This window comes from Pantherophis guttatus, chromosome 6 (genome assembly GCF_059756535.1).
Source record: "Pantherophis guttatus breed Tessera chromosome 6, ASM5975653v1, whole genome shotgun sequence".
Lineage (NCBI taxonomy): Eukaryota > Metazoa > Chordata > Lepidosauria > Squamata > Colubridae > Pantherophis > Pantherophis guttatus.
Genome location: NC_142068.1, coordinates 56608623 through 56672221, shown reverse-complemented (window position 1 = coordinate 56672221; position 63599 = coordinate 56608623). Strand labels below are relative to the sequence as shown.

The window sequence follows — 63599 nt, the reverse complement described above, 5'->3', positions numbered from 1 at the left end:
GAAAAAAAAAACCCAGAAGATATTATAACTCAGATAGCTTTGAGGTTGAATGAAAGAGGCATAGATATTCATACATTCTGTGTAGATGAAAACCAAGAAGCCTTTTAAAAATTGAAATTCCAAAGGTGCCTTTTATTTAAGAGATGCTACCGTGAATTTATTTTGCAAATATAGCAGAAGAGTAGCAATGTGACATTTTTTTTTATAAGGACGCCAGCTTTAAATTTTCTTTTTACAAGAGGTAATAGAAGTCCATTTGGCCTGCAATAGACTTTGCTTGAAGAGTTATGCTTTATTTTTGTTACTATATTTCTCTATTCCTATGAAGGCTTTCAGGCTATCTAAATCATGAAACTTCTGATCCCCTATTTCCTCCTCATTTTCACTTTAAGTCAAGAAATATTGACTGGTCAACCAATAAATGATGACCAGATTTAAGCAGAATATTCCAACACCAAAGCTGAAGTTCTCCAATGTTGTCTCTAACTTTATCACACCCATGTAACCCTAATGCTTTGTAGACCTTAGAGCAGGAGGGTGAAAATGAAAATAAGGAAGAAGCCATATTTGCTGTTCTTCCTATTCCTTAATTAAACAATTCCTTCCTTTCAGGAATTTGAAAGATTAAATATACATGATATCAGGGATGAGTGGGATGAACATGCGCAAGAGAGTAGCCAAGTTGCTATTATCTTAGAACTTGTAGTCAACATATACTATTTTGTTTACAAGCAGAGATGGATATGGAAATAGTTGTGGGGAAAAGAAGCACTAGAAGACGGTTAAACAAGTGATAAAAGTTTAAGAATCTGGAGCCAGCATATATCATGTGATAATTTTTTATTGGTTAGTTTTGAATGCTATAAAATATATATATATATATATATATATATATATATATATATATATATATATAGAGAGAGAGAGAGAGAGAGAGAGAGAGAGAGAGAGAGAGAGAGAGACGCATATATATACTGTATATATAGTATGTATATATATATATATACTGTATATATAGTATGTATATATATATACTGTATATATAGTATATATATATATATATATATATATATATATATATATATATATATATATATATATATATATTTGTTTTCTCAGGTTTTCGCGGGTGTTTGTATGTAGGTCTTTGGTTATTCGGGTCTTCTCCCACGTAAAATTGGAAGTGTCTTGGCGACGTTTCGACGAAGTCTCATTCGTCATCTTCAGGCTGGTGTTCTCGGCTTCGTGCTTCCAAGAGCAATTGCAATTGCTCCTGGAAGCACGAAGCCGAGAACACCAGCCTGAAGATGACGAATGAGATTTTTTCTTACATAGCTCAAGATGTTTGTATATATATAGTATTTTCCTGTATTCTTTTGTTCCTTATTGTTTCTAGAACAATGTCATTCCTCTAAGAATACATCTCTGCAGTATTCACTTTAATCTGCTTCATTGAGTCTCCAGGTCAAATGGACTCCAATAACAGATCTGGCCTATGTGCAAGGAGTCTGGAAATCTGATCAGACTGGATTTGACCCTTAACAACAGCATTTGAGGCCATGTTCAACAACAGCATTTGAAGATACCTAGCATCCTTGGAATTAACTGGGTCAGTTAATCCCTTCTTAGTGTTCTCATACCTTACTAGGCCTCACCACTTTGATTTAGTTAAGTATATTGTGGGACCATGGCTTTAATGCAGAAAAGCTGATTAAACAGAAACAATCAAATCTATTAGATTCAAGACAAGTTCTTGTCTTAGAAATGTCTTGTCATACTGTTTTTTTTTCTTTCTACCTCACATACTTGATCTCTACACTCTTCTTTATTGCTACTAAATATCAGAATGTTACTAAGTGAAGTAAAGTAAATAAGCCTAAGTATATAAGGAATAGGAATGCTAGCAAATGATAAGATTAATTTCTTTTAAAAAAATATTCGCAACTGGCCCAAAACATCTTACGGTTGATTACAATTCAAAGAAGATATTTTCTTTGAAAGGGATACCTTGTGACTTGGTTGGATATCCTGTATAACCACAGGAAAGGCCTGTGGTTATACAGTGGTAAACAATGACATTTTGTACAGATTTTGAGATTGTTTTTCCGGACTATATCGGGGATTGCAAGTCTACTTCTCAAAGATTAACAGAAATGAGCATCCTAGCAATTTTTTCCAATCAAAATTTGTATCCTTCAACTTTGTTGGCCTAGACACATCTGTGAACATTTAGGCTTATTTCCCAGGTCTGTTGAGGCAGGAATATTTATTTTATTTTATTTATTTATTTTATATGATTTGTATGCCGCCCTATCTCCATAGACTCAGGGTGGCTCACAACAATAAAAACAAACCCAATGAAACATAAAATACATACAAAATACATAAATATAAATTTAAAACATATATTAAAACCCATTAAAATAATCAAACCCCCTCAGTCCAGGTTGGGCAATGTAAACAACCATGTTTTTAATTCGCGGCGGAAGGTGCGAAGATCAGGAGCCAACTAAAGCCCCAGGGGGAGTTGATTCCAAAGAGTGGGCGCACCTACAGGGAAAGCTCTGCCCCTGGGGGTCACCAGCCGGCATTGCCTAGCCGACGGCACCCAAAGAAGGCCCTCCATGTGAGAATGTACTGGGCGATGGGAAACTGTTGCTGGCTGCAGATGGTCCGACAAATATCCTGGGCCTAAGCCATATAGGGCTTTATAGGTCATCACCAGCACCTTGAATCTCACCCAGAGGGCAACCGGTAACCAATGCAAGTCTCACAGGAGGGGTGTAACATGGGAGTATCGGGACCCTCCCATCACAACCCACGCGGCCGCATTCTGTACCAGCTGAAGTCTCCAAGTGGTCCTCAAGGGCAGCCCCAGGTAGAGAGCATTACAGTAGTCAAGATGGGAGGTGACTAGCACATGAGTAACTGTGCGTAGAGCATCTTGGCAATATACCCTTTGAGCTGGCGTTATGAGTTGGGGATTGGGCTCATCATTTTATATTGGTTCTCTTTGTTTCTTTGGGACTGCTTCCAGTCAATGTTGGTGGTGGGAGAGATCATCCCCTAGACCCCTTCTTTGTGTAGTTCTGTTCTCTTTTACCTGCTTTTCAACATCTACATGAAACTGCTGGGTGAGGTCACCCACTGGTTTGGGATTTGGTATCATCAGTATGTTGATGATGCCAAAATACAGCTTTTAAATCCAGTCTGGCCAAGTGAGGTTTTGTCAGGTTCTGTGCCTGGAGACTGTGTGAGGTTGAATGGGGAAGAAGTGTCTTTAACTCAGTCCTATTAAGTCCAAGTGTGTGTGTTTGGACTGCACAAATCTGAGGTTATTCCAACTTTGGCCTTGGATAGGTTATACTTCCCTATTCAAGAATGGCATGCAATTTGGAGATCTTCCTGGACTCACAGTTCCTTCTGGCAGGTGTGGTGAGGGAGATTTTGTCCAGCTTCATCTGGTGCACCAGTTGCACCTTTTCCTAGACCGAGGGGCCTTTCAGACAGTCACTCATGCTCTATTCAATTCATGGCTTGATTCTACATGGGACTGCCCTTGAAGACTAACTGAAATCTTCATTAGGTCCAGAATGCAGCAGTGAAGGGCATGCCTCAGTATGCCCTGTATTGGCTCTGCTTTGCAAGATGCATTAGTAGCCAGTTTTCCTCCAGGTGCTAATCACTACCTATAAAGCCCTATGGCATAGGGTCTGATTATTGGTACAATCTGGCAGGGTTGATGTGCTTCAGGTTTCATTAATTACTGTATATAATGCTTTCTGTCAGGACCCCAGAAGTATAATTTCTCTCTTGCAATACCTGCACGATTGATTAATGTTCCTCCTGAATTTTTTTTATTGTTCTTTGTTTTTAACTGTATTTAACAATTGTAAAATGCTAAGTCACTGGGAGTCAAACAGCATATACATTTAATGAAATAATAATAATAATAATAATAATAATAATAATAATAATAATAATAATAATAATTCATTTCTATGTGTGCCAAACAAGGAGAAAGGGAAAGATAAAATGGATCTGAATATAAAGTACCAAAATGTATGTTAGGAAGAATGAATTTGAGAAATACAGGGTGTCACAAGAGGTGTAGGAATGCAGGAATTTGTAGATTAGAGATATTATTTGTTATGCTGCAGTGAATCATAATAACACAAAAACCAGGGATGAAGTTTGAGAATAATTATGCTAAATCCTGAATGAATTGAGAATGCAAGTAAGTATCTGCTTAGAAAATGGTCAATGTATTTCAAATATGTTGTCTAAACATGAATAACTCATGTATAAAGTAGATACTTTGAATTATATAGACTTTTATATGAATAGGGAATTGAAAATTGGTTTTTGAATGTGATAGGAATAGTATATGATGAAAGTTAAGATGTGAGAAAATAAATGGAATTAAGCAGGGATTAAGATAAGGAAAGTACAGCATCGCCTTGGATGTTCAGCATAAAAAATGTTTGTATGATATTAGAGGTCTATTGATGGGAACATGAATATTTTGTATGGAAATTATTCTTCTGAATAATTTTAAAGTATTGCACTCCGGTCATGATAATGATTTTATCATTTCTCAGATCTATTAAATTGTATTTGCTGTATTCTATTAAAATTCTAGCTCATCTTGTTTATTTTCCGTATTCTGACATTAAGATTAAAATTTGAAAGACTTAAATGCATATAGATACATATACAATTTCAATTTATGTTTCTCAAATACATCCAGTTTTGTTAGGTGCTAACAATACATCATCCACACAACTCAGCCCATGTTCTCAGAAATCAAATCTTATTGTCAATAGAAATGATGTGTCATTCATTTGCAGTATTTCTCTTTTTCCTCTTTCATAGACATAAGTAAGGATAGAATGCTGCTGGTATTCCTAGGTTCTTCAGGTTCCTTCCATGAACTTCAAAGCCCAAGGTAAAACAGTTGCATCAACTCTTGGTGATATTACTTGTCCCTAGGTGAATGATCAGAAAGAGATAGCTATCAGTAGTCATGGAGAGTCTTGGTAATTTGTCTGTCATATTCCTGGACTGTAGCTAGTTCTGGGAGTTTTTATTTAGCCAACAAATTTTTATTTCTTCTTCTTCCCTTGTTGGATTAGCCAGCTATACCAGACCACTATTTCTTCTCAGCAAACTCCTATTACCTCTTTGAATTTATTCCCTGAAAATACAAACTGCTTTATATTCTTTCTACAACCTGTGCTATAGCCTCCTCTAACATGGCAGGCAACAATTGCTCAATCACATAATAATGGGGAATCAGCAACTTCAGTGCCCCTTTACAGTCAACAGCTAACCTTTGTACGTCACAGATCTGAGCAGTCAAGTCACTCAGAATATATAGCCTTTTTCTGTTTAGTCTCCTCTCTGCTGTTGAACTCCACTGACAAACTCCTGTTACCTTCCCTGTTCACTATTAATTTTCTTTGAAATAAATCATATGGATGAAACTCTTGACCTTACCGACTAGCATCTCTAGCTATGAGGATGTGCTGTAAGGATTGTAGCTATAAGTATTTGAACATACAAAGGATAATATAAAAACAAACTCCATGGTATGATATTTTTCTAATACCATTTGCATATGGCAGTGATATTTCATGTTTTTTTAATTGAAGAATCTGAAAATTACAAATTACTTCTGCATTTCCACTAGTGTTATTATTTCCTTTAATCATAAAGTATAACTAGAATCAAAACAAAAATAACAACATTATATAATTTTTTGTGTATGTTCTCTTCTTTTTTTCTTTTTTTCTTTTTTGTCTTTTTTATTATGTTTTTGGTTTTAAAAATGTAAAATATTCAATAAAAACTACACTGCTCAAAAAAATAAAGGGAACATAAGCAGAAGACATCCGAGATCTGAATGAATGAAATAGCCTTATTAAATACTTTGTTCGTTACATACAATAGTTTTGTGTTCCCTTTAGTTGTTTGAGCACTATATAAACTACTGTATGTAAAGAACAAAGTATTTAATAAGGCTATTTCATTCATTCAGATCTCGGATGTCTTCTGCTTGTGTTCCCTTTATTTTTTTGAGCAGTATATTTTTAAAAAACAAAACATAAAGTATAACCAGAATCAATTAAAACAGAATTGCCTTCGCCATGTTACCTGGACCCAATAGGAGCTGAAGCCCTACTCATCCAAGAATATTATGGTCTTTGACTGTGCTGAAAACCCTCATCAACATGTATGGGTCCATATTCTATTACAAATGTACCTTCTTGCATATTTCAGCAGATAAGATCCCTAGTATATAAGGATGAACTTTCAAATTCAAATTCTCTCAATGTTATGTTATCCATAAGCTTATTATCCATAATATAGAACTGTAATATATAGTGGCATATAATGGAGAGGAGATGAAGAAAAGGCAAGATAGTGGGTGAGATGTCACAATACAAGCCCTGCTCCTGTTCTATCTGTATGTGGTGTTGCCACATGACAAAAGCAATAGATCTTGCATTGAAATGCTGCATCTTGCCTTTTTTGACCTGTCCCCCATTTCACAGGCATCACTGATAATCGAGTTTTTACAACAGAACAGAACAGAACAGAACAGAACAGAACAGAACAGAACAGAACAACAGAGTTGGAAGGGACCTTGGAGGTCTTCTAGTCCAACCCCCTGCTTAGGCAGGAAACCTTACACCACTTCAGACAAATGGTTATCTAATCTCTTCTTAAAAACTTCCAGTATTGGTGCATTTACAACTTCTGGAGGCAAGTTGTTCCACTGATTAATTGTTCTAACTGTCAGGAAATTTCTCCTTAGTTCTAAATTGCTACTCTCCTTGATTAGTTTCCACCCATTGCTTCTTGTTCTACCCTCAGGTGCTTTGGAGAATAGTTTGACTCCCACTTCTTTGTGGCAACCCCTGAGATATTGGAACACTGCTATCATGTCACCCCTACTCCTTCTTTTCATAAGACTAGACATATCTAGTTCCAGCAACTGTTCTTTATATGTTTTATCCTCAATCATCTTTGTTGTTCTTCTCTGCACTCTTTCTAGAGTCTCAACATCTTTTTTACATCATGGCACCAAAATTGGATGCAGTATTCCAAGTGTGGCCTTACCAAGGCATTATAAAGAGGTATTAACCCTTCATGTGATCTTGATTCTGTCCCTCTGTTTATGCAGCCTAGAACTGTGTTGCCTTTTTCGGCAGCTTCAGAACACTGCTGGCTCATATTTAAGTGATTGTCCATTAGGACTCCAAGATATCTCTCACAGTCACCACCATTCAGCAAGGTACCATATATACTGTACCTGTGCATTTTGGTTTTCTTGCTTAAATGTAAAATCTTACTTTTTTCACCATTGAATTTCATTTTGTTAGATAGTGCCCAATGTTCAAGCCTGTCAAGATCCTTCTGTATCTTAAGCCTATTTTTCGGAGTGTTAGCTATTCCTATCTCCTCATCCAAATCACTGATGAATATGTTGAAGAGTACTGGGCCTAAAACAGAGCCCTGGGGTACCCCACTGCATACCTCCCTCCATGTAGATGCAGTTCCATTGAGGACTACACATTGAATGTGGTTGATCAGCCAATTTCGAATCCATCTGGTGGTGATGCTGTCTAACCCACATTTTTCTATTTTATCAAGTAGTAGGTTATGGTCTACTTTGTCAAATGCCTTACTGAAGTCCAAGTAAATTATATCAACAGCATTCCTCTGGTCCACTAGTTTTATCACTTTGTCAAAGTATGCAGTAAGATTAGTCTGGCATGATCTGTTTTTGACAAACCCATGTTGGCATTTGGGTATTACTTTGCTTCTAGGTGTTCGCTGATTCTGCTTCTAGGTGTTCACTGATTCATTGCTTGATTATCTTTTCCAGATTCTTCCCTGGTATTGAGGTCAGGCTGATGGTCCTGTAGTTTCCTGGATCTATTTTTTTCTCTTTTTTTAAATATGGGAACTACATCAGCTGTTTTCCAGTCCTCTGGCAGTTCCCCGGTGCTCCAGGATATTTGAAAGATATAGTTCAGTGGTTCTGAGATCACATCTGCTAGTTCCTTCAGAACCCTGGGGTGTAATTCATCTGGTCCTGGTGATTTGAACTCATCTAGGATAGACAAGTGCTCACTTACCATTTTCTTCCCTATTTTAACTTGTGTTCCTAATCTGTTTTTTTCTGTTGCTGTTTTTGATAAGGTTGGACTGTTTTTTCCCTTTGTGTAAAGACAGATGCAAAAAACGAGTTAAGTAGTTCTGCTTTTTCCCTGTTACTTGTCACTTCTTGCCACCTTCTCCCAGCAATGGACCAATTGTTTCCTTGACTTTTTTCTTATTCATATTGGAAGAAGCTTTTTTTTGTTATTTTTTACTTTTGTCGCAAGCCTTGTTCGTTGTGACCCTTAGCTTTCATCACTTTATCTTTGTAGGCTCCGGCTATTTGCTGATATTCTCCTTAGTTATATGCCCCTCTTTCCATTTTTTATAATTGTCCTTTTTGTCATTCAATTTGTCAGAGAGTTCTTTATGCAGCCATGCTGGTTTCTTTTGAGAGCTGTTATTTTTCTTCATTGGTATTGTGCTAGACTGGGCTTTTGTAATCTCATTTTTCAAAATTTCCCAAGCTTCCTGAGTTGTTTTCCCCTTAAGGATTCTCATCCATGGAATCCTTTCCAAGCTCTCTCTACGTTTATTGAAATTAGCTCTCTTAAAGTCCAAGAGTCTAGTTTGATTTTACTCTGTTGCTTGTGCATGCATAATGTTGAATTCAAATATTGCATGATCACTGTCCCCCACAAGGTTCCTGTAGCTTCAACACCTTCTATCATTTATCTCTGTTAGTGAGAATTAAGTCCAATTTGGCTGATCCCCTTGTTCCCTTCTCTATTTTTTGGGAAACAAAGTTGTCTGCTAGGTTTGTCAGGAACCAGGACTACAGGTAGTGAAGCTAGTTTATTTGAGACACAGTAAAGTGAATGGAAATTACTAATAAGGTACAGTGATTAGTTTTAATGAATGCCTAGACCATAGATTATAAAGTGTTTTATTATAGACCTAGTTTGTATTTTTAATCCCCATTTTCTTTTAATATTTGACTATTTACATTTTTTTATTTTTAAGTAATTTTAATTTTAATCTTTGTGTTTTATATTTTTTGTATTTTAATTTTTTTTTATTGCATCTTTCTTATTCTGATCATTGACCATATTAAATTGATGGATTGACTGTTTGATGCAGTGATCATAAAGTCAGCCTAGGCCTGGAGAACATTGGGTTCAAATATCCATGATTCAAGAAACTTTGCAGAATCATCTTGAGTCAGCTATTAATCATTCATTCTTACCTCAAAGGGAAATATAGGAAAAAAATTTTGTATAGCAGCTCAAGTTCCTTAGAACATTAGGGATTTCTGTTGAATAGTTAGAATTTATTTGCTATACTGTATATTGTGGAAATCCTGTCCTGTTTTTGAAATGCATAAAACTATTGCAATGCAATAATTACATTTAGTGTAATTACAATGTAATTAAACTAAAACCATTTAATTATATATAAGTATTTAATTTTATATAGGTATGTATGTGCAGAAACACACACACAAATCAGAGAAATAAAGATTTTAACATATTAACAAATCAGAGCCTCAAGAACTTAATAAAAGGCAGTTTATAAATTTGAAAGAACTTTTTTAAAATAGGGGAATTATACTGAAATATCTGTAGCCTGCTTTCATCTCTGGTTTTGTACGGTTTACAGAATTGGCATATTGCCCCCAACAATCTAGATCCTCACTTACTGATCTTGGAAGGATGGAAGACTCAGTCAACCTTGAACTCCAGGCTGTTGGCAGAATTAGCCTGCAATACTGCATTTCTACCACTGTGCCACCATATAAAAGGATTTTGGTAAAATGACTCAAAGATTTGAGTAAATGTCTTTAATATATAACTATGTCACCCAGATACAAGGTAATTTATATTGTCTTTCTATTCTGACCTTCTAGATATTTGGGATATTTTCCACAATCCCTACAAGCAAGGGTATCTGCCATGTTGATTATTATGTAGATTGGAGTACAATATATGCGTAAAATCCCACGTTGGGACATTACTTTGATGAATGAAAGATGATCACAATAGCATATTTTAAAAATGTATAACAGACCAAGAATCATTTGAAAGAAAGCTTCTTATTGGTTCTGGAGGTGATGGCTGAAAATATAAAAGCAAACCTCACCAATACATCCCATCATTTCTGAAGCTTTTATCCATATAAGATTCAAACTCAACGAAGCCCATTTCAGATTCTACAGGGACATTTGTCAAATAGGTTAAGTTTAAAAAAAAGAAAGAAAGAAATTGAACTGACCCACATTTAGAGTGAAAGAAAAATTGTCCTGAGGTTAAGTTAAATGAAATAGAAGCGAGTAGGTTGGCTGCCGAAACAGGTGCATGGCAGATTTCTCAAAGAAAATGTAATTTAGGTCACCATTTACCATAATAAAATGAAAATCTATAACATACTGAGAATGGGTACTTTTCTTGGAGCTTTCACCCAAATGCAAAGTAGACAGAATCCGTCCAGCTTGCTTCTCCTACAAAGTCATAAAGCTTGCTAGGTCAGCTTTTTCCAATCATTCCTGAATAGCTAAAAAAATAATAGGTCAGTTTCAATACACAGAGCTAGCTGAAGCTGTAAAAATGCTGCCTTGCCACTTACAGTGCATTGAGCACTTACCTTATAAGATCTAGTCTTTATGTTTGCTGGAAATGTTTTTTTTTTTTTACTCTATTCTTTAAATAAAATGGCTTCTAACTAGTTACTGGATCAGCAGGAATAGACTGAAGCCTCAGTCGTATACAGGAAAGAAATTTGTTTATTTATTTATTTGCTCAAACTTCTAGGCTTCTTAGCTCCAAAACGATCAGACACCTTTGGAAGATTTAAAACGCAGTAAAAATATCTATAAAAAGAACACACATTATATAAGGGTGCATAAATTGTCCAAGGGAACAAATAACAACACTTTCACATCACCCAAATGAAATACAAGGAAAAAATGTGTGTTTGTGTGTGTGCAGGGGGGGGGGGCAAATAACAATCAGACTCATTGTAAACTTATAGAGTAAAAGAATAGTAAACAAGGACTATTATTTACTTAATCATTATACACTGCTTTTCTGGTCTAGAAAAATCATCTAAAGCAAGCTTTAAAACTGTTATTTTTGTCTATTTCATATTACCCTGCTGTATTTTAAAGCTTGAAGCAGTAGTTCAGCTGAAGTTTCCTTTCTCTTTGTAACTTTACAGTACAAATTTGCTACTGTCAATTTTAGAACATAGTAAGTCTAGAGATTTACTTATTTACAGGATTTCCATACTGCTCCAAACACACAATTTTGAACAAGCGTATAAATTCCCCACAACACGTCTGTCTTCCCACCATTTAAATATATGAAGTACTTAATATATATGTGTGTGACATATGCTCATGTAAATGTATTTTTGTATTTAGTATCTATCCTTTTTCTCCACAGTTTAAAGAGGTCTCCTAACTAAAAGGATAAGAAGAGTTACAAACATCTGCTAGGCTACAGCAAATGCTCTGTACTGTCCAGCCATAACACTGGGTTGCTTTGCTTCAAAAACAGTTGCATAGAAAGCTTCTCTTCGACTCATAGCTCTAATCCTCAGACTGTGACAGATTTCAAGCTGCTTATGAAAATAGGGGGGGAAAAGGCAGGGAAAGAAAATCCACACTGATTCTTTGTTCTCTGGAAAAGCAGAGTGAAGGAAGGGGGAAAAAAAACTTCTGAATGAGAAACTAGGTAAGTAGGATACCCAAATATTATATATACCCCTTGTAAGAGCAGCTGGCAAATGCTGTGTGCGCATTTAAAAGGAAGGCTCACAAATTGATTGGGTTAATTTCAGTAGATGCAAAAATGGGATATGAGTTTGCATCATTCTGGATCATTCACTAAAGTAATTCTTTTGGGTAAGCCTGTTTTTCCCCCCTTAAGTAAATCATTCTCCCCAGAGAACCTTCCAGGTGTAGATTCTTTTTTCTTCTTTTCTCAAATCCAGTATAACCCTTTAAGCAATTCTGCTCCTCTCCAACCTGCAAAGGTCCTACAAGGTACTCTGCCCCCTTCTCCTCACTCTGATAAAATCACAAGTTACACTTCAAGTTATGAACAAATGACTTCGCTTTTTCCAGCCAGAACAATAATTCAGAATAAATTTCTGAATACTATAACACATGAGCATAATGTTACCCCAAAGTAGCTATTGAAGCCAGTGGAAATGAATCTTCAGTACTGAGAAGCTTGTCCAGAAAATGCATTTTCTTTCTCTCCCAACAACCAGAAAAGATCTTTAATTAGAAGAGATGTAACTTAGACATATTTTCTATATGCCTCTCTTTTCTCACAAACTTAGATGCCTTACAAAAAATCTAGTGAAAGTTTTATTTTCTCCTGTCCTTGGCTCAGCTGGATTCCTTTTGCACCTTCTCCTTATTGAAAATCCAGGTAGGTAACTTTTTGTCTCTGTGGCTCTACCGTTTCCACCCCAGTCCCACTGAAGATCCCTTTTTCTCATGGCCTCAATTCCCTTCTCCAGTTATCTCATTATTGGCTGCTTATTATTCTCTTGGCTTCAATTATCTCTATGAAGGGAGATTTCCCTTTATAAGGAGATATTTCCTTGAATCTAAGCAGAATGCACATAATGGGACAGAAAGAAAAGCTTTTTGCGTTCTTCCTTAACTACCTGCTTACCAAAGGAAAGCTAAAATAAGATCTTTAGCACAGTTCTGGTTTTGCTTAGCAGCCGCTTCATCTACAACTGATCCCAAATGTCACTAAACAAGGACTACCGGTATTTCCATGCCATTCATGGCTAGTGTCACCATATATTTGAACAGACAAAAAAGTACATAGACTATTGGAAAGGAAGTAATATGAGGAGTGGAGAAAGAAACATTAAACTGTTCAATTTTTAACAAAAATTACAGTGAAAAAATGGGGGGGGGAATGTACTTAGGCCTACATTTGTATGAAATTACTTTCCCCATCATCTGGAAGACTGGTCTTTCATTGCAACCTTTAGTCCACAAAATCTTCAGAGTGTAACTGATTCAGGTCTTGTAAATTTCAAGGGGAGCTGGAAAGGCCTGATCAACTATTTAAGAACACAAAGTTGAACTTGTTAATTTGCTGTTAGCACTTTTTAGGAAAGCACTGACTGCAGTACTCAAGAAGAGACACTCCTAAAGCTGGACAACATTTGATTTTAAGGATATGCCTAACGGACAGAGGATATGAGGAGGACAAAAAGGAGGACATATTCTCCTGTTGCTACACGTTTGATAATCTGATTCATGGCAGATTTCCACCAGTTTGCAGCAGCTTCACCAATTTTCCCAAGTTACTGTAACCACTAACGCACATTAATATAGAAGATGCCAATATGGTACCTATCTGTCTAGCCAGATGGCTTTCTCAAAAAATAATGAGAGCTATAGTTCCTATATTTTGTAGAAGTGTGTTGTAATGTTTCTCCTGTTTAGGCCCTCCTTATTTTATGCAGTGCTAATGTGCGAAAACAAATACCTAAGCTTCTGCCTATATGCAATACTTTTAAATAGAAAATTATTTTCTGTACCTGAATTAGAAGAGGAAGATGTGACAGCAGGTGGTTTTTTTTTTTAACTTCTGTAATAATTTATCTTCATCTGATCCTTTTGTCCCACCTCTGTCTGGTGGCCAGAATGCTTTGTGGAAACGGAGAGAGAAATGAAAGAAAAGAAGAACACCAAAATTTGCAAACTGGAACATTATGGTAGGTTAATACTACCTTAATTACTCATTTGCTTTTTGAAACAGATGGACCATTTTCATCATTCAGCCTGCATGCCAATCTCCTATGTATGTTATAAAACATTAGTATAAAAGGCAATGGAAGCTGCATTATTTCACTATTTCTTCCTTATAACTGTTTTTAATTCTTGATCATTCTTTCCTACTTAACATTCTTTCTGGGGGAGACAGTGGCATTTTTATAAGTTAAAATGTAATGGAACAGTTGTAATGCTTGATAAGCGAGAAGGAAGATGGAGTGGGAAAAATGATGGAATGGGGAATAACACTTTGGATAGGCCTAATTTTTGTTTTGACATATTCCCTTCCTTATTTTTGTCCAGCTCACATGTGATCCCACAGATTTTACAAGGCATACATGGCCCTCAGTTCAAAGAACCACATGTACCCATGTTCTACCTCATAGTGGGTTAGCACAGAGTTATCTAGCACTTGAATGGGAGACCCATCAAATAATCTTAACAATTTGTAGTTTACAATGGCTTAAAATAAAATTCTGAAAGATGATACTGACAATTCACTTTTTTACTGTTGCCAAGAAAATTGTTCATGAAATATCCAGAACTGGAGCTCAACTTTTCTTTATTTTACCCTTGTTCTAGAGTAAGAATGCATAACTTGAAGTTTGTAGACCACATATAATGCAAAGAATCATGGGTGCATCCCCAGAGCCACTCCCAAGAGTTACTGTGAAATTGTAATTTCATAGTATGTGAAATGTGAAAGAAGGAGAGAAGAATTAAACATACAGGATGCATCATATTACTTATATTACTTAATTGGCTTTAACTAATTAAATTTAAATTATATGAAATTTAAGTGTTCTAGCTTGAACACTTTTTTTTTACTTGATTCTCCTTGCCTTTGAAGGTAATTCCCTAGCGTAGCCAAAAAGGTTAAAATCTGGTTCTTGGTTCCTGAAAATTTACACACCACAGGTCTATGGCAGAAAACAGATATTTTCCAGCATTTTCAACTATCCCAGATAGTTCGAATTGGAGATTCTTAATTGAGCTTTTAGAAATAAAGCCTTTTTGCCTATAAAGTTTGGGCTTTAAAATTGAGCGATGGTCTCTTCATATCCACAGAGTTTAGAAATTCACAAAAACAAATTGCTAGAACTAAAAGATCTAGCAACTTTAAAGAAACTGATCTGAATGCAAACTATTTAGAACTAAATGTGCTTTTGTGTTAGGGATGAATATTGAACAAAGTAGCTCTTTTCATTCTATAGTTAAGTGGAACTTTTCTTCCTACTCCCAGTCACACGATTGAAATATCACAAGTTTTGGATTATAAGCTTTTTAAACACAGAGAAAAAAGTATTAATATTCTTAATGAAAAAATGTAATTCTATGCATTCACACGCACACCAATAACATATAGCACCAGTATCAGTTATTCTTATTATAAATGATAAAAGAATGGATTTATTGTTAAGTATCTGAAATCATTTTTAGTGCTAAGATTTGGAAGAGATGAAGAATTTTTGCTCTCTGTAGTAAAGAATAAAAATTTTCTCAACTATTTCTGTACAAGAAAACCTTTATAAAGGTATAAAGGCTTCTTTATAAGGATCTGAAATGTAGAAGGATACCTTTTTCATAATAAAAAAAGACAACTAGAGAAACACATTAAACAATCAACTTCTTTGGAAGAATGAAATTAACAAGGGAAGAAGAAAACCATACTACCCTTTCTGCATATCCTCATCAACAGAGGAAATGCTGGTAAATTGGAATCCTATGGGAAAGCAACGGTCAATAATCAAGAGTTCCGCTACCAAAGAAGCAAACCAACCTCCCACAAGAAAAGCTGTGTAAGAACATTATTCAGATGAGCATAAACACACTGCAGCAACCTGGAATGCCAGAAAGAGGAAACAGACCACCTATAAAGCATTTTCCAACAAAATGGGTACCCATGCAACTTTGTCAAAAAAATGTCACACTGCAGCACAAGCAATACAGTTCGTGAAAAGGATAAAACTCCCTTTAAAAAAAGTATTTCAAATATCCAACAGTCTGCTACAATTTGTCAGTATCACTGTAGAACCCAAGCCAACAAAAACCTCCCAAAATATCTTAAGCAAAACCAAAGGCCCAGTAACCCAAGAACTTAAAAAAACAGTCACGTACAACATTTAATGCAAAGACTGTAACAGCCACCCTCAAGGACAGAATAAGAAGAGCAGAGCACCATTCACACACACACACACACACACACACAAAACAACAACTAAAATCAGGAGACATTACAAAAAATATCAACATACATGACAGAATTGACCACAGTTTCATCTGGGAAACTATCAGCATCTTAGACCAAACCAAATGCAAAAATGCTATAGAATTCCTGGAAGGTTGGCATTCAAACAAATTAGCCACTAATAGAAATAGAGATAAACCACGTTTACACATCACCCAAAGGAAACAAAAGAATTGCAACATATCTCATCCAGCATCCCACAGTGAGATAAGCAGGGTTCAGCACCAGACAAATGGGCAGAAAACTAATCAAGGAACTACCAGAGAGGATACTGTACCTCAATCAAAATTGGCAGGTTAAGCTACTGCATATAAATTGGCAGTAAACTGATGATTTTACCTATCTGGGTAATGAAATATCTGCGAGCAAGTAACCAAGTTCAGAGAAGACCAAGAACTCTACATAAAAAGTGAGCCAGATCAGTAGTTAAAATGTACTTCAACATAGCCAGCAGGATGCAATGGCTTTCAGCAGATTTTAGAGCAACAGGCTATCTTATGTTGATTATGATGGGCCTAGCTATGGCTCTAATTACTATTTACAGTCCCAAAACATCAACTGCATTAGGCCACTACCTCATACTATCGAAGGGTAGGGCTAGACCTACTTAGGATTGTTTAGTTTGTGAAACCGAAGTTTATTAAGCTGAAAATCTTTTCTCCTAAAAAGATCCTGTATTTTACCAGGAGGGGGGTGGAGGGGTGACGACTATTTTCACCCTGCCAAAATAATATTGTGGAGTCCTTGTTCTCTGAGCTTGAATGCTTTCTTGCAGCATTTCATTACACAGTACATAACATTATCAATATTCTATTGAAAAGTAATATTAAGGACATAAAGCTTTTCCCAAGAAAACAAAGCTGATAATTCGAATCTAGATCAAAGGAAAAGGTAGTAAATTTGTAACACCAACATATTTGACTTTTAAACTATATGAAAGGCTTTCAAAGAAGAGAATGACTTTAAAGTCATTGAGGTGTAGAATCACAGTTAACCAACTGGAAGGCTGGGAGAGTTAACTGCAGGAGAATCAATGGGTGACAAATTAATAATCAGAGTGTTGAAGCTGCTAATTAAATAACCATGTGGTTCTTTTCACTTCATTGGTTTCCAACAGCAGAATATGTAGTATATAAAATATATCTTTAAGCTTTGAAGGTGTGGTATGCATTTGTGCGGCACTAGAGTAGAAAGGTCTATGGAGATTCTCAGTCATCCAGATCATGGTTGTCCTAAAGGTGCTTTTTTCAAAAGGCAACTGGACTTTCTTGGTTTTTTGCCTTGAAAATGTTTTGCTTCTCATCCAAAAAGCTTCTTCAGAACGCAAAACATTTTCAAAGAAAAAAACAATTGCCTTCTGAAAAGCATCTTTGGGATACAATTGAAAAGGTTGTCCAAATTTGCTTCAAAGGTTCTCTATAATGATTACAGATGCAGGAGTAAAACCAAACAGGACTAAGCCTGGTGAAAGACTTCCAAGAAATCTTAGTTCTGTCAACTAGAGTAAAAAGCTAAAAAGTATCTGAGAAGAAGGCAGGGGTGCAAACTTCTATACTGCATGGCTATGAGCATGTAATCACCAGATCAAATGATTTTTTTTTTCTCTTGTAAGATAATCCATCTTTTGCTTTTCTTGACCTCTATGATTTAGTTTCACTGGCTTTGCTTCCTGTTTGTTCCACCTCTGGGCCTATTTTGGAGCCTGTGAAGGTCTGTCTCTGCATGCTTTTCTTGAACCAGATGTTGTTTCATTCTCAATAAGAAAGACATGGTTTATGTTACTTCTGATGTTTGGTCAGTGTTGATTTGAAATAATGTATTAAGTTGTGGCAATCAAAGTAACTTATTTTTGGAATTGTCAACTTTTTCTGGCCCTGGTGCCATGCCATGACGACTCCCTAAGTCCTTCTGCCAAACTCTTTCAAGTTCATAAAATGTCATTCGAGATCAGTACCATCTTGCATGAATTCTTATATGTATCAACAAAATGAATTGTTCACATTCTCATAATGCTTTTTTTAAGAATGCAACATTTTAAATAGGAAAGTTGTGGCAATGTTACAAAAATTCCCTGCTTTCTGCTTTCATTCCATATAGTTACTTCTGTGTAATTTTCATTTATTTTGATTAAGTTTCTAATCATGCAGAAATACAGCTTGAATATTCCCAAAGTTCTTATATTGGGGAAGAGTAGAAAAAAACCTGAAATTATCCCATCTATTTATTTGACTTATTTTCCACTTTTTCTCTGGAAGCTGATTATGGCATACATTATATTTCTAATTAATTTTCTCTGCATAACTGTTCTGTTGAATTGAAGGTTCTTCTACATAGCAGGCTTGACCTGCTGATCCCATGATGGAAATGAAGCTGTTTTAATTAATTAATATCCAGGTACAGAGCAATCAGGCTAGCAAGACTGATATCAATCCACTAGGTAGACTAGATCAGAAAATCAATCCTACAAATAGGCTAAAAAAACTTTAACTGAGATTGGTTATAATAACAGAATATTGCAAGACTGATTGTGCTCTTCCTTCTCTTTCTTATAGTTCAGTGAATTAAGTCCTCCCAAAACTTACCTCATTGTCTAGACTTTCAGCCTCTTTTGCCTAGGTAATAGTTAAGGTCAAGGTTATTTTACTAAGTCCCTACATCTGTCAGCAGCTGAGATGCCTTTTGGACTGTCTGCCTAATTAGTAGATCTGAAGCCTGTATTTGACTACAGTGGAGATTGCAATGTGGAAATAATTGGGGAAGTCAGAAATTAAATATTTATATAATTTTAGGAGAGGTTTTTTTTCTTTTTGAACATTTATAAATAATCTAGGGTAGACTTTGGCATTAAGTTTAAAAATTTTCACTTCATATATCATGAAAACAACTCAATGTGGTCTCCTTGACATCTTTTTTTTAAAAAAATAATATTATATTGAGCGTTAATATAAGATAACAAATGGTCAATATGGGGACATACAGGATACAGTATATGATTGGGCAACCCACAATAGCCATATGTGCTAGTGATACTGAGTGCTTGAGACCAGGGACAGCTTTAGAGGAACTTTGGTTTGAGGTTGGGGGAATCGGATAGATATGCGGAATGGAGGATGAGACTAGAGGAGCCATATGGTCTGGAAGGGGAAAGGCAGTATAAGTGGGAGGGGTTGAAAAATTTTTTGACGGGGGAAGAAGCAGGCATTAACTTAAGTATGGTGATGGGCAGAGGGGGAGATAGGAATTTGAAGGGGGTGTTAGTCAGGGGTGGGTTCTACTTACCTTTACTACTGGTTTGCAACGGGAGCACGCGCGCATGCTTCTGCACATGTGCAGATCACCCATGATGATGTCTGGGTGGGTGGGTAGAGTCTCCTGTCCTTTTACTATTGGTTCGCAAGAACCGGACGGAACCGGGAGCAACCCACCACTGGTGTTAGTGTTTGAGACCAATCCTGTCCCATATTTCTCCTTATACTATACTCTTTATACTTATAATATAAATTATATTTCTCCTTAGACTATACTAGGTCACCAGATCCTGAGTCACCCTGGGCTGATTTTTTACTAAATGCCAGGGCAATATGTAATACAGCGATCTCCTAAGACAATTCCATTTTGGTAAGTAGCCAACTTGCTTTGTGTAACCAAGAACTGGGTACGCCCAAAGGGGCATGTGTTCTTTATTGAAATATGCCCAGTTGGGTTTCAAGTCTACCACCAATTACAATGTTTTCTAAAAACAACGCAGTTGTTATCCAGGGAGTCCTACCTGCATTTTGCTGAAGAAATCAGGTGTGAGACCCCTGTGGCTCTACTTGGGATTGTTGCTCGTGTACTTGTTGTTACTGTTGCCTCTATTGTGCGCACACACACACACCGAACTATTCAACCCTATCATGGAGTTGGTAGTGGAGTCTCTCAGATACTCGTACTCTCAGAAACTCTCCAACGTGGCTTTCCAAAAGATTTATTCATTTACTGTATGAGGCTTGTCTTTTGCTGCTTTCTTTTGATACCAGGTGGGTAAGCCACAATGCTTTGTCTGTAAAAAAAACATCAATTGAAATGCCAATGGCGGCTGCCTAATGAAGAGTCTAGATTGTGTAAAGTGTAACATAAACTGTTTCAGAAAATAGCAGAATGGGAATGGGAATTAGGAAGCAGCAGTTTCTTGCATTGTATCACACAGCTTTCCTCCCTCCCACTGAGGAATTTGAATTTCTAACAGTTAATACCAACCAATTTGACTCAGGCTTTCATGCCTCCGTTTGTAAACCTACAGTATTAAGTAGTCACATGCTTTCATTTGAGTGCCAAGCCAATTTTTCAAGCATTGTGATTACTCACTGGGAAGTGCAATGTTGACTTAAAGTGGGGGTGGGTGGGGTGGAGATGGAATAGCTTAGTTGTCATATTCAGTTTATTCAGACTGGATATTTACATTGGGGTGACAAAAAATACACAAGCATCTAAAACTTAGTAGGAAGATTATGTATTTAGAAGCCTTTACATTATTTGTTTTTGTGAGTTGTGACTTTATCTCACTCAGACCAAATATTCCGTTTAATTAAGTCAGTGTTTAGTATTTAATCATTCATAATTCAGTGAGACTCATAGTGTGTTTTTTTTTACAAACCTGTACTTTGTTCACACACACTTTTTGTTGTACAAACCTTTGTTGTACAAAGTACAAACCTGTACTTTGTTCACACACAAAGCAAATCCAAAAGTTTTTGGATACATCTGAAAAATAGTTCCTATGCAAGTTTCACATGGATAAAAGGCAGTGAGTGGCTTTCAAGAAGGTTTGGCTATATATATTATATGTTCAGAATTGTAGGGGTGCAGGGAATCATTCTTTGGGCTATGGTAGAGTTCTTGCAAAAAATAAAGTACTAATTGAACTACTAATGCCACCTCAATAATTTTGTAAAATATTTCCACCACCAATACAATGTACCACAGTGCAGTTTTATTAAGATGGCTTGTAACTAAGCATACGTAAAGGTAAAGGTTCCCCAGCACATGCGTGCTAGTCATTTCGAGCTTTAGGGGTGGTGCTCATCTCCATTTCTAAGCCGAAGAGCTATCTGAAGACGTCTCCGTGATCGTGTGGCTGGCATGACTAAATACCAAAGGCGCACGGAACGCTGTTACCTTCCCACCAAAATGTTCCCTATTTTTCTACTTGCATTTTTTAAGTGCTTTCGAACTGCTAGGTTGGCAGAAGCTGGGACAAATAATGGGAGCTCACTCCATTACGCGGCGCTGGGGATTTGAACCACTGAACTGCCAACCTTCTGATTGACAAGCTCAGCGTCTTAGCCACTGAGCCACCAAGTCTCTTTTAAATCTAATTATGTAAATAACATACCGTGGATTCCATTATCTGGGAGGGGAATCCATGATACTAGTTAACATTTTTGAAGAAAAAAACCATTTTGAAAGGTGATATGGGAGAGGGATCCCACTTTCTGTGACCATGTATGTGAACTTGACTATCACATTTCCACACTGTGTATTTTGTTTTACAAATTGAACATCCCAAGATACTTCAGCCAATCCTCATTAGGCATGTTCTCAAGCCCCCCGGTATCATCTTTCTGATCCTCCTTTTAATTCTAATTCATTAATATTCTGCTCAAAATGTGATGGCCGTAATCATATACACTATTACAGGCATAGTTTCACTATTACTAAATAAAGAGAATGGTTTAAAATATCTTTGATACAGTGCTTCTTCTGATGTAGCCCAGAACAGATTAACTAACCTTTTTTACATTATCTGTCTCATTCTGCTGAGTCATGTCCAGTTTGTTGTCAATAACAAGGCCCAAGGTACTTCACCATGCTACGAATCTGCTTTTGGTGTACAGTCCTACATTATTCTCTTTTTCATTTCTCCCTGTTGAAGGCTATCCCTTCAATCTTCCAACCTGTCCAGATCAGTGGTAGGTTTCAAAATTTTTTACTACTGGTTCTGTGGATGTGGCTTGGTGGAGCGTGGCATGGCTTGGTGGGTGTGGCTTGGTGGGTTGGCAGGGGAAGGATACTGTAAAATCTCCATTCCCACCCCACTCCAGGGGAAGGATACTATAAAATCTCCATTCCCCAATCCAGGGGAAGGTTACTGCAAAATCCCCATTTCCTCCTGATCAGCTGGGACTTTGGAGGCAGAGAATAGATGGGGGTGGGGCCAGTCAGAATTTTTACTACCGGTTCTCCGAACTACTCAAAATTTCCACTACCGGTTCTCCAGAACTGGTCAGAACCTGCTGAAACTCACCTCTAGTCCAGATTAACTCCAATCTCATTGTATAATCTTGTCAATTGGCCAAACCTCCCAGTTTGTGTTACAGTATTTGCAGATCTGCTAAACAATCCATCAAATCCCATAATCCAAATAATTAATAAAAATGTTAGATAATACTAGACCCAAGACTAAGAAGCTCTAGTACAAACTGATAAGCACTTCAAAAGGACAGAAATAGAATTTTGAAGACGAAAAGGCAATACACAATTTAGTGAATGGACCTAATGGAGGTAAGGATGGTTTACAAGTCTCAAAATGGTTGTGATGTCAATGAATGATGTCTCTATAAGATAGATTTAGTTATATTTCTTTTTTGTCCTTATTCCCTTAATTTTTTCTCATTGTTTCTTGCTCATTTCTGAACTTTGAACAAAATTGCATAGTGGTGTGAGGGGTATGCATGTATAAATATAAAAATTTCTCTTTTGAAAAGCATGTATCAAAATACCTACCAACTCCATTACATTTTTTAAAAGCCTATTTAACTTTAAGGACTTTACACATTAGAAAATGAGAATCTTAAATTGACAGATGCATCCTTTACTGCGGTTAAGAATAAGGCATTTGTGAGGCTGGGCAGGTACTGCCACATACACTTGATATGGAAATACTTTTTTTATACAGTGCATAATTCATTCATTGTGGTAGTGCAGTGGTTAGAATGCAGTATTGCAGGCCAACTCTGCCAACAGTCGGAGTTCGGTCCTGGTGGACTCAAAGTTGACTCAGCCTTTCATCCTTCCAAGGTCAGTAAAATGAGGACCTAGATTGTTGGGAGCAATATGCTGACTCTGTAAACTGCCTAGAGAGTGCTGTAAAGTACTGTGAAGCAGTATATACGTCTATGTGCTATTGCTATTTGTGGACTGTACTTCCACAAGATGCGTTTATAACTTCTACCTTGATTTATTTTATTTTATTTATTTTATTTAAATTTGTATACCGCCCTTCTCCTAGTGGACTCAGGGCGGTGCACAGCCAAGTAAAAAACATCCAATACAAAATTTAAAAGAATTATACCCTTTGGCCAAAAATTTAAGAACCTTACTACTAAAACCCATTAAACAATTAAAAATCTAATATCTCAAAAATGGGGGGGGGTTCACGCTAGCCCTGCTTGATGGAAGAGAAAAGTTTTTAGGGCACAGCGAAAAGCCCGGAGATCTGATATCCTCTGTATCTCCGGGGGCAAATCGTTCCAGATGGCAGGTGCTGCCACAGAGAAGGCCCTCCCCCTGGGGGTCGCCAGCCGACACTGCCTAGCTGACGGCACCCTGAGGAGTCCCTCTCTGTGGGAGCGTACTGGCTGGTGGGAGGCTATTGGCGGCAGAAGGCGGTCCCGCAAATACCCAGGTCCGATGCCATGGAGCGCTTTAAAGGTGGTAACCAGTACTTTGAAGCACACCCGGAAGTCCACCGGGAGCCAATGCAGCTCACGCAGGAGAGGTGTCACATGGGAGCGCCCTCTCGCTCCATAATCCCCCACGCAGCCACATTCTGCACCAGCTGGAGTCTCCGGGCGCACCTCAAGGGGAGCCCCATGTAGAGAGCATTGCAGTAGTCCAGGCGGGAAGTGACGAGTGCCTGAGTGACTGTGCGTAAGGAGTCCCGATCCAGAAACGGACGCAACTGGCGAATCAGGCGAACCTGATGAAAAGCCCCCCTGGCCACGGCAGTCATATGCTCTTCTAAAGACAGCCGTGCAACCAGGAGGACACCCAAGTTGCGAGCCCTCTCCGTGGGGGCCAATAACTTGCCCCCAATAGCCAGCGATGGCGCCAGCTGGCTATATCGGGACGCCGGAAGCCACAGCCACTCGGTCTTGGAGGGGTTGAGTCAAAGCCTGTTACTCCCCATTCAGATCCGCACGGCCTCCAAGCACCGGGACATCACTTCAAGGGCATTGTTGGGATGGCCTGGGGTGGAGATGTACAGCCTTCAAAAGGAAATTTATTTATTTATTTATTTATATTTAGGATTTATGTGGCTGCCTATTGTATATAATGATTTTTATATGAATCAATGGTTATGTTTGGGTGATTTATTTGTTTATCAATGGATGATTTTATTTATATTCATAATATAGATTTATAAACATCCACAATTCAAAACCATCTCTGAGCAATGCACAGATTAAAAACAGATACAATACATAAGAAAAGCAAACAGAACTAAATGTAGTAAAATATGCATTGAGGGAAACAAACATACTTTAACTGAACACATTTTCACACATTCCAGAGCATGGGGCAAAAACAGGTTTTCAGAAATCTCTTAAACATGGCATCTTCCATGAGGAAGTGCCGTGACAGAGAAGGGATATATTTTAGGTCCCATTATATGACATTGCTTAATGGAAGGGTCAAATATATAGTATTTGTACAGTATATCTACTTTGTTGGAACTTGTGGAGCAGGCAGAAATAATGGGAGAGAGGGTTCCTCAGATAACCAGGCCTTATGCCATTTTAATAATGAATCCAATGAATACTTTCATCTGCTGGCCTCAGGTTATTGATACTAAATGCCAACAGCTGAAAGTGACTGCAAAAACTTGTCATCTTCATATCTTGCCTAGGTACACTTGAATGAACATTTTGACAAACTAGTTATGATTTTATTTGCAGGACACTATTTCTTACATTCAAAGCCCTTAATTAGTTTAATAATGAAAGCACAAAGTAAGATAAAGAAGATTTTGATGAAGTCTTTCTGTTTTCTTATTCTATTGTCAAATAGATAGTATTGGCAATTTGGGTTTCCTTTAATTTTCATTTTTGTACCTCCAATAAAATACCAATTCGTAGGGGGGAAAAAGCACTGCTTTTATTTGCCTTCCCAGTCACTGAAAAATGACTGAAAAATGCTGGCAATTTAGAAAATATAATTGCAGTCAACATGGGAAAAAATATCACTGATGTCCATATGTACTAATCAATTATTACAGCTGGTTTTTTTTTTAAACCCTGGATAGATAACAGATCTGCAGAGGAATATTCTCCTTTGGGCATTGTTTAGAGGTCATTCTACATATAAATAATGGATTGTAAAAATAATGCAATGCTGAAGAGGATGTTTAGTGTTTAACCTGTTTAATTTATAACTGGGTTTATTTATTTATTTTTTGGTCAGCAACATTTATGTAAGGGATTCTGAAAGTTGGATCCTAAAAGTCATTTTTTAAAAAATACAAGTGCATGAACTGCACTTGGATACCACAAGAAAGTGGTAAATAAATGGTTGAAGAACAGAAACATTATTTTTTTTTTTTTAAAAAAAAAATCAGTGTGGAAATTCAATACAAGTTAATTTGAATCAGATAATATATTGCCATAGAATTGTTGAAATGAAAGATTGCTGGAGGAAATTTCTCTGTATAGAGTATTAAACGTCGTTACTAAAATATTTTATTTTGACTATATACCTTCTTCACTCTATACAATCCCCACTCCCAAGTTCCCACAGTAGAATTTGTGGCAGGCCTGAAGCCTGAAGGCACAAAGGTAGAAAGATGGCTTCCAGGTCTGACAGCCTCATATATTTACGCCTAATGAATTTTATATGTTATTTCTATGAGTTTTTAATTGAGATTATTTTTAATAATTTGAAGAGATCTGAAGTTGGACTACTAGTTTCCTTCAGTTTATGGCTTGTAAATATTCTTCTTGTAACTTGATGTCTTTATTTTAAATATTTTTGAAATCTTTAAAGTTTTAGTACAGGTAGTCCTTGACTTACAACAGTTCATTTAGTGACCATTCAAAGTTACAACGGCATTGAAAAAAGTGATTTATGACCATTTTTCACACTTACGACCATTGCAGCATCCCCATGATCACATGATTAAAATTCAGATGCTTGGCAACTGGTTCATATTTATGACTGTTGCTGTGTCCCAAGGTCACGTGATTCCCTTTTTCGACCTTCTGACAAACAAAGTCAATGGGGAATCCAGATTCACTTAACAATCATGTTATTAATTTAACAAATGCAATGACTCATTTAACAACTATGGCAAGAAAAGTCGTAAAATGGGACAAACTCACTTAACACATCTTTCAGTTAGCAACATAAATTTTGGGCTCAATTGTGGTCATAACTTGAGGGCTACTTGTACTAAATTGCTAGGATAGGTGAAGATTTTATTTGTTTCCTTGAAGCTAACTTTCAGAACTGTTGGGCTCTGGGGAATCTTTGATTGGATCCCACCAAAAGCATTAGTACAGGTAGTCCTCAACTTACAACAGTTCATTTAGTGACCATTCAAAGTTACAATGGCACTAAGAAAAGGATTGTTTTTCACACTTACAACCATCACAGCATCTCCATGGCATGTGATCAAAATTCAGATGCTTGGTAACTGGCTTATATTTATGATGGCTACAGGTGTCCCTTTTGCCCCCTTCTGACAAGAAAAGTCAACAAACAAAGCCAGATTCACTTAACAACTATTCTGTTAACTTAACAATTGCAGTGATTCACTTAACAACTGTGGCTAGTAAAGTCATAAAATGGGGCAAAACTCACATAACAAATGTCTCACTTAGCAACAGAAATTTTGCGCTCAATTGTAGTCGTAAGTTGATGACTACTTGTGTGTATTCTAACGTTCCACATTTCTTCCATGATACCTTGAATACTGTTCTCAAACATTTGTTTAAAAGAATACAAATAATCAATCTCTTACATGCACTTTTTTTCAGCCACAGATCTTTCACTTTATCTTATGTACTTTTTCATCCTTCCACACACTTCTTTTTAGCTCTGTAAAATATTGTTCTTAAGCATTTTCAACATTCACTTTCCTTATACATGCTTTCCATTATTTCTGTTAGAAAATTAAACTATCTTTAAATAATTTTTCAAACATGACATTTTTTTCTTTTTGCAGTTCTAGTTTTTACTTTCTTTTACTTATTTCCTTTGGTTCCATTTTCCATCTCACTCCCACCCCCAAGATTCATACTAGCAAAAATAAAGTCTATCACATATTCAGAATACCTTATTACCATGATATCCTTCACTAATTCTTTCAGTCTTTCAACATAAGCTGCCAATCTTGCTTTTAGATTTACATACATTCCAGAACTCTTATTTAAATCAGGCAACATAATTGTAATTTCTCATGTGAACCATTTAAAATGGGAACTATCAAAGTAATTGATAATCAGGATGTTCCAATGTGGTTTTAAAAAGCTATATTACTTCAACAAAGGCTTTTTAAAAAATAAATCTGTGAATCACAACAATGCCAATGAGACAGGAGTTCTCAAACTCTGATGCTATGTACTACTAACATTTCAAATAGAATTTACAACTTTCATCATTTTGATGTTACAGTAGGGACTGTCCCTAATTAATACAATTTCAACAGAAATCTTTAAAAACTGCATATAAAGAATATTCTTCATATATAAAGAATTCCCTTCAATGGCATTTTTGATATTAACTGATTACTTTACTCAGAGTGCTGAAGTCTTAAGGAGAAATAACTTGTAATTCTACTTATGTCTGGCTGAAGAAAATATGAATGCTTAGAGAAATTCTTCCTTCTTTTATAAGTCCTCATTTTTAATACTGTTGATATGATAGTGTTACATGCAAAGGTTTTACTAGTTAAGAAACAATAGCTTCATCCTAAATGCACTGGCTGCCTTTGTGGTTAGGAACAGATGTTGTGAAAGAGTTTTGTGTCCTGAGGCTTACTGAATTGAATTGGCATATATACATAAAACTATTTGTGAGAAATTTTCATCCATTAAACTCAGTTATGTACATCAAGTTCTATTAAAAATGAATAAATTGAAGTTTAATTTTTCATGAGATGCTTAAATCCCAGTATTTTCAATCCAATTAGAGCTAAAATGTTAACATTTTCCGCTGCTTTGCCAGGAAAAAAAAATCAGTTTGCAAAGACTGGCACATCATTGGGTAAGGGCCTTGGGTCTCCCTGTGTATACAAAGCCCAATTCTTGCCAAATTAACTTTGGGCTTTTCTCTTCCCTGGATAAACCAACTTCTCTATTCTAAGCAGGGAAAATATGAGATTTTGGGTTATGTAATGTTTGCAACAGTTTAACCATTGATATTCATAAACCATATAAATAACATCCATGACTGATTTTCATGCCATGTATATATAGGAATGGAGCTATACTTAAACTATATGAAACAAGCCAACATTTTTTAAAGAAGATATGTACCAAATACTGTTCTCATTCATTCCTGGATCTCTGAATGGCCTAATACATTCTTCTTGTTCTCATCCATCTATTCATATCACTTTGCACAAAGTTTCACAATTTCCTCCCAGATTCATATTTCGTTATTGCTTCATTGTTTTTTCCATTAGAGTGTAACTATCTATAACCAATCTGTACATACTTTCACATGCATCCAAAACAGGCTAAATGATATTAATTCATACTTTCTCACATAGGTTTTAGCAATTCATTCATATTAGAACATCCAGTACACTTTATTTCTCTGCCTATATTCACCAAGTCTACAGTTGGTCCAGAATGCAGGCACGCGAGTTATAGTGGGTGCGCCTAGATACACCCACATTACACCAATTCTCCGCGAGTTGCACTGGCTCCCTATTGGTCTCCGGGTGCAATTCAAGGTGTTGGTCATTATCTTTAAAGCCCTATATGTCTCTTCGAGACCGCCTTTTACCAGATAGCTCCCAGAGACCGGTAAGATCGCACAGAGTCGGTCTCCTCCGGGTCCCATCAGCTAAACAATGTCAGCTGGTGGGCCTGCGGGGGAGGGCCTTCTCTGTGGCTGCCCTGGCTCTCTGGAACCAATTACCTCCTGAGGTCCGGACCGCCCCCACCCTATTGGCCTTCCGCAAAGCGGTGAAGACCTGGGTCTTCCGGCAGGCCTGGGGCCGTTGATCTCGTTAAAATGATCTTGCGAGACCCGGCCACGAATAGGAGTGCATGTGTTTTAACGTTTTAAAAGTTTTTAATGTTTTAATGTTTTTTTTTTTAACATTTTTTATGGGATTGTTCGCATTGTTTTATTCTTTGTGGTAAGCCGCCCAGAGTCCGTTGGGAGTTGGGCGGCATAGAAATGCAACTAAATAAATAAAATAAATAAATGATACATCTGGACAAGATGGCTGACTGAAGACAGTTCTGCATTTTCACGGACCTAACATTTGCAGAATTTTCTAAGGAGCTGGTTGGTCAGTAGATTGGTTCCTTTGATCCTCTCTGGATAAATGATAGAGGCGTGAGATTGCTTAAACTGTTCATCTTCAGAGTTGTTCCTTTTCTTTTTGAAGGGACCCAAAGATAGTGAACTCTGGTGGTGATGGAGGAAACCTGAAGAAGGGGAATTCACTGTAGTTGCTCAGCCATGAATGCTTTCAAAAAATGCTTATGTCTTGGCATGTCTCTGCTAACTACCTTCCAAAATTGCTTGTTAATTGTTGCAGACAATTTAGATACCTTCAAAGGGAAAATATTGGAAATACCTGGTAAATTTCTGCTTTCAAAACTTAATATAAGACAAATTAAGATTAAAAAAAAATCATTTAAGAATTTAAAGCAAACAGCAAAAAATAAGACAAGTTTTGGCCACAGAATTTTTTTAGCTCAGAAAGATTAGAGTAGGGGGTCCCCAACCACTGGTCCCTAGACTGGAATCGGTCTGCGGCATGCCAGCAATTGACCACGTAAACAAAGCCCCATCTGTGGGATGCACACTACTTCCAGTTCCCAGAAAAATATTTCTCCACAGAACCGGTCCCTGGTGCCTAAAAGGTTGGGTGGGCCCTGCTGGATTAGAGCATTGGATTTTTAATTTTTAATATTTATTTAATATTAATTAATTAAATATAATATTCAACATTTAATATTTTTAATCCTTTGAAATTATTTTTAAACAATAAATATATGTTTGTGGGAAATTATCATGGAGTTTGGAGTATTTTTTGAGGAATTCCATTAAAGACTGCATCAGCTGAATCAATCACAGCATATATGCTGTGTCTTTTTGGAAACAGCTTGTTTTCAAAACAAGAAGTCACAGAACAGATACACAACAAATTCTACTTGAGAACAATGTGAATGAAATCATGGATAAGAACCTGCCATTAGATGCAAACAGAAAATTATGAAGGCTTAAAATTAAGAAGGAAATAAAAACTATAATTCCAGAGACTAATGGGAATATATAGTTCTTTATTGTTGATTGACAAAAGAGACTAAGTATAGAAGAAAATTGTAAATGGGATGGTTTTATTGGTTGTTCTATTGGTTGTTTTTGGAGTTACAGATATTTTGATACGAAAAATGTGACATACTGGATTTGCTGGTGTTTAAAGTTTTTGCTTTGCAGCAATTTCTTCTATCCTAATTGTTTAGTATCTAAATGCTTAGTTTTAATTGTGTGGAGGATTGTGATGTTTTTCCTCCCAAACTATGTCTGTTTGTTACATTAAGTTACTTTATATTAGTGAATAATTTAGAGCTGAGATGTAGAATGTTTATTTGAATGGGATAGTTGCTATTTGGGACAGTTATCTCTGGAATGGTTGGCATTTGGAATGGAATTGTGTCCCAGAGTTTGTCTTTTGTTATGTTAAGATTTATGTTAGATTTGTTTATACTAGAAGATTGGGATCTTTTTACGTCTTTTAAATGGGATTTTGTTTAGAGCTAAGAGTCAAGATGAGAAAAGTTGAACTTTTATATTGTTTTGCACTTTCTGATGACAATTGGATAAGGAGGTTTCATTTGATTTGTTTATTAGTAAGATATGGGTTATAGGATGAGTTGTATATTTGTATAAAGAGTTTTATAGTTGTTAACTAAAAGGGATGAAGAGATTACCGTATAAAATTGTTTACACTTCTGATGAAGGTAGGAAGTTGCTTCTTTGTATTCTTGTATTCTTGTATTCATTCATTCTTTCTTTCTTTCTTTCTTTCTTTCTTTCTTTCTTTCTTTCTTTCTTTCTTTCTTTCTTTCTTTCTTTCCCTTCCTTGCCTCCTTCCCTCCTTCCTTCCCTCCCTTTCTCTCTCTCTTCTCTTCTTTGTGCTATCTTTTGTTCTTTCTAAAATATTAATACAATTTTTTGCAAAAATTAGAGCAGAAGAATAAAATAATTAAAAATTGTACAGTAGAAAAATAATTCCCATAAGATTGGTATAAGATTGAACCATTTTTTCCTCTTCTCATAGTTTTATAAACATACCTCATATTGTTATATTTGCTTCATTTCATTAGTTAATTTGTGTCTTTTATCATTTATTGCCCTTCCACTTCAACCTGCTTGTTGGAATGGAAGGTCAATGGTTGTTATCATATGGTCCTTTAGAGACTGACCTCTTCCATCCATGGCTTTGATCAATTAAGACTTCTATGAAATATTTGTTTTTAGTAATAGAGAGAAGTTATGAGTTAAGATATCAGTTATACCCATTCTACATGCTGTCAGGTTTCCAAGTAACTCCCCCAATGAAAGAAGACTCTGAGGCCAGAAGTTCCTCAAAGTCCCATTTTATTAGAGATGTCATATTGGCACATCTGGGGAAATCCGAATCTGAAAGCTTCCAGGTTTTCCCCACTCAAAAGGAAGTCCAAGTCCCTTCCCCCTGCACCCACATGTCCATCGCGTGGTCCAATCAATACACCATCCCAGATTGACACGTGCAGCGCCCCGGCCTCCGTTTTGCTGTCAGACACTATCAGGAAAGGGCTCTGCAGCCGAGAAACAAGCTCTGATGGCACCATGCGCATCAATCCGAAGCTTGTTTCTTGGCTGCAGAGGTCTTTTTTAAATATAAATTATTTATTTTCTTTTAATACAAACATTGCATCATTCATTAAACAGTGTGGGTACAATTTTTTTCAGTTAAAGCATACCACCATATTCATTATTTATATCTTATTTTAATACTAATACTTAATAGGCCTCTGACAACAAAATGGAGGCCGGGGGCAATGTGTCCAAGTGGCGGGAAGCAGCCACAGAAAAAGTGGGCCGGCAAGGCAAAGCAGGTGTCAGGGTGTGTGAGGCCTGGCTGCAACTGTCCAAAAGTAAGCAGCTCCACTCCCCCATCCCCACCCTAGCTTGACTTTTACCTGTGTTCCTGCCCCACCATGTGCAACCACGTGCAACAGAGTGGGCAGGGTCTTAACTAGGGCTTATTTGGGGGGGGTAGGGCTTATATTGGGTGCACATATAAAAAAACAAGTTAGAGCTTATTTTCAGGATAGGTCTTATTTTCGGGGAAACATGTTATTATCCAGCAATAGTTATAAACTGCAGCAAGGTTATGATCTGAAATGTTCCAGAAATAATGCTAATTAAAATAAATTCAGTCATCTGAATACTGCTTTATTTGGCCTGGAAGATATACAGATCACAGTCCTCTTTTTCAATGGATAAAGCAGAGACCTAAATCTGATGACTGCAATGTTTGCAAAGGAATCATTCTGTCTTTCTGCCCTGCTGCTTTCAGTTAAATTCACCAGGACTGGATTTCTCAGCACTCTCAGTCTTGAAGTAGGCTGTGACAGTGAAAACAGTGAACAGTACAGCAGTCTGACAACAAGTCAGCAACGTATGTTTGGATTGACTTTGTTCTGTTTGCATGAACAAGTCTGTCTTCTTCTATTGCTTCTCCTCCTTTGTGTGTTATATCAGCCTGTAACCTCTAGATTGGTTTGACAGGCACCATGAATGCCTCATTTGACAGATATGCAACCTATCCATTTTGCATTCTAGTCTTTTCCTGATCTGTCTTGATTCATTCCTACCTTTTCAAAAGACTGCCTTTTCTAAGTCTAGATCTGGCCTTGGCTTATGCAGTTGCTCCCTATGTGGATTCTATAGGGCTACATTTGAATGAATCTTGCAAAGTTTTATATAATAATATAAATTATTCACTGCAATACATTGCTGGGTTGATTGTGTGCCATCAACCACATAGATTGGTTTTCTTCAGGAGGATCTGTTCCCAACATGGACATTCAGGTTTTCCAACAATGCAACCATCATCTGTGTAATTGAATCCATACATTTTGCTATTGATCATCCTCTTCTTTTTCCTTCTGTTCTTTTTCCTTCTACTTTTCCAGCTTTACAAACTTCTTCAGAGAGATAGGTCTTCATATAATGCATCCAAAGTATGATCATTTGAGCCTGGTCATTTATGCCTTGAGTGATTCTGGGATGATTTATGGATCCATTTCTAATTTTTCTTGGCTATCCATGACCTTTTAGCGGTCTCCTCTAACACAAAATTCAAAACATCAATATTCTTGCCATACTGCTTCTTCAAGGTCCAATTTTTGTTTCATATTGAAAACCATTAACTTCATATCCAGTTCTGATCTTTGTAGCTGAAGACTTACCATGATATCCAAATATTTTCACTATATCTAGTGTTAGTCTGCAATGCATTTTTAAATTGCTAGCTCTTTTATTATTGATATACAATTCTAAAATTCAGCGGCTATGCAACATTTCAACATCCCTATTGTCAATTCCAGACATAATTGAAAAAAAAAGACTAAATCAGGTATGTCAAACTCACAGCCAGCAGGCTGGATGTGTCATACACTTGCCATGCCCACCCCCAGTTTAGCGAAGAGGGAAAAAGTTGTGATATGTCACTTGACAACAACGTGATGTCGCGAGTTTGACACCCATGGTCTAAATTAACTAGAGGAATGCAGCCTTTGCTCTGTAAGCAACACAGTTTAAGACAACAGAACAATAAAAGTAATTGGAAAATTAGAATTTGCAGCTTAAAGTCATAACCTTGAATTAACGATATTAATTAAAAAACCAAACCATGTTTTTCGATTTATTCCCATTTGCCTTATAATTTAATAATGTACATCTTTCAGATTAATTTACTTTTTTCAAGATTAGAAGAGTTCATAAATATTATAGAACTCTCTATCAATTAGTTCCCAGAAGAAGTACACCACTTTTATCTTTCAAGCTTCTTGCTGAATGTTGACTCTGTCCTATCTGGGCTAAATCAAACAATTCATAAGACTTTACCTATAATGTGCCTAATCTAGCATTATTCTAGGAAATTATTTAAAAAGTGACAATACTCAGTGTTTCTTAGTATCTTAGTAAGGTAAGCCTGGCAATTTTACTCACAAGGAGAATCAAAGTGAGACATTTTTCAAGCCTGCAGCTATCTTTGATAAAACAGGGAATAGCAAAAGGTACCTATGGTTGCTAAAGGGCATAAAATTATTCTCCAAGATTTCATTTGTGCAACTACGGATATCTGTGGTATGTGTGTATCAATAAAGTAATATAGTAGCTATGATTTAATACCTGAAGCCTTATACCTTTTTTCATACATCAATCACACAGAAGGGGAAGGGCATCATCATTAAGACATAACTATGATTTTGTCATTTTTGATCCCTTGGTTAATTCCCCTGGTGGAATCCAAAAGTAAAAAAAAAATACAAATAACATTTTAAAATGAACAAAATAATTAGCGCTTATATTCTTTGGACTGAAATTCCACAGATTTTATGTTAGATTGCCAAAAATTTAGAAATTTTTGAGTGAAGATGCCTAAATCTTGATAGCCTTTAAAAATACTGTTTGAGCGTGTCTGGTACCCAAAAGTATGTTGAGCTAAAGTCAATTTGTGTGAGATGGACAGCCGTATATATTTGACAAATAAATAAAAAAAATGAGATATCGTCAGTTTGGACCTGATGGTAAAAACTGAATATATCTTCTTATGGTTGTTCCATTTGTTTCTGCTTTTTCTTTTCTTTTATTCTTTTTCTTTTTCTTCTAATGATTTGAGTGTATCTAAGAGAACCATAAGGAAGATCTGTGTTAATAAATTTATTATTAACACAGCATTAATATCGTATATTAGCACATTATTAGCATATTGTGCTAATATACGAGAGCCAATCTAGTACACAGTAGAAGTACATAGAAAGTCCTGGACTATGAGTGAGGAAAGCCAGATTCTGAAGTACAGTAGCATTGGTCAGGGATTGATTACTGTTGTGGGGAAAAAAATAGAAAAAGGTAGGATTGTATACTTCATGTGGAGCTCTTATTAGAAAAAAGGCAGGATATAAAACTGATAAATAAAATACAACTCTTGCTGAAAGCTTCATTTTTCATGCCCTTTGTCCCTGTTTTTGTTTTCATGGTTTTAACTAACTTAGTGGCTTTCATCTATGTTTCCAAACCAACCGATGACAAACCACCTGAGGTTGCAAATTAGACTCATTAACATAACCAGCAATTAAACCAAAGCTCACTCTGCTGTCCTGAGATAAAGAACTCTCTGTTAATGGTCCGCTTGACTTATGCCAGAGATGAGTTGGCGGACAGCTTGGCATGGTGACACTATGCCTCTTGTGTGCAGCTGGTGACAAGGGTGTTTTTACAGATTCTCCCCACCACCACTCCAACCCCTGCGAGCTCAGTATATTAACACTGCTAATTATCAGGGGGGCAAAAACAGTGGAAATGATTTTCCAAAGGCAGGAACTTCATCAGCTTTAAACAGCTGTGATGTGCAAGTGTGCTTCTGTCCTTTAAAACAATGGTCCTGTTGGAGCATAGCTGCCCATCTGTTGGAACTGCCTTTTTTCACTCAGATATTCAAATGAAATTTCCTTTGCTTTGCATTCATTTATTTGGTGACATGTTAATGGACATGGGAAGCAGTGGAATAGAGACAGAATAATATACTGCAGCCTAGGATAGTCAAACTTTGCTTTTCAGTGAAGAAGATACAGAATAGGCAGACTTCATTCACCCTCCAATCATTACAAAAATTATCTGAGACAAACTGGGAGAGAATAGTATTAGAAAAAAGATTGGGGGATTGTTTGCCCAGCTCATGTATAGATACAACTTTATCTACGTATGGTGAATACTATTTGATATAATATCTAAAAAAAATACAAAGTTAAAACATAAACAGAAAAAAAAGATTTGGAAAAAGAAAAAACCTCATGAAAGAAAAAGAGAAAAGAGAGGAATGGGGTGGGGGGGAAGGCAAAGAATGACTTCTGACTTTCTTTGGTACAGACATGAATAAAAAATATATCAAATTCTTGACTCTGAGATTAACATTTATCTACGTTATTTCCATAATTCCATATAATTCTAATCATCAACTGTCAAAATAAACTTTTAATTTCTTTCAGTTTCTTGCAAAAAATAAAATCCAAAAGTGCCTTCCAAGTAGAAATAATATGTCAAAATTGTTTCTTTCATTGGGGCTGACCATGTTTGCCACCTCCACTCTTATGTATTTCATAAGAGAACTGTGATTTTTTAGAACTTCATACTAACATTAACCATCTACTACTACTTTATATACACCTTCCTTTTTATTTGCTTAAACATGTATATCAAAACCAGAGTAAGATAGAGTAAGATATGCCAGTGTTAGAATGCACCTATCATTCAATTCTGGCCTCTGACCAGAAGTAATCCCTCTACTAAGTCTAACAGAGCATATGTTAAATCTATTTTTTAATATAGCTTGATTAGACTTAGTAGAAGGATTATTATTTAACACATGGCTAAGTGGGTTAGCTATTTAAGCCTGTGAAGACCTGGCTCTTCCCTCAAGCATTGGGTTATGATGGGGATTGAGCTGGGAGGCTGTTGGGTCTGGCACCCAAGGGGACCTTTTGTTTTTATCTTTGTTGTTATGGATTCTGTGTGCCATCTAGAATCATTGTATGAGATAGGATGAGATATAAGTCCTGCAAATAATGAAGTGGTTAACCAAAAGTTGTTTACCCAAATTATGTCCATTCATTGGGTTCATCCAATCAATTAATATGTGATAAATATGTGATAAATGTGAATATGTGATAAATAACTACACTGGATGGCTTTGTAGGCCATGGTAAATCATGAATTATAATTGATTACATTTTACCTTAAGTGGTGTGAATCTTGTTGTTATGAAGCAACTCTATTCAGACTGTGTGCCAACCCATTGAAAATCAAATTTGAAATTTAAAACAATGTTCTTACCTATCAAAGCAATAACATTTAGATAGATTGTCTTTGAAATAGATGAGGGAATCAAGAATCCAGTTTAATAAAACAATGCATTTGTTTGTTTGATAGAGTGGCTGAGGGTCTTTGCTTTCTTCCTTGGGACTACTGCTCTGAGAGAAAATTTTGATTTTTGAAAGCATTAAATAGTGGAATTCAATCAATATCTCAGAGTAAATAAAACTAGTGTTAATATTGTTGATTTTGCAATTTTCCAATAAAGGTAGTCCTCAAATCATAACAGTTCATTTAGTGAGCCTTCAAAGTTACAATGATACTGAAAAAGGTGACATATAACAGGCTTTCACCCTTATGACCATTGCAGCATCCCCATGGTCACATAAACAAAATTCAGATACTTGGCAACTGACTCATATTTATGACAATTGCCATGTCCCACTGTCCCAGGGTCACGTGATCCCCTTTTGCGACCTTCTAATAAGCAATAAGGAAGCCACATTCACTTAACCGCCATGTTACTAACTTAACAACTGCAGTGATTCACTTAACAAGTGTTAAGAAAGGTGCTAAAATGGGGCAAAACTCGCTTAGCAGCCATCTCATTTAGCAACAGAAATTTTGGGCTCAATTGTGGTCATAAGTCGAGGACTGCCTTTATAGGATTCAGTGTGGCAGCAGAAACTATTCATCACTAGTCTTTGTTTAGATTCATAGAGCATACCAGTCCATGGTTTACTTAACCATCGTTATGTTTTTTTAAATAAGGCACAGTTAGCTGGATTTGCAGAAGCCCAATTCAAATATAAGGCACTATTTGCTTGATTTTCTATATCTTTCCTTTAAGAGGCTTGCTTCTTCAGAAAATGGGAGAACTGGAGATTACAAAAAAGAAGCCGTCTGTTTGCTGGACAGCTTTATGCATTCTTCTGGGAGCTATTATAAGGAACTATGCAGGATTGGGCAACTACGAAAAAGAGGCTGCCACAGCTCATTGATCCAGTTTTAAGTAGCTTGTGATTTTTAGCAGGGTTCTGTATTTGTTAACCACCATTACGGGTACTGCATGAGTAAAAGGATTAATACCATCTCCAGATTATTAGATTTTCTGGTAATTCTTTGCATAAACCCACATATTTCCAGTAAAGCATTATGGACCGGGAGAAACAACAGTAAACTGCACAGAGTCATAATAGAGAATGAGTTCAGGATGGCTAATGAGGCATTCAGGAGTCTAGCTGCAGAAACAGCAAGCAAAATGAAGAATGATATACGTTTGCACGGAGAGGTTGTGTGAGAATCAGGAGGAACAGGAGTCCGTCTGCTTCAGCGTTTCCAGAGCTCCATAAATAACTGTTTCTAGCAACAATAAATGAGCAATCTATTTGAATGTGGTTGCATTGCTAATACATGACTGTTATTGACACATATATATTTGGCAGCGTATTTAATGTGGTTAAATAAGAAATTATCTCAGAGATGCAAATGTGATAAGTAAGCAGAACCTCAGCAAAGCATTTTATAAATGACTTGCCTAATGTTTAAAAAGATGTAATAGAGCTCTTCATCCATGGGAACGCCACAACTCGTCTAACATTGTTTCATCTGTTTCAGCTCAAGACAGCTCAAATATCAGCAGTCCTTCCCAACTGGACTTGAAAGGAATCAGAATCAGAATAGAGCTGGAAGGGACCTTGGAGGTCTTCTAGTCCAGCCCCCTGCTCAGGCAGAAAACCCTATATCATTTCAGACAAGTGATTGTGCAGTCTTAAAAACCTCCAGTGATGAAGCACCCACAACTTCTGAAGGCTTCCACTGGTTAATTGTCCTCACTGTTAGGAAGTTTCTCATCAATTCCAGGTTGCTTCTCTCCTTGATTAGTTTCCATCCATTGTTTCTTGTCTTGCATTTATTTATTTATTTATTTATTTATTTATTTATTTATTTATTTATCATATTTGTATACCGCCCTACTCCCAGAGGACTCGGGGCGGTGAACAACCAAGATAAAAATACAAAGAACATACAAAAGTTAAAAACTATTAAAAATAGATTAAATAATGTGGGCTCAAAAAACAAATTTAAGACATCCAATTTATCTAAAAACATTTAAAACCCAATTTAAAAGGGAGAGTTAGGCCAGACCAGCCTGTTGGAAGAAAAATGTTTTTAGGGCACGGCAGAAGATGCGTAAGTCTTGGATCCTCTGTATCTCCGGGGGGGAGCTCGTTCCAGATGGCAGGTGCCCCCACAGAGAAGGCTCTCCCCCTGGGGGCCGCGGGTCGACATTGTTTGGCACCCTGAGGAGCCCCCTCTCTATGGGAGCGAACTGGTGGGTGAGAGGCTACTGGTGGCAGAAGGTGGTCTCGTAAGTACCCTGGTCCTGAGCAATGGAGTGCTCTAAAGGTGGTAACCAAAACCTTGAAGCGCACCCGGAAGACCACTGGGAGCCAGTGCAGCTCACGCAGGAGGGGGGTCACATGGGAGTGCCACGTCGCTCCCGTCACCACACGCGCGGCCGCATTCTGGACCAGTTGGAGCCTCCGGGTGCTCCTCAAGGGGAGCCCCATGTAGAGAGCATTGCAATAATCCAGGCGTGAGGTGACAAGGGCATGAGTGACCGTGCGTAACGAGTCCCGATCCAGAAAGGGACGCAACTAGCGAATCAGGCGAACCTGATAAAAAGCCTTCAGGTGCTTTGGAGAATAATTTGACCCCCTCCTGTTTGTGGCCTCTCAAATACTGGAATATTGCTATCATGCCCCCCAAGTGCTTCTTTTCTCTAGACTAGCCAAACCCAAATCCTGCAACCATTCTTCATACTCCAGTCATATTCCAAGACTGAGTGGCTGTGGATGCTGGCATCCCGAGTTCTAGAGGTCCCGTCACTTTTGATGGTGGGGGGGAGAGGTACTTGCCCCCGTTGAAAGGACCCGCAACTTGGGTGTCCTCCTGGATTCCTGGCTGTCCCTAGAAGACCATTTGACAGCCGTGACCAGGGGGGCTTTCACACAAGTGCGCCTGGTGCACCAGTTGCGCCCTTTTCTAGACCGTGATGCCCTTTGCATGGTCACTCATGCCCTGGTTACCTACCGCTTGGATTACTGCAACTCCCTCTACATGGGGCTGCCCTTGAGGTGCACCCGGAGGCTCCAGCTGGTCCAGAATACGGCCACGCGGGTTGTTGTTTTTTTTTGCTTTTAATTTATATGCCACCCTTCTCCGAAGACTCAGGGCGGCTTACAATGCGTTAAGCAATAGCCTTCATACTTTTGTATATTTATACAAAGTCATCTTATTGCCCCCACAATCTGGGTCCTCATTTCACCTACCTTAGAAAGGATGGAAGGCTAAGTCAACCTTGAGCCTGGTGGGATTTGAACTTGCAGTAATTGCAAGCAGCAGATGTTAATAACAGTGTATTAGTCCACTGTGCTACCAAGGTACCAAGGGTTGTTATGGGAGCTCCTCGTTACTCCAGTGTAACATCTCTCCTGCGCGAGCTGCACTGGTTACCGGTGGTCCTCCGGATCCGCTTCAAGGTGCTGGTATTGACCTATAAAGCCCTACATGGCTTAAGTCCAGGGTATTTGCAGGACCATCTCCTGCCTGCTTCCCACCGTCCTGTCTGTTCCCATAGGGTTGCTCTCCTCAGGGTACCGTTGACCAGGCAATGCCGTCTGGTGACGTCCAGGGGTAGGACATTCTCCGTGGGTGCCCCTACCTACCCTCTGGAATGAACTACCCACCGAGCTCCGGACAGCCCTGGATATCCGTTCCTTCTGTCGAGGCCTGAAGACTTGATTATTCCAACGAATGGGCTGATTCTGATCCATGGGTTTTTATTATTGATTATTTTACTCTGGTTTTAGTGGGTTTTTATCATTATATGTTTTTAATCTGTGTTCGCCGCCCTGAGTCCTTCGGGAGAAGGGCGGCGTATAAATTCTGTAAAAATAAATAAATAAATATGTTTTAGTTTCCAGTTTTCTAGTTTAGTTTAATAGTTGCTCTTCTTTGCACTTTTTTGAAAGTCTCAACATCTTTTTTTTAATGTGGTGACCAAAACTGGATGCAGTATTCTAGGTGTGGTCTTACTAAGACTTTATAAAGGCTTAGTAATAAGCCTTAGTGCAAGGAATGAAGGAGGTCATGTTTAATATATAGTAAAGTCATCTAGAAAAGACCACAATGACAGTATTAAAAGGTTTCAGCCACAATGTGGATAAAAGTATTTTGCTTTTGAGTCTCTAATTTTGTATCCTGGCTTAATTTGAGGCAGTGGTTCTTGATTTCTTAGACCAGAATATTGCTGCTTTTGTATACAGGTAGTCCCCTACTTATGACCACAATTGAGCCCAAAATTTGTTTTTAAGTGAGCTATTTGTTAAGTGAGTTTTGCCCCATTTTATGACCTGTCTTGCCTCAGTTGTTAAGTGAATCACTGCAGTTGATAAGTTAGTAACTGTTAGTAAGTTGTTAAGTGAATTCTGGCTTCCCCATTGACTTTGTTTGTCAGAAAGTCACAAAAGGAGTATCACATGACCTTGGGATACAGTAATGGTGATAAGTATGACCCAGTTGCCAAGTGTATGAATTTTGATCATGTGACCATGGGGATGATGCAAAGGTTGTAAGTGTGAAAAGCGGTCATAAGTCACTTTTTCCAGTGCTGTTATAACTTTGAATGGTCACTAAACGAATGTTGTAAGTGGAGGACTACCTGTACTATGTTTTGTTTTTCAGAAGTCTTAGAAAGCTGGAAAACATGTAGAAAAGCATTGCAGAGAAGCATTGCACAGATTCAAGCATCCCTATGAGGTTGGAAGCACTGGAGAAGCATGTATAGAACCCTTAGAAGCCGTAACATCATACCTAACACATTTGTTCCACTCCATATTTCTCATGGTAGGAAAAAATTATGAGTACCAAGTTATGCTTCAGATTCCTAAACAGATTCCAATGAAAAAGAATATTTGTAGCTCAGGGTTGAAATGAGGGTTCCTTGGTGCTCTCTGAGCTTGGTTGTTTTCTTGTAGATGGTTCATTACCCAAACTAGGTAACATCATCAGTGCTAGTGACTAGCAATGTCTTAAACTAAATTCACCGGATATGCAACAACCTCTGAAGCAGGCCAGATATCAACTTAAATGCCTTTGAAGCTTCACTAGTCCAGAGATTTGTAGGATAATTTGATTCACATTTCATTGCATGTCCCCTATACAGTCCACTCTTAAATTAATAACCATATCAGATCTCCATATTTTCAGAGCCCTGGACTACAAATATAGGAATACGATAGTGTATTACAGTTGAGTAAGCCTATTAATATTTAAATTTTATTTATATATTTTGAATTTTATATAGTTGCCCAAGGTAATTTATAATGAAACATTAAAAAGCCGCTGGAGACCCAAGAGCAGAATCGAACGACAGTTCAGCTAAGAAGCGGAAGAAAAAAATCAGAATGAAAACTAAGTGAACCAGAAAAGTCATAGGAGCCTGCTTTAAACATTCGACTTTCTGTCCATGGATGGACTTGAGCTCACAGGAGGACAAGGCACATTGCTAAGAACAACAGACACAATACACATCCAGAATTTTAAAAAATACCACTGTTCAATTAAAATTACATTAGAAGTTCATACGCAGCCAATTAATAGTAACTACTCTGCCTATGTTGCTTTTTCCAAAATGGAATAAGATTGCTTCAGAGGAAGATAATCATAGTAAGCCAGCTTAAAACTGGGATGTAACAGACATTAGAGAATGCTGTCATAGGAAACAACCACTTCATTGGTTCTAATCATGTGGCAGAGTTGCTTCACATATAACAATCAGGCAAAGCAGCACAGGAACATGGGAGCAGCAGATTCCAATCCTGTTGTCAGCAGGAGATGAATTACCTTCAGAGAAGAAATGAAAATGTGGGAAGAGGTCGGGTTTTTTTTTCTTTTTAAGAAGGATTAACTTTCATAGCTTCATTGCTTTCCCCTTTGTCCTTTAGCAAAAGAGAAACTGATGTGAATGTGAAGACAGTAAGCTGTGTGCCTAAGGATTTTGAAGCAAATTTTTCATGGTAAAAATGTAGCCTTTAATGAGCTGCAATTTTTCATGGTACGGTATAAATGTAATCATAATGAGCTGTCTGGAAGCTTGGTCATTATCCTCTTCATTCATTAAGAAGATATTACCGGGCCAGAATTCAAACATTGGAACTTTTTATAACATAGTTTAGAGGGCACATCAGAATATAAATGTATTTTGTTTAGCAAACCTCTGATGAAAGTATATGTATGTTTCAATGAATCCTTAAAAGACATATGTACAAAGTTGATATTTTGGCAAATGTGAATAATTGGCTATTATAGGGCAGGTGCAAAGGTTTGGGCATGTTTTTAAGGAAGAGTGAGAAAGATCATTCCAAAATCGAAACTCTTAGTTGGCTAAGGAAATCTTTGGAAGCTATTTTATTTTCTAGAAAGGTGTTACAAAACACTGCCTGAGACTATCTCCAAGTTTTGAACCTGCCATACAATATTCACTATTTTGTTTTTAAAAAATCTATAAGTACCTATTTAAATCTGTAAAAAAATTGTATTCATTTTGTACTATATAAAAGTTGTGCCAGCTTTTGTTCTCTTGGGGATTCATAAAAACAATACAATTTTACCGGAAATGCTGAAACATTTGCATACAACTGCAAAGTTTGCACTGCCTTATTTGCCAGTTGCCTTCCTATTTTTCTTATTTTTGTTTTGGAAAAAACTCTGAAGTAAACAACATTTTGAGCAATGAAATTGAGGGGGGAAAACCGTGACATCCTGTATGCCTCCTAGCTAGTAACCACATCAATGTTCAAGCAAGTATGGATTTGTGCCCCAGCACTATGGTTAGAAAAGTGTCCACAAATACTTTCAAGATGTCTGAGTCAAATCGGTAACTAAAGGAAAACATACCCTTTTGTCTCAGAAGTAAATACAAAGGCATTTTCTAAATGGCACAAATTTATGATTATTAAAATGTTGAGACTGCATCCCGGAGGCAACTTTTTCAGAAGAATTATCACTGTCTTGAACATGAACAGGTGAGGTGCAAGCTGTTGAATCACTTTGAGAAGGCAGGGCTGTTTTATAAAATGGACTCTCCTATTGGAATGTTTTCCCAGCCTAAATCCATATAAATATAAAGAAACATAAAAAAGGAAAATCAAAGGAAGTTGGCCATCAACTGTCAGGATTAAAACTGTTAGTAATCTGCATATGGTCTCCATGGCTGTATTTAAAAGACATCAGTTCTTTGTAAATGGTATGAATAATGGAACATTCTTCTTTGCTTCTTGCCCTCCCCTTCACCAGAGCCCAATACTCAGGCACAGATGCCAGGGGCCCAAGACACCTGCAGAAGATATCTTTGCCCTGTTGAACAACTTATGTTTCAAAGGCTTCCATCTAGCTTCCATCTAGATTATCACCACAAACAAGAAAGTTGGAGACAACCAGGCACAGCCTGAAGGTGGTAATAAACACATCACCAGTTTGGAGTCACTATGCTCTCAAGAGAGACCCAAGTCAAGCCCCGTTGACTTCTATCTAGCACAATTTGCCTTGACTGCTAAAGGATCAGATTCTTGTGTAGCATGTAATAAACTTGAAGCGCTTTGAACTCACCTCCTCTTCCTGGTTTCTTGCACTGGACAAGGAGGTGACAATCATGTAGTGGTTGGCCTTCTTCAACCAGAAGAATAAAACATGAGCCAATTTCTCTTTTGGTCCATGTAAAATGAATCAATTGCCTACACCATAGCTGGAAGAATAGACCTACTGAATGGTGTCTTAGCATCAATAGGATACCAAACCTCCTCTTGTAAGTGGCCTCTCCTGCCTAGGCAGAAGGCTCTGGCAAGATAAATAATGGAATTACAGAGCGGTTGAGAGTAGGGGAACATTTCCTCCTTTACAGTTGGAGGTGACTGAAATACGAGAAATCTTTATGAAGAAAATTAGAAGTTTATCTTCCTGAGAGCTGAAGAGGAAGAGCCAGAAGAAAAATAGTACCCCATTTGGGCTTGTCAAAAACAGTTAATGAAGATAAGACATTGTCATTGGTAGTGTTCATAATAAACATCAAGCTACATTTTTGCTAGTTGAACTGAGTGGCATATGTGCTTGCTCTGGTCAGGACATAGTGATTGACTGGAAGTGTGATAAGAGTAAATTAAATGGGAAATTACAGTAATTTTCCAACAGGAACATCTTTAGTGCCTTCCTCTGAATTTATTCCATTTGCCTGAATTGTTCTTAAAGTGTAATGCCCAGAACTAGATACAATTCAAAGGATGGGTTTTGATTGACATATAGTAATATGGAACTATTATTTTCAATGATTTGACCGTGATGCTTCTGTAGATGGAGCCTAAAATTGCATGTTGTTTTCTTTTGTTTTTTACCAATCATATTACATTGCTAAATCAAAGTCAGTAAGGCTACACAGATTACTTTTTTAAGGCTTTGGAGCATGACTAGTTTTAGAATAAGCCTGAGTAGCCATTAGCCTAGCCATTAGCCAAAACTTAAGGGGCACCATTCTGCTGCTTCTTCCAAGTCATTCTAAAAATGAAAAGCTTGGTGGAGGTGGTACCATCATTCAATGTAGTCTAGGGGATCCATATATTCTTGAGCTGGCTTTGGAGAATGGAGGGATATGAGGGTAGTATCCCTCTTCAACTCAGTTGCGTCTTTTTTCTGGGATCATGTGATCCTTGCAGACGGCAATTGCACAGTGCTAGGAAAATTTTCATCTGCTTAACGGAATTGCTGATACTGCAATGTTTGCATTCTTATACACTCCAATTGCTTTTTTAATCTTTGAATCAGAGACTCTGTGGAGCCCTAATTTAATCTGTTATATGAATCAGTTTGATGTAATGGTCAACAGTACTGAGCTAGAAATTGGGAGACTGCAACTTCTACTCCTATCATGGCATGATGTCAGATGTATGACTTTGGTTCAGTCATACACTCTTCTAGAAAGACAGAAATGGCAAATCACTTCCGAAAAAAACTTGCAAAAAAAAAAAACCTTGCATGGATTTGGACATGTTGTCACTGGGACAATTCAAAGGGACAAAACCATTTCTCCAAAGCAAAAATATATCAGTTTCAGGCAAAATTCACAGAACTTGTGAATAGTCTCAAATATATGTTTTATTGCTATTCAACTAATGTTATAAGAATCTCACCAGACTGACTGAGTTCTTTTAAGAATTTGGGGATATTGAAGTATTGCAGGCTAACTCTGCATTGCCATTGCCAGGAGTTTGATCCTGACTGGTTCAAGATTGATTCAGCCTTCCATCCTTCCAAGGTGGGTAAAATGAGGACCCAATTTGTTGGGTCAATATGCTGACTCTGTAAACTACTTACAGAATGCTGAAGCACTTTGAAGCAGTATATAGCGCTATTGCTAATGTTATTCTCTTGGGAACAGCAAGATAAAACTTCAAGGATTCTGACCTGTGCTGCTTACTGCAATGAAATGACTCTAAACTCAGGCCCCTCTTGACCCCTCTCTCAAGTATAGCACAATCAGTTACCATCCAAAGTATCCCCTATCAATAACGCACCAAGCTGTATAAATTCCATTCTATTTCTGCCTGTTCAATTTTAGTTTCTGAAGTGAAGAACATTACATTTTTCATCATTACATTTCATTCTGTTATTTTCATTCCATTTATCTAACCTCTCACAATTATTTTAAATTTCGTTTGTACCTTCCATAGTATTAGTTATTCCAAATTCAAATAATATTCCCAATCTCTTTTGTCATTTAGGCCTGAAAGGATCCGTTTTTTGTTTTCATTTTCGTTGTCATGTATTTTGAGAGCCAGGAAAGTCTACAGAGAAGTCTGGCTGCCAGCAGCTGTTAGTTCAATTAATTCGCACTGTTGCCTTAACCAGGATACAGCACGAGGAAGATTCCCTGTATAAATGGGGTATAGTATCATCTCCTCAGTGTGACTGCAGGGTCTCCCATCAAACTGTAAATGACACTGTGACCAGCAGCTGTAAGCTAAGGTCATATACCAGTACAGTATCTTTTTTTAAAAAATATATAAACGTTGCTTGCTTCTATGGTTAGATGGCCTAGACATTGGTATTTGAACATAGATCTTTTTAACATTTATATTCTATTATATTTCTCTGATCTGGATGAAATGTTAATATATATTGCTAGTTCATGTATGAAATACCATACGCTAAATAAATAAATAAAGTTATTCAAATTCATTTTTGCGTCATTTACAGGCTGGGAGGCATTCAGCTCTTCATCTGGTTAGTGTGAATTTGAGAATAGCAGATTTTCTTTGCTTTACTTTTCCACAGGAAAGTTTGTTAGTAAGGCAATTTATAAACTTTCTGGAAGGACCATGCTCGGAAGAATTTGTCTTTTAACAGATACTGAAGTAATTAATTTGTATGGATGCATGTTTTTATGAAAATTCTGCAATTTGCCTTGAGAAAATACAGTACCTACATATTTTCCTTGGCAAGACAGTCAGTAGTAAACTCTGTATCTGTATTACTTTTATGTCATCAAGTTAATTCACTTGGATTTTTGAATAAGGAAATACTTGAAACATGATACTCTTACTATTGTTTCCATTCCTTTGGAACAAATTGTATCTTTTAGTTCTATACTCCAGGCATGTGAGTCATTTTAAGAGATCTCCATTATATGCATTATATCGTATTTGCCATCCTATATTCGAAGTTCACATTCATCTTGTTTATTACCTGCTTGCTGAGCATTAGTGTATAGAAAATAAACACTGGGAACTTTATGATCCAGTGGTTTTTCTGATTTTTCACTGAGTGATTTAAGAGACAACATTACATTCATAGGTCACCAAGGAACATTATATAGAGAGTCCAATAAAGTGGGCATGAAGTCATATATTGATAATTCTTTGTTCATATTTCTAATTTAAGCTCTTGGCAGATAGCATGCTTTTTAGGTTTTTAAGACTTATTGGTACATACTTCTTGTAGTTAGTTGCAGTAATGAGTCACAGTAATTTCTTCCTGCAGGGTGCAGATGCAGTTTTTTTAATGCCCTACAAGGCTCCGTTTCTTTTTCCATAGTATTTGTTTTTCCTTCCCTGAAAACTCAATACCTGTTTCTTCTTGGAAGTCCTAAAAACCAGTGACTTTTAGTGCCCTAGAGCAGGCTGTCAAAGTCCCGGCCCACGGGCTGGATGCGTCACACGCTGGCCATGCCCACACCCGGTTTAGCGAAGGGAGAAAAAAGTCCCAATACATTACATGACAATGCCGCGATGACGTGAGTTTGACACCCCTGCCATAGAGTATCTTCTACATCTCTTGTTTTTGTTTGTCACTCTCACCCACTAGTCTTCCTTCCTTCCTTCTTTCCTTCCTTCCTTACCTTCCTTCCTTCCTTCTCTCCCTCCCTTCCCCCCTCTCACATTCATTAATTCATTCTTTTTTCATTCATTCATTCTTTTTTTCTTTTTTTTTTCCTTTTCGAGAGTTGCCTTCTCTGTCAATTTCTGTGGTAGTATCTTCTTTGCTGCAAATTTTGTGAAAAATTATTTTCAGGCAGAAATATGGAGTTGCTGCAAGCTCTTTAGGTCACAACTGTAGATTAATAATGTCTTTTTGTCTTCACTTTTGTTTCTTATGGGAGTTCTACCAATAGAAAAGCTTGTATTTCTTCTTGTTCCCTTCCTTGATTGTTAGGGTACACAGTGATCTTTATCAAATTGTGTAACTTCTAAGCTTTTGTTTGTATTCTGCAAAAGATAATCTTCACTACTCTGAGTATGTATTAGAAGTGGGAATCTATCCCAATTCCTTATGTAGAAGAACCTTCCAAACACTATCAGAAAACATAATTCCACAGCAGTCTTCAACAGATTTTTCTATCAGTTAGCAATATCAAATGCTGGAGTAGCATCTCTAAATATCTATGGAACTAAGTCTCTAATTTATTTCTGCACAGATAAATTTGTTTGGGATATATTTTTATTATGCTCACTTAATATCTCTCTTAGGGTAAATTGAAATGAAGTTAACTTTCTTCTTTCTTGTAAATATGGATGCTCTTGAATGTGAAAATGTGGATGAATTGACCTTATTTTCACCTTGGTGTAATATTAGAAAAGGAAGATACATGAGTAAGACCTTTTTCAGCAATGTCCACAAAAACATCAAAGTTTAGTCCTGAGGAAACCCTTGTTCTGAAAGCATTACTTCACATTTGAGTGGAGATACCTTCATTAGCATCACTTTCCTAAAGTAGATTCATGTACATCTTACGTTCTGAAATAGGGCATGACATTATAATGCACATATACAGTAGTACAAACTTGAGAGGAAGGACACATACACACACTCCCTGAGTCATGAATAAAAGTTTAATTCTCTTTCTGTACCTTCTGTGATCCTGGTAATTCTCTCTGCCTTAGAGACAAAGGAGTGCGGGGAATAGATTGCTTTTTTTAATTAAAAATAATCCTGGATTAAATGTAAAGAAGCATTTAGAATATGTTGAGTTTAACCTTTCAATTTAACTATTTATGCCGAGGACATCTCATGCAAATTTATTATACTGTAAGTTATTTCAGATAGGACAAGGATCTCCTTCAGATATTCTGAGCCTAATATCTTTAAGATATTTTCACGCTCCAATTTTAATCAATATTCTGATTAATTGGTCTGCAAGAACCAGCCTAGTTGTCTGTTTCCAGGCACAATTTGGCTTATTGAGTTTATCTTCATAAGCAGTGGTTTTGGTCTGCTTCCTTTCATGTCATCCTGCCCAGGGGTGGGTTCTAATTTTTTTTTACTACTGGTTCTGTGGGCGTGGCTTATTTTGTGGGCGTGGCTTGATGGTCGTGTGATAATTATTTAGGATTTAGCAGAGGTACTGGTCTACCAGGCTTTTAACTGCTTGCAGAGCTGTACCAATCTACCCATTTATTTTTGCAGGCACTGATCTACTCATGTATTTTTGCAGGCACTGGTCTACCCATTTATTTTTGCAGGCACCAGTCTACTCATTTGTTTTCTTTTAACACTGATCAGCTGTAGGGCAGCCCTTTGAAGCCCCGTGGCAAGAGTTTAAACAGTTTTTTTTCCCTCTAGCCATCAGCTGGGATTCAGGAGGCAGCAATAGATTGAGGGTGGGGCCAAATAAAAGATAAGAATAACGCAGGGGGTGGGGAGGGGGCGGGGGGGCAGAACCAGTTCGGTGATGTCATATCATCACCGCTACTGGCTTGGCAGAACCGGGAGGAACCCACCACTGATCCTGCCGTCTTCCTAAGAGTTGAAGAAAAGATCTTTTTTTCAGATTCAGGTATTGTAATGACAGAAGCACGAGGGGCTACTCCAAGCAAAACAATCTGATTGGTGCTCAGATTCACAGTATCAAATTCTTTTAGCTATTTTTTTGTTGTTTGCTGCTCATTTCCTGTTCTGGTAATTTTGTCTTTTAGGCTAGATTATGGACAAACCTTATATTTGTTATTTTAATTATTGTAATCTAGTCTCAATAATAATATTGCAATGATTACCAATGCACAATTGCATATATTTATATTTATCTGTTTATTCACACATATTTGCACATATTGGCTCCCCTCTGTCTTTTAACTATGGCACTCCATTAATAAATTGCCCATTGAGCAGATTATAGCCTCTTTGACAATAAATTACTGGAATATTGGAATAAATCATTTTAATGTACAGCCTTGCAATTTGGACTTCCACAGAAGCATGGCTCGGTTTGTGAGCATTTTTGTCCTTTGTGCTGTTTCTTTCAACCAGCAGTCTGTCACAGCCAGGTGCAAAACATTAATGGAATTGCTAGGAAAAGGTTCCCCCCTCCCTTCATCCACACTCAGGCAGTAAATTAAAGGTAATCTATTTCAAGCATCAATAAATCTTGGTCAAAGTGAGCTGCCAGCGGTTACTAGTACACAATGTGAATGCCTGCCATTCACAAGTTATTTAATGTGTAATCTTCTTTTTTTATACATTGCCTTTGAATAAAATAATGGTTTTGTTGCCAAGCTTAACTGATTATTTTGCTTTGAATGTTATGCTTTATTCAGCTGAATAATACTTCTGGTGGGATGTCCAAATTAGAGTTCACCTTGAAGACCATTTGAAGATTTACTATTCATAATGGTTAAATTAACACATCATGCCAAGCCAGAATGTACTTTGATTTTGGCCTAAGGTATTGTGTGATTATGATCATAAATAAGCATATGTGAACATAGTCATTTGCCATTTATTTAGTGAGTCAAACTATGGTGTAAATGGGTGAAATCAGAAAATGTGTTTTGTCACCATTTCTTTCATTCAGTCTTTTCCAACTTGGTGCCCTTCATAGGCTTTGGAAAGCAATTCCTATTATCCCCAACCAGAGATTTCTTCCTGAATCCCAATGTAATTTCTGAAGGGTTTTTGGGCACATTTTTGGTTAAAAAAATTCTCAGTCTTCTAGCACATAGAGAAAAATTCTCAGTTACTATTAGGATTTTTTTTATTCCTGAATATCTTCCAAAGTTGGCCTTAAGCCTCTTTTAAAGATAATGAGGTTTTTTTTAAGGGGTGGGCAGATAAAATATATATGTAAAAGGGATAAAAATAGAGCCATTTCAACATTCTATGGCAGATTCCTTTGATGTTTACATACTTTGTTGATCTAAGTAAGCCCACTGAGAAAATGTGAGGAGATCTGTGTTTAATAGTTATGCCTGAAGTAGCTTCGGCTACTTGGAAAGACATACTATTTAGAGATCTCCTTTCATATATGAAATATTACTTAGAATCAGTAATGAATGCCTAAGAGGCACAGTTCTGTCTACTGGTAAAACATGAATGAGCATTACCATTTAATTTATATTTTCAACATTCTGATTAAATCCATAATCTGGTGGAAATGTTTACTGAAAATTTTAACTATATTACAAAGTCACTGAAAAATTAGAAATCAAAACATTTTGGTTTTAACTTAAACCACTCTACTGTATGCATGCATGCATGCACATACACACAAACACACATATACAGGAAAAAGGCCCTAAAAATTAAATATGTATGTTAAATAATAATGTAATTTAAATTAACAAATCAGCTCCAATTTCTAATACATTAACATTTTGGAAAATATAAGCAATTCCATGAAGTTGATCCACTCTACATAAAAATCTTGTTCCTTGCTATTTCTTCTTAAAGATCAAACTTTGGCAGAGAATCCATATAAAATATTCATGATTATAAATGAACAGAGGAGATGTTTGTTAAATGCTACATAATCATTAGCAATACCATAAATCTTAATATAAAGATAGATTCCATGTACTGTAGTAGAAATAGAACAATATCAAGCATAAAGAATCCATATCTAAAGAACATATGAGATCTGGATGTGGGACAAGACGTAAAGGAGAGGAGAGAAATGCATATTCCGACATGACATTGTCAAGCATATATTGCCATTTTGAAGTTGCTGAAATTATTACTGTAGTGCCACAGTGTACAACAATAATCTGAATGCCATACTATTTCAACAGCAATCTTAATTTATATGAGGAAAAGTTCCAATGCTTTCACACATGAAGTTAATACAAAATTATGAAATCATCACAACAAATGGATACTACCATTTTTAGTATGTGTGTTTAGGTATACATGTGTGTAAGTACATACATACATACATATTGTTGTGGTCCGCCAGCAGCCTGTGAAACGGGCAGTAGAGTCGGTCAGTGAAGACGCTGGGGAGGAACATGGGCCAGTCCTGGAGTCTGGGGAAGGCTCAGATGAGGGCTCTGCATCAGAGGCAGGGCCACTGGGAGTTATGTGCAGACTCTGGAGCCTCCAGAATCGGACATCACAGAGGTAGAGGAACAGGGGGAGCCTGTTCCTAGTGCACACATGCACAGAGATGCCAGAAGGCAAGAACAGTTAAAACAAAAGGGATGACTTGGGAGTAAGGCTTGGAGATGATTGGCCCCTCCCATAAGACATAAAGGAAGAACAAAGGCATGTGGACCTTTGCAGGAAGCAACGTTGTGGATGGTGTCGGTTTGTACTTTGAAGCTCCGTTTTTGACTCTGTGTTTCTGTGTGGCCTTGCCAAGTTAATTGCCAATTACGTGTTTGGCAGTGTGTCAAAGAAGATAAAGATGGGTGTCTACCAGCCTTATCCGAAGGACTGTGGCAGACTTCTGTTGGACTATTTATAAACTTTTGGTGATTCAGCACGTGCTGTGAATGAAAGGAATTCACAGCCGTTAAAATAAAAAAAGGGGGTTTTGGGACTAATTGTGTGCTTTTTATTATATCAGGAAGCCTAGGTCAGAACACCTACATACATTTGATGTTTTGATACCTGGTGTCTTGGGCTATTGAATAATAACTGGTAGATGTTTGATATTTTGTAAAGTCTATGATAGTTTGTGTTTTACTCATAGTTACAGCATTGCAATAAATTTATTTTGTGAAACCAGTCTGATTCACAGTGTTCATATCTGTTCTAGGGAAGTTTCTTTCACTTTATCCTAGGATTACCTTCCTCAAAAGTCTTGCATGAAGTGAATTTACATAAAGTGAGATACTGAACCATGGGGAAAAAAGGAATGTGTGAAATCTGTAGTCAAATTTGATAAATGCATTGACAAATATGCTCATAAATTCATAGAACTTAATTTTAAGTGCTACATTATTCAAAACATGTTTTCTTTCTTGTCTTGTGTTCTATGTACAATGGAAGCATTTACTCCATCTTTTCTACAGTTGGATTTCTCGCACATAGATATCATCTCAGACAAAGAGGTAGAATACATCATATTCAAAACATTTTTATTAGGTTTTTTTTTTGCCTAGGTTCATTCAGGTTAAAAGTTTGTTCTGGAGCTAAGGATTCTTCACCAGTTTTCATGTGATTCCAATTTTGTTTCTAACTTAGAGAGATCCTTTTCAAAAAATATTGGATAAAGGAGTTGGACAGAAGTTGATAGTCTTTTAGACCTTATGGTAACTGTTGTTGTTAATTCAAGTACACAAGTACTATAAGTGGGAGACACAACACGTTGAATACCAATACAACACAACAATAAATTGTGAGGACAAAAAGGGGGTGTTGGCAGAAAAATCTTCAAGCATTTTTTTTTTGGAAAAAATAATTCACATGTTTTCAGTGATTTGATACAATTTGACATAAAGTGAATTTGCCTAAAGCAAGGGAAATCTGTACATCAGGGAGACTTTTATTTGATATTTTTTTCCTGCATCTGACCTTATTTGCATACTCCACATTAAAATGAAAAATGGTTAACTTTCTGTATGTGCCATGGTGAACCTTGCCGGCTTTTGTTCTCTGGCAAGACAGATTTGTGAGCGGAATCATCACTAGGTGCTAGATCCGAGTTGGTGTAATCTTTCTGAAGAAAGGAGATTGTTGAGATTATCCAGACAGTTGCTTTTCATTAGTAGACCACAGAAACTATTGGTTTTTTGATCGCTATATGAGGGAAGTGACAGAGTTGGGATTTAAATCAAGCCAACCCACAAAACAATTTTTATGGAAAAAATGCTCAACCGAGCCTTATATCTTAACCACTTTTTTGGATCATTTTCTTTATTATTTGGACATTGTAGAGATGTAGACCCTTTCAACTGGTGAGGATCTACTGTTTTCATTGGATGAGTTTTCCTTAAAAGACCTTAAAAGTAAATTTTATCTATGTTCTTTTCCTTAAAAGACCTTAAAAATCTATATAGTAATCACTCTTTTGCTACATGATAAAAAAAAAAAAAACCTCATATTTTGGGGACCTTAAAAGTAAAATTTAAGGTTCCAAAAATATGAGGTTTTTTTTTAATTATGTAGCAAAAGGGTGCTTAGTATATAGATTTTGGAAAATTAATAACAGTTTAAGAGGCCAGAGGGATTTGGAATTATAGCTTTGAATTATTTAGAAGATACTTTATCACCAGAAAATGGAGATTATTATTATTTTTTATGATTAGGAAACCTTGAAGGCTGCACACTAGATCCAGAGAATAAAGAAAATGGAGCAGAAAGTGCAAAGTTTTTTATACCTGTTAGTTGAGTTTTTGGACAGAATGGATCAGATGCTTGATAAAATTGACAGAGCATTTTTTATGAAGTTGTAAAACAAGAATGAGCTACAGTGGATATTTATGAAACTAATTTGAAGACTTACTTAAATGTAATACAAATGGATCTGATGGATGGCTTGTTCTGTATACTACATGAACAGATGTTAAATCAGGAAATTGATTTGGATTCCCCCCTCCCCCAGATATATCATAAAAGAACTCTGCTAAGGTTTGGAAGACTTTTTTAGAAGTTACAAACAAAGGATAAATTTTACTAATTGATACAAGAGAAATCTGTTAAAAGTCTGAAGGATTTTTATTTTGAAACACAGATGAATAGCAATCTACTTCTAGGACTTTTTTTTTGAAGTGGTCAAAGAATATCTTTAAAAATCAGAGAAGACATGGCTTTATGACATTGGCTTGTTTAACCAAGGTTAAAAGAAGAAAATAATTATATCTGGTTGCCCATATTGGATTTTCATTGATAAAGATAGACTGGCATAGCATTTTGATTTTGTTTTTCCTACCTATGAGATAAGCTGTGGGGACAAGAGAGATAATGTTTTATTTAGAGTTGGCGATAAACTGTTAAAATTGTTTTTACCTGCTGGAATGAAGGGAGAAGTTACTTCTTTTTTTCTTTCTCTCTTTTCCCCATTTTGTAAATTTTTTTTGTAGTTTATATTGACTTTCATTCTTTATATGTATAATTCTTAATATTATTATTTTAAAAAACTGTTTAAGAATAATAGTTAACTTTTTATAGGTTATAATAATCAGAAATACAGATGACCCGAAGAACAATATTAGCATGGATCTGGTATGGGTATATGTAACTATATTCTACTTTTAAGATAGATAGATGGGCAGCCATTGCTGGAACAACAGCAAAATAAGTTGTTTTGCTAGTCTGTGAGAGTCAGGGATAGCAATTCAGTGTTGTTATTTTTGCCTCATTTTTTCAGTGACTGTGGAAGAGGAATCTCATGTTGATTATTCTGGTCTTGAGACTGATTTTAGTAATTTGGGACTCAAAATGTGACATTTCCATGCCAAATGAAGCTTTCACAGGTGGGCTGGTAGACATACACCATATTGATAAATAAGAATCAAAATCTCATTTATGCTACTTCTGGCACAGGCTAAGTTGCATTCATGAGGTAACTCCTTACGTAACCAAAGAGGGGTTCCCTCCCCCCCACAATTTCCTCAATAGAAGAAGATAAGAAGTGGTTGTCCAGTTTTGCTAATCTGTGAAACGAAATAAGAGGATGAAACTTTCTTCAAACCCATCTCCTGAAGAACTGCAGGCCCATGTTTGCAGTTCAGTGCCCCATGCTGGCTATCAGGATAAATGCTTCTTTGAGGCACCTTGAAGGGTTGAAATGAGAAGTGTCACATTCTTGTAGTAAAATCTCAGCCGATGTAAATGACACTGGTGGTTGCCATGGGAACAGGAGGTACTGTAGCAGAGACACACATAGCTGTTTCATTTTAATGCGGACCTTAAAGTGAAGTAGTGATGAAATGATAGTGATGTTGGATAGACACAAGACTTCAAAGTGTCGACAATACCATGAATAAGAAGCATGTGTAAAGATTCATACATATGTTCATGCACCATTGGCAGCAAAGGAATGTGTGTATGGGAGCTTTTCTAAATGGTAACTGGAAGCTGTGTATTTTATAGGATTGTCACACTGCTGAGAGAAAAACACAAGCCATTATCTTACTGCATATGTTCTCATTAAAGTTACATTTTATGTGCATATAAAATGACTTCTTGCTACTCTAAATGGATAAATGGCCATCAAATCAAGTCATGCTGTTTGAGCAGATTTTGCTGCTTGTGGGTTGCCAAAAGAGGCAGATTGTTTTGATGGAAAAAGGACATTGCAGTAGCCAGACTACTAATCTGATCCAGCAATATAATTCTTCATTAAGGGCCGTCTCCTACATCTTTGCACATAAAAAGTCTTTTTTCTTTGTTGGTGTTATGAATCAGTCTGACGACTTATCAGGAGACATCACCAAATGATTTGTGATCATTGGGGGAAGGCAGCAGCTCAGCCTGGCCTGCATGTGGAAGAATTTGGAACCTGAAGGTCCCTGTGGGGGGGGGGGACATTCACCAAAATCTCTGTTGTCATTGTTGAGCAGGATTTGTGAGAATACTGGAATGCTGTCCTTAACAGAAAACAATTGGCATGGAGGCATAGGCCATAGAAATCCCTAGTGTATATATAATTGAATAGTAAATTATTCTTCAGCAGAAGCATTTCAGGTGTCTTCTTGTGTCTCTAATGCAAGGATGGGTAACTGTTGCAATCAAATGATCTGTAGACTTCAACTCTCAGAATTCCTGAGCCAGAATGGCTGGCTCAGGAATTCCAGGAATTGAAGTCCAACGGTCATAAAGTTGTCCTAATTAGCCACCTCTGCTCTTATGTGTCTTATGTCTTAAACCAGAAATGAGGAAATAGAAACCAGAATCTAGCTGTTAATTTTTACATATTCTCTGAAACTTGTTTTTTTGCCCAACAGCCTTGGCTCTGGCCAGATAAATAATGTCTCCCTGGATGGGTTTCTTTGTAAGCAAATTACAGACATATGGTCTTTCTGCACAAGAGGTACCAAAAAGGAGCTATTATGGACTGTTGTTAATTAGATAGTGTATTATGGATGCGAAGTGCCAAACTGATTTGGACTGAGCTCCTAAATTGCCAGTGGGTCATTATATAAGATATCATCTAAAACCGCCTCCTACTTTACATAATTGGTTTATTTTAGGGTGTAGAAGAATAGCTCTACCACAGCAGGTAATATGGTGAAATTCTGTGTAGTGGCATGTAAAGTAAGAAAATTTTTGGCTCCTAGAATATATTAGTAATAGTTGTTTTTCTTCTTGGGTTGTCCTTTTTTTTTTAAAAAAAAAAAAACCACTCTAATAGAGATTTTTGTTGTTTATTTTTTTCCCTTTTGGGGTTGGTGAGTAAAGCTTTGCATAATCACCTGTTTTATGCACTGATATTTTCCTGTTTTATGCAGGCTCTAGTATATTTTAGAAAGATAATTTTATAGTGGTTTAATTCCAGCAGTGAACTCTGGCTGGATCTATCTGGCTCGCTTGAACCGGTAGCACCGGCGGCTGGAGGCTCCGTCCACCCGCCGGGATGCCATTACGTTTTAGACAATCTGCGCATGCGCAGAAGAGAAACGCATGCATAACGTGTGTGCCCTCCCGCATGCTCCCATTCCTGAACCGGTAATGAAGGTAAGTGGAATTCACCACTATTTAATTCACACACCCCCATACCTTATGTAATTTAGTTTGACTTAAAGTTTGGATTGCATATTATATATTTTAACGATTTTGATCCTTTTTATTATTCCAGCTTTTGGTACCTGCTGTGGTGGTCTTCACTATACTGTGACTGTTGCTTTTTTATATATATAATTTCTGTTCCTCCTATTATTTCTTATATTTTATATTGTATTGTTCTCTGCAGGTTTTTGGCCATATCAGATTTTGCCCTTGAACTCTGATTCCATTTTGCTATTTGTTCTGATGTTCAGATTGATAATTCTATAACTCAAACTCAACTCCTTGCTGTTGCCTTTCAGTGATTAGATTAAGGGTCTAGAGCTTGATTTTGATCCAATTATAAGCAACTGTGAGTTGATTCTGTCTCCTGAATTTATTAAGCACGGGAAATATTTTTAAGCAGAGTAATTGCCATTACTAGATCTTTGCTATATGATTAGACATGAAAGTATCATCTCTCTCTCCCCATCTCTCCCTCCCCGCTCTCTGTTTTTGAATAAATAGAAAAAAGAATGAACTAACTCCATTCACTACTAATAAAGCAAAACTAATTGACCTCAAATAAAATAACTGAACATAATTTAAAAAGCCATGGCTTAAGTCCAGATTTTACATAACTTTTACTCATTATATATTGTTGCTTTCTGTAAACAAGAAGCCCTGGTGAGATGGGCACAGAAAAAAGAGAGCCTCTGTTAAAAGATCATTCATTTCTACCAACGCTCATGCCCATTTAATAGTTATATTCTTGACTTTAACAATATTATGCTCTTGAGAATAATAAGATGCTGAACTGTTTTTAATAGGAAGTCTATTACTGAAAACTAGAGAGCTATTATGGAATCTGCATGAAAGATTTGGGGGATTGATTTCTCCATTTTTTTTTTTTCTGCTTAAACTGTAACTGGTTTAATGCTTCTGAATTATTGCTCAGGATTTTTCATTTGGTTTCATTTTAACCTTGAGCAATTCATTGGAAGGACTTGGACTAATGGCCATTTAAATCTTAACCACAATGAGAATCCTGAAGTACCCCGATAAGTAGACTAGAACTGTACCACATATTATTTTAATGTTATTCTATGAAATCTTAGTTATAATACCATTATCATTTTTCATATCCTGAATCACTGTCTTTTGTCATTTTTACCCTATTTTCCCTATTTCTACAAAATGCATTTCTCTGTCAGGGGTAATTTAATGAACAGGCATTGACCTCCATTTTTATGTTTCTCCCACTGTGAGAAGAAATTGAAGATGAAACATATAGTGAGGGAATAGCTGTGTAGCTTTAACTAGTCTAGCAAATACAAAGAGTATAGCCAAAGACACAGTTAAATACTACAACTGTACCCAAAATAATTTCTGATGTAACCTTTAACATCTAAGAAGTTACTATATTATGCAGCTTTAATTGAAAAGCTTTCTTTCTTTCTTTTTATTTTTAAATAATTAATTATTGAATAAAATTTCTTAATAGTATTTTGAGGAAAGCTAAGTAGTTGTGAAGAAAGATCCTTTCGTCTGTCTATTTGTACAACTATGCCTGACAACATTTTTTTTAATGATTACTAGTCGTTTATCTTTATTTAATATGCACTTCAGTCTAAGAGCAGTATAAGAATCATTTTTTTCACTACAACCCTATGATTGAGCTAAGAGAAAATGATAGGCTCAAAATCACCCAGTGAACTTTCATGGCTGAGAATATACTACAATACAGGTAGTCTTTGACATACGGCCACAGTTGAGCTCAACATTTCTGTTGCTAAGCAAGATAGCTGTTAAGTGATTTTGCCTCATTTTATAACCTTTCTTGCCACAGTTGTTAAGTGAATCCCTGCAGTTATTTAGTTCATACTATGGTTGTTAAATGAATCTGGCTTCTCCATTGACTTTGCTTGTCAGAAGGTTACAAAAGATGATAACATGAACTCGGGAATCTACAACTCTCATACATGCCAGTTGCCAATCATCCAAATTATGATCACATGACAACAAGGATGGTCATAAATGGTCATAAATGTGAAAAATGATCATAAGTCATTTTTTTCAGTGCCGTCGCATTTTGAATGGTCATTAAATGAATGGTTATAAGTCGAGGATTATCTGTAGAGGTAGATTGAATTCAATGCCTACCTCATTTCATTAGCTCTAGAGATTGATGTATTTTAAAAATAATATTAAATATACAATTTTTGTCAAGGGTAGTGAAGGATGGCTAGGCAGGTTAAATAAGGAATTGCACTGTGAAATGTTTGTGTTGCAAGAGAAATGTTGATGTTATTAAATAGAAATATTTTCTATAAAGGCTAGGAATATTTTTAAAAAAGATTTGGAAGTGTTTTGGACCACAGGCGTTATTCATTAAAACATTCCATGCAAACCTGGAGAAAGTTGCTGCTACTTTAATGAATCAAATAATTAAAGCAGCACATATATTTTTCACACATTAAAAAACCCAGACAGGTGTGTGTTCATCACTGCATTAGTTATGAAGCAATTTTGAAGTATATATGGCCCTGTTTTTGTTTTCTGTTCAGAACCTGAACAGAACAGAAATTTTCAATTCACTGGCATTAATTTATCAGCTATGTAATAACATTTGTATCTTATGCGACTGGTAGTAGAGTACATTTTTGCACCCCTTAGAATAGGTAATCTGTAAATTAGCATTCCCAATGAATTTTCAGTATATTTTATTGCCATGTTTCCCTGAAAATAACACTGGGTTTTATATTAATTTTTGCTCCAAAAGATGCATTAGAGCTTATTTTCTGGTTAGGCTTATTTTTCAGGAAAATATGGTACGAAATGCATCCAGTCTGGTTGACGATCTTAACTGGGCCTTATTTTTGGGGTAGGGCTTATATTACAAATTCCTAAAAATCATGCTAGGTCTTATTTTCAGATTAGGTCTTATTTTCAGGGAAACACATTATCACTGCAAGTGTAGAAGAGTAGCAAAATTAAGAGTGAATCCTGACATTACAGTGTTACCTTTTCTGATTTTAAACATCTTGAAATTCAATGGTTCTAAGAATACTTCAGGTCTCAGGCAAGTAAAATGATGATCCGTAATTAATTTTTGATATAATCAAATAAAATTTTCTGAAATCATAGTGGCTTTTACAACATTTTTTCTACTGAACCACATGAATTTAATGAAATATTTATTCTGCTTTCTAAATGAACTAGTACACTATAGTGACCTGTGGAAAAATAAAGAGTAATCCAGCATAAATAGCATAATAAAATATTAAAAGCATAATTACTTCAAGCAATTTAAAGCAACAGATTATTTTAAAACCATTCAATACAGCAACAGAGAAACCTGATACTGATTAATAAGTTCCATTGCCTACAGTTTTTTGTAGCCACCCCTCTCCCGCAGCAGGGAAGAAGGACCTGTTTGATTGGCCCATCCAAGGCACTAATGGACCTTGTGCTGATTCAGAATGATTATTTCTGAAGTTCTGGTGCATGGTTTGGCTGAGACCCGAGTTTCAGTTTGGAATGAACATGCAACTAGAACCTTGGATCGGATCACACTTATATGGACTTTCTGTGTTCATGAATACCATAAAGTTCCCTGGTTTATGGGTGCACTGCAGAAGATCTGAATAGAACAGAATAACAGAGTTAGAAGGAACCGTGTAGGTCATCTAGCCCAATCCCCCACCCAAGCAGGAGACCCTACTCCACTTCTGACAGATCGCAGTCCAGTCTCTTCTTAAAAGCTTCCAGTGATGAAACTCCCACAACTTCTGAAAACAAGCAATTCCATTGGTTGATTGTTCTCACCCTCAGAAAATGTCTCCTTATATCTAGGTTGAATCTCTTGACCAGTTTCCATCCATTATTCCTTGTCTGGATTTCAGGTGCTTTGGAAAATAGGTTGACAGCCCCTCAAATATTGGAATAGTGCTATCATGTCTTCCCTGGTCCTTTTCTTCACTAGATTAACCATTCCCAGTTCCTGTAACTGTTCTTGATACGTTTCAGCCTCCAGTTCCCTAATCATCTTTGTTGCTCTTCTCTGCACTCTGCACTCTTTCTAGAGTGCAGAGAACATCTTTTTTTTATAGAATGGTGACCAAAACTGGATGCAGTACTCTAGGTGTGGTCTTACTAGGGCTTTATAGAGTGGTATTAGTATCTCACTTGATCTTGATTGAATCTCTCTGTTAATGCAATTTAGGATTGCATTGGCTTTTTTTGGCTGCTGCTACAATTGTCTCATATTTAATTGGTTGTCCACTAAGACTCCAAGATCTCTCTCACAGTTACTGCTATTAAGCCTGGTTTCTCCCAATCTATATGTGTACTTTTGGTTTTTCTTGCCTAAATTTAAGACTTTTCTCTACATTGAATTTCATTTTGTTAGATAGGGCCCAGTGTTCAAGTCTGTCAAGATCCTTCTGCATCTTGAGCCTATCATCTAGGGTGTTGGCTATTCCTGCCAGCTTAGTATCATCTGCAAATTTGATAAGTTCCCCTTCTGGACTACCGTAACACTCTCTACATGGGTTCCCCTTGAAGAGCACTCGGAGGCTCCAACTGGTCCAGAATGCGGCCGCGCAGGTGATTATGGGGGCAACATGGCGCACCCATGTAACACCTCTCCTG

At 36.8% G+C, this 63599-nt stretch overlaps 1 long non-coding RNA gene across 2 annotated transcripts; it reads left to right on the top strand.

The window, feature by feature from the left end:
* The first annotated feature begins 12456 nt into the window (after window positions 1-12456).
* On the top strand, window positions 12457-45147 carry LOC117678848 (uncharacterized). Of its 2 annotated transcripts, XR_004595157.3 has the most exons (3): window positions 12457-12545; window positions 13786-13857; window positions 44838-45147. It is a non-coding gene; the product is annotated as an uncharacterized LOC117678848 (long non-coding RNA). The 2 variants fall into 2 exon arrangements; XR_015728514.1 differs by lacking the exon at window positions 12457-12545 and having other exon boundaries at window positions 12784-13857.
* The last annotated feature ends 18452 nt before the right edge of the window (window positions 45148-63599 follow it).